The sequence below is a fragment of the Artemia sp. Qi Xiang Cuo genome, chromosome 1 (assembly GCF_049724085.1).
Source record: "Artemia sp. Qi Xiang Cuo chromosome 1, ASM4972408v1, whole genome shotgun sequence".
NCBI lineage: Eukaryota > Metazoa > Arthropoda > Branchiopoda > Anostraca > Artemiidae > Artemia > Artemia sp. Qi Xiang Cuo.
The window spans coordinates 9,111,206-9,183,294 of record NC_142794.1 but is presented as its reverse complement, the minus strand read 5'-3'; the positions used below and the strand labels follow the sequence as shown (position 1 = coordinate 9,183,294).

The 72,089-nt window shown below is 35.6% G+C and overlaps 1 protein-coding gene across 1 annotated transcript; it reads left to right on the top strand.

Annotated features, from left to right (window-relative positions):
- Positions 1-22,094: 22,094 nt before the first annotated feature.
- LOC148955989 (D-galactoside-specific lectin-like) lies at positions 22,095-68,936 on the top strand. Its single transcript, XM_089088813.1, has 4 exons — positions 22,095-22,293; positions 22,620-22,769; positions 49,487-49,630; positions 68,410-68,936. Exons 1-4 carry the CDS (start codon positions 22,095-22,097, stop codon positions 68,442-68,444), a joined length of 528 nt encoding a protein of 175 aa, XP_088944939.1. The 3' UTR covers positions 68,445-68,936.
- Positions 68,937-72,089: the final 3,153 nt, after the last annotated feature.

The following is a 72,089-nucleotide window of genomic DNA, read 5'->3' as shown; positions in this document are numbered from 1 at the left end:
AGAACGTTTATCCCTCAGACCTAAGATTAAAGAAGCCTTAATGTTTCTTAATTCCCTCTTCGTGAATCAACAATTTCCCCTAGCATGCACTTGTCCAAAAACAACAATAATAAATAAATCCCTCAGGCCTAAAGATTAAAGAAGCCTTAAAGTTTCTTAATTCCCTCTTCGTGAATCAACAATTTCCCCGCCGATTATGTAAATCAATTTCTCGGGTTAGGCTAACCAAACAACAATGAAGCCATGTTTGTTTCTTAATTCCCCCCTTCGTGAATCAATAATTTCCCCTAGCGATTATGTAAATCACAGATTAAAGAAGCCTTAATGTTTCTTAATTCTCCCCGTCATGAATCAATAAGTCCCCCGCCGATTATGTAAATCAAGTTCACGAAAATTCACGTCCCCTGCGAGTATGCAATCAAGGTCTCGGAATTCCACTTCCCCCTCGATTACGCACTCAATTTCTTTGACCTCAACTTCCCCGTCGTGAATCAACAATTTCCCCTTCGAGTACACAATCACGATCTCGGAACGTTACTTCCCCCTAGAGTCCTAGATCAAAAACAGTGCTCCCGTTCGAATACAATGAGCATGTGCAACCTTCGTCCCGGAGCTATTACACATAGAAACATCAAATAAATCGACCTTTGAGAAAGAGGTCATTGACCCCATTAACCACGTGGTCTCCCTAATGACTCTATGCCCATATAAGGTGTACTGATCGGAGATACGTTCTTTTGATAACCGAATTTTGTACTGATCGGAGTCGGACCCCCTCCTCTACTCTTTATTTTGTTTTAAATGTAAATGGAAAGGCTGTTTTATAAAAATTGTTTTATTTTCAAATTTATTTATGTAAAGATAAGTGGTAAAAACTCCACCCATAAAAAGGTGTGCCCCTTATTGTGTATTGATTCAATTTAAACGTCTAGTTTACAGACATCATTTTCTATCTAGCATCTTTTTGATCTAGTTAACACTACCCTGAACATTTACAGATTCTTTCCTTCAGCTTTTTTCAAATCAAGCTTCAGTGCCAAGGAGTTATATCTTGACCTCCTTATCACGAGGTCAGTTTCTTCTCGACAAATTCTTAGATATTTAATTGAACGAAGCAGCAGTGTGTGAACGCTGTCTTTTTACACGTTTACTTTTGAAACTTACCAAATTGTAAGAAGTGTTTACATAGCTTGTTTTGCGTACACTCCATTCAACCGAAAGAATCATAACTGGCGATCAAGCATTTATAAGGTCAAATTTCTCTCAATTTTGTATTGTTATCATTTGTGCTAGAAGATATAGCAAAACCAGTGGATAGAGGATTTGGAAAAGAAAAGAAACTACAGAGAGCTAGGAAAAAGAAAAAAAACTACAAGGGAAATATAAAATCAATAGAATTTATAGAGATAAAACTCAAAAAAAAAATAACAAGAAGTTTTTCTTATTTAAATTATGCATTTGAACAGGGGATATGCCTTAGGGCTTCCTTTATTAAGTCTAATTTTGTTTCCTCGTAATTTTCCATGTTTCTCATGAAAAGTTTCTTATTTGTTTAATTTTTCCCATCGAAAAGACACAAAATTTTCCATAATACGTACGCCTCTTAAAATTTCCATGGTTCGATTGTCAAGTTTTGTAAAGTTCTGTTTTCCTATAACTCTCAATGTCTCTGAATAATTTTATGTCTAAGCCATTTATAAAACTAATTTTGTTTTGTTCTCTTCAAAACAAAATGAAGTTTATATTTTTTAACATAATAAATTTCCAATCATTAAATTTTTTGGACTCAGATCTCCAATGTATCTTAAAAATAAAAATTATGTTGGCCGAAGGTATCATACGTCATTATTTTATTATAAAATTAAAATAAAATCTTCAGAAAAAGAAGAATTTTGTTGGAACATCCATACCTAAATCAGTATAATAAAACCAATACCGGCTTGAACCAACTTCTCTACAAGATTTGTTTTCTATGTGTACCACAATAACTCAGTTTATGATATTCTTGTTCGGTAAAAGTTCAAGAGATTCCTGCACCTCCATGATCCCTCAAAGAAGCCAAGGGATCCAAGACATCCCTCAAAGGCAACGGACATCGAACCTCAAAGAACAACAAAGGAACCATAGCTAGAATATTCTTCATCAGTGCAAACTGAGTTCAAGCTGCCGTTATTTGAATTTGTTAACGATGCAATACTGAAGTTATTCCTGATTCCATGTCCCAAGTCTTAACTTCTCAAAAAAGCAATTAAGTAATTACTTGAAACAAAACTGAACTTAAAAAAGCTAACATAATTCTAAAAATTTATAAACTTTGATACTAAATTTTGCTGTGTCGGTTCTTGTTACTCGAAAATGAATCCACTCAAATTCAACCACTCTTGTGTTTGAGCTGTCTTTTCTTAAATAATTGTAGCAAAAAGTCAAGCTTTAGCAGAAAGAGCGAGGTTTGAGGAAGAGGTAGCCTCCTCATATACGGAATAGCTTCTGTTCGTTTTAAGTTTTAACATTGCTCCTCACTTTCAGTTAAAAAAAAATTATTTTTTACATTTATTTCACTCTGAAAATTTTCCTTTCCACGAAAAAATTCTTCACATACAAACCACCCTCCCGCAGAAAATTCCTCTCCAAAAAATTCCGTATGTATTTCAATAACAAATATTTTATGTAAAAAAATAGGCAAATTGCGTAACTTACGGCCCTTTCTCCAGGGAGTATGTGGCGTCAACTTATCCCCAAGGGCATACTGGAACTTTCAGCCTGAATCAAACGGCTTCTCAAAATTTTGGTCGGATGTCTTTGGGAAAAAAAAGGCATGGAAGGGAGGCTGGTGCCCTTCAGCCTCCAAAAAAAAAAAAAATAGACACACATACATGATTTTTCTTCTGATATAAATTACAGAATTCCACATTTTTGCAGATAGGAGCTGGAAAGCTCTATAATATGGTTTATGCTATGCCAAATATGATGGAGTGTAATTCATTAAGATCGCTTTATTTTTCTTCGGGGGGGGGGGGGTGTTTTCTCTTTTTTTCTAAAATCAGGTAAATTTTTCAGGCTTGTAGCTTTCAAACTTACATCAAACTTACTGGACTTAATATATTTAGTATCAACCACTATCTGTTTGAAACTTATTATATGATTGAATTCTCACTAAATTTAGTTTTTAATATGGATTTTTTTTCCTTTGAAAAACTTTTTTGAAACGTTGTATAAAGTTTGTTTTTAAACAAGTCTCTTAATTCATCTATCCATGGAATATACTTAGCTACTTACTGTAAATCCAATTAATCCCCAGAGACAGTGTTCATAAAATGTACCTTTGTCAATTTTGCTGTAAGCACAAGCCACACAGCTTAATGGACAGCATTATGTCCCTGATAACAAAATAGTTATCACGACCTTTAATAGAAAATTAAAGTTGGAAATGGAACAGTCGATGAAACTCCACCCTCTGTGTTATTGATTGCTTGCTGGAAAAAAAGACGAATATAAGTAACAAAATAATGGACATTTTCATTAGCCCAAATTCATTCGCTTTATGAAATAAAAAGGATTAATCGCTAAATAAATGTTCTTCCTTAATCAGGAAAACGCTTTTAGGTTTACGTGATAACCACTAATTAAGTAAACTTGCCATTATAAAAGAAGAAACAAAGATATTAAAGTCCAATTTACTTCATCACCTTGAATTGTTCAGCATACATCTACTCTCTTTAAACGAGCAGCTGTATATATACATATATATATATATATATATATATATATATATATATATATATATATATATATATATATATATATATATATATATATATATATATATATATATATATATATATATATATATATATATATATATATATATATATATATATATTTATTTTTCTGAAAACCGCTCCATATATATATTTTTTTTAAAGTCGGGACCCTGGGATTTTCTATCTTGAAGAAAAAAAATTTATCTAGATAGGTCAAGAGCTTAGAAAAAGTCTTTTAGAGCCTTAATTTTGGAAAAAAAATCATGTGCTTGACACCATATTTATATACATTTCAAGAGCGAAAATTACGTCATTTTCCCCCTAGCAGGCCGTATCGTTTTTAGTTTCTACGACGCTTTCAAAATAACACAAGACAGCCCTTCCCCAGGGACTATGGAGGGCCATATCATCACCAAAACCATAAATGTTGGATCTTTGAACTATGTTAAACAAAATGGCTATCTCAAAATTTCTATAGCACTAGTTAGGGGGAGGGAGCCTGTAGGTAGGGGGGCTATTTGCCCTCCAATCTTTTTGGTCACTTAAAAGGGGCCCTTAAAAATTTAATTCCCTTTCGAATGAGCTATTACACACCTCTCTATGATGCTCTGGCCACCCCCTAGCCCTTCTGGAAAAAAAAGAAAAAAAAAAGGAGACCCGTAAGTGCTGCCCATGCAAAAAAGTGATTTTCCTTGTTGTTCAAGGTGGGGGACTGTAATTATCCTACAAAAGGTTTTCGGCCATGCTGATTCCAATGGTGTGCTTTTCATTTCGATTTGACGCCATTTTCAAGGGGTTTCAGGCTCTTTTTCGAAATCACCTTAAATTTCTTTTCGCAATAAACTTTTATTTCTAAGATTAACCGAAACAGTACTTACCATTCCTGATTCAGTGTTTCTCACTATTTAATTTTTTCTCACTAGACAGCTTTTTTGAAAACACGTTTTTCAACTTTTGATTACTATGGGCTACGGTTCGCTCTTTACTAATTTGCAGCTGCCGCTGCAACCATGACATAACAAAATATGTGGTAAAATACAAAAAACTTGCCCATTAGCTTATTATCAAATGTGTGTGTAAAGTTGCTGAATTAAATACACTGAATGATCAGATGATCAGAATGATCTGAAAAGCTACACGGAAAAACTTTCAAGGTTTCCCTTCACTCTACTAGTCCAAACAAATGAATAATGCTAAGCTAAGCTTATTCTGAACCATAAAAACGTTTCTGCTGACTTTCTATTTTATCCCGTTTAGAATTCGTTACTTGGATCCTCTTCGGAAAAGGGCCATTTCACGCTTGGAAGGTGCTTGAAATTAAGTTGAATAAATCAAGGGCTAGCTAAGTGGGATCAATATGCATGATTACTCTGTGCTTCTTTCTCCCTATGAGTATTGATTAAGTCTTAATTAGAAAACTAAACCCACATAATGAGCGATTATGCAGTGATCAATAGTAGTCTAATAGAAAAATTGGAAATGATTTAACTTACTTTCAGTACTAGGTTTGTTTCAATAACTAAATATATTTTTTTTTTCATTTTTGCTATTATCATGCAATTGATAATTGCCAACAAAGTTTATAAATAAAGTTTGGAAATGACGAAAAGTCAAACTTTAGCGTAAATAGAGAGGGCCGAAAGATATATGTGGAATAATATCTGTTTGTTTTAATTTTTTAACATTGTTCTTCACTTTAAGTTTTATAAAATCAGGCAGATTTTCTCAAGCAAGTAGATTTTGATAGGTGACATTGAACGTAACAAATTTTACTTACTTGGAGTCAAATTTTACTTACTTGGAATAATTCACGGATTCAAAGACATGAGGGGAGACTGGATTTTTAAATTTCTACCCCATGAAAGTCAAATTATGCATAAAAAGGATGAGAAATTACAATATATAAAAATTTTGAGACTTTCTTGGCAAAATAAATCAAGTTTTTAACAAATTTGGAGAGTACAGACTTGTAGTTCTATGTTCCCCCCCCCCTCCAAAAGAACCTTCGAAGCTCAAAATTATTTTTCCTATAGTTTTTCATTTTCAGATGACATGTATTCTCGCCCTCCATCTCTCCTTTTTCCCATCCCTCTCTTGAATTGCCCCCAGAAAATTGTGTTGCAAAAAATTTTCCCCTTCCCAGAATTCAGTTATTTGTGATCATACACCTTCAGGACAACAGTACTCGTGAATATATCTTCAATTTGTCATAAAAAAAATCGTTTGATGCAAAATATCGTAACTATTGTAATTAAGGTAGAAGTGCGAATCTTTGTGTTGTATTTATCTGGAAGTGTTTCTTAAATTGTTTAATCAGGTGGCTGGCGTTTACACCCCCCCCCCAAAGTTACCAACCCCCCTATCCCCCCGGAAAATAGCACCATGGAAAATACCCCACCCGTAACTCCCCTTCCCCCAGAAAATGTTCTCCAGGAAATGTTCCCCAGAAAATACCCCCCGGAAAATACCCTCTCCCCGAGGAAAATAACCCCCTCGGGAAATATGCCCCTCTAGAAAACACCCCCTGCCCATGGAAAACACCCCCTCGCGTAAAACACCTAATGGAAAATGCCCCCAGGGAAATGCCCTCGTGAAAAATTCCCCTCGCCGGCGGAAAATACCCCACTCCCCGGTAAACACCCCCCGAAAAATCCATCCCCCTCATTCGTGAAAAATAAGGCTTTCCAAATTTGAGAATTTTTTTTTAGTTTTGTTTTTTGTTTTCCCTAGGGGGAAGGAATTTGGGTACTTGTGTATTATACACCACTCACTCAAGTTTACGCTGTGTAAAACTCGAGAACAAACCGGTTTCTTCGTTAGTTTCTTTCAGCTTAGCGTGAGACAAGACAAAGACAAGTTACAGAATAGATGGGAAATATATAATTTGGGCTTTATATTTGCACATAAGGAGGGAGGCGAACTATTTGGACAGTTTGAAGTCAGAAAACAATTCTTACCTCATAAAATGTAGATTAATTGTACCTAATACATTTTGCATGCAGACCCACTGTACTTTACTCCCCCTTCCCACTAATGTGCAAATATATAACCCAAATTTGTTTCTAAAGTAACAAAGAAACCGCTTTATTCTCGAGTTTTATACATCGTAAACTTGAGTGAGTGACGTATAATACACAAGTACCATAATTTTTCCGAGGGGATAAGAGGGGGGGTTGCCCCCTCCACAACACCTCGCTCTTCACGCTAAAGGTTTTTGGCATTTAAAAAAAGTTATTATTCTAATTAAACCACCCTTGTGTTTCAGGAGTGTTTTTTAAACAATTGGGACAAAATTTAAACTTTAGCGTAAAGATCGAGGTGTTGAGTAGATACATAATACGTAATAATTCGTATACGTAATAATATATTTTCGCTTTAAGTTTTAATATTGCTCAGTCCTTACTTTCAGCTGAAAAAATTGTTTTTTATTATTTAATTTCTGATCGTTTTCTAATTAACGACAAAAAATCTGTCTCCAACTCCGCGAAAAAATCCCCCTCCCAACGGAAATATCATCTGGACAATTCAATCCTGGTGAAAATTACCCCGGCCAATCATCCTTAACACCTCAATGCGTAAAATGAGTCAGTATAGAGAAAGCAAGACATATACGGAAATTTCGCATAGTAATTCTAGCAAATTTCCCCAGTCCACAATTTCTCCTGAAAAGTTCACTCCCTGGAAAATTACCTCTCCAAGTGAAATTCTCCCCGTGCAAAGTTCCCCAGGCAAAGAATTCATCCTCCCCTCCCCACCCGAGAAATGTATGCATACTTCCCAAAATACTAATATTATGCAAATACTATATGTAAAAAATGGGGAAATTTTATAACTTAAAGACCTTTCACTAGGGGCTGTGGGGAGGTCATGTTTTCTCCAAAGACATAGTTATTAAGCCTTTCAACTATGCTGACCAAAATAACAATCTCAGAATTTTAATCGGACGGTTTTGGGAAAAAATGGCATTTTAGGGGTGCCTAGCTGCCCTCCAGTTTCTTGGTCGCTTAAAAATGTCACTAGAATTTTTAATTTCTGTTAGAATGAGCCCTCTCCTGATGTTCTAGGCCCACCATGTCGATACGATCACCCCTAGGACAAAAACAACAACAAACAAACAAACAAATAATCAGGCATCCGTGATCTTTCTTCTGGCAAAAGTACCATTTTTCACATTTTTGCAGATAGGAGCTTGAAACCTCTACAGTAGAGTTTTCTGATAGGCTGAATCTAATGGTGTGATTTTCATTAAGATTATATGGACTTTAGGGGTCTTCCCATATTTTTTCGCCAAATCAGGCTAACTTTCTCAGGCTCGTAACCTTTGATGGTTGTAACTAAACTTATTAAAACTTATATCTTTAAAATCAGCATAAGAATCGAATTCTTTTGACATATCTATTGGTATCAAAATTCTGTTTTTAGAGTTTCGGTTACTATTGCGCCGTGTCGCTACTTACTTACAGTTTGTTACCACGAACTGTTTGATAAGCTTCTGATACCGTGTCCCGTCGCCTAAGATTGACCTACCAGACTAATCATGCCAAGGCGTAAACTGATCTAAAAACACGGGGACTTGTTTGCTTTGGAATAGGAAATGTGGGAATTTACCGTGTCCTCAAAATAACTCCCCCCATATTTTCTTTTTTTATATAGAAATATGACATTTCATTTTAAGTTTCAATTCTTAGTCCGATTGAAACTTCGGCAAGAGTTTGGTTGGAGGTTTGAGTAAAGAATTCATGCATATGTTAATCATAGGCAGCGCGATAGCGCTGCCTAAGTATAGAACGATGTGGGTACAATGTGTTGTTTTTTTTTGTTTTGTTTTTTTCTCCATACCCATGCACTTCGTATCGAAGGAGTTGTCGTAGAAAGTTCGAAAAGGGTTCATTCGATTGCAAATTGAAGTGGCTAGTGTCCTTTTTAATAGTCGAAAGTGGTTGGAGGGCAACTAGCCCCCCTACGACCCTCATTCCCCCAAACAATCCAATGAAAATTTTTAAATAGCCATTTTGTTCAGCGTAGTTGATTTCCAGATAGAAAATATCTTTTTGAGGAGGACACTCCCCCACAACCCTCGGGGCCAGGGTTTTGAGCTATGCCCTGGGGGCATATAAGGTTTTTATAGAAGGTGTTGTCGTAGAAACTTCAAAAAAGGCTCATTCGATTGGATATTCGAAGGGCTAGTGCCCTTTTTAAAAGTCGAAAGTGATTGGAGGGCAACTAACCCCCCTCTCACACCCATCATTCCCCCAAACACATCCAATCAAAATTTTGAGATAGGCATTTTGTTCAGCGTAGTTGATTTCCACATATAAATTATGTTTTTGAGCAGGACACTCCCCCACACCCCTCGGGGCAAGGGTTTTAAGTTATGCCCTGGGGGCATATAAGGTTTTTATAGAAGGCGTTGTGCTATAAAGTTCAATACAGGCTCATTCGATTGGAAATTCAAAGGGACAGTACCCTTTTTAATAGTCGAAAGTGATTGGAGGGCATCTAGCCCTTCCCCCCCCACGCCCATCATTCTCCCAAACACATCCAATCAAAATTTTGAGATAGCCATTTGGTTCAGCGTAGTTGACTTCCAAATAGAAAATATGTTTTTGAGGAGGACACTCCCCCAGAACCCTCAGGGCAAGGGTTTTGTTATGCCCTGGGGGCATATAAGATTTTAATAGAAGGCGCTGTCGTAGACACTTCAAAAAAGACTCATTCGAATGGAAATTCAAAGGGCTAGTGCTCTTTTTAATAGTCTAAAGTGATTGGAGGGCAACTAGCCCCCCCCCCCCCACGCCCATCATTCCCCCAAACACATCCAATCAAAATTTTGAGATAGTCATTTTGTTCAGCGTAGTTGTTTTCCAGACAGAAAATAAGTTTTTGAGGAGGACAATCCCCCACAACCCTCGGGGCAAGGGCTTTAAGTTATGGCCGGGGGGCATATATGGTTTTTATAGAAGGCGTTGTCATAGAAACTTCAAAAAAGGCTAATTTGATTGGAAATTCAAAGGGCTAGTGCCCTTTTTAATAGTTGAAAGTGATTGGACGGTAACTAACCCCCCTCTCCCGCCCACCTTTTCATAGGCAGCGCGCTAGCGCTGCCTAAGTAAAGAACGATGTGGGCACAATGTGTTTTTTTTTTTTTTTTTCTCCATACCCGGGCACTTCGTATCGAAGGAGTCGTCGTAGAAACTTTGAACATGGCTCACTCGATTGGAAATTGGGGTGGCTAGTGCCCTTTTTAATAGTCTAAAGTAATTAGAGGGTAACTAGCCCCCCCCCCACGCCAATCATTCCCCCAAAAAAATCCAATCAAAATTTTGAGATAGCCATTTTGTTCAGCATAGTTGATTTCCACATAGAAAATAAGTTTTTCAGGAGGACACTCCCCCAAAACCCTCGGGCCATAGGGTTAAAGTTAGGCCCTAGGGGCATATAAGGTTTTTTATAGAAGGTGTTGTTGTAGAAACTTCAAAACAGGCTCATTCGATTGGAAATTTAAAGGGCTAGTACCCGTTTTGATAGTCAAAAGTGATTGGAGGGCAACTAGCCACCCCACGCCCATCCTTCCACCAAACACATCCAATCAAAATTTTTAGATAGCCATTTTGTTCAGCGTAGTTGATTTCCATATAGAAAATATGTTTTTGAGGAGGACATTCCTCCACAACCCTCAGGGCAAGGGTTTTAAGTTATGCCCTGGGGGCATATAAGGTTATTATAGACGGCGTTGTCGTAGAAACTTCAAAACAGGCTCATTAGATTGGAAATTCAAAGGGTTAGTTCCATTCTTTATAGTCGAAAGTGATTGGAGGGCAACTAGCCCCCCCCCCCTCACGTCCATCATTCCCCCAAACACATCCAATCAAAATTTTGAGATAGCCATTTTGTTCAGAGTAGTTGAGTTCCAGATAGAAAATATCTTTTTGAGGAGGACACTCCCCCACAACCCTTGAGGCAAGGGATTTAAGTTATGACCTGGAGGCATATATGTTCTTTGTAGAAGGCGTTGTCGTAGAAACTTCAAAAAAAGCTCATTCGATTGGAAATTCAAAGGGATAGTGCCCATTTTAATAGTCGAAAGTGATTGGATTGTAACTAGCCCCCCCGCGCCAATCATTCTCCCATACACAACCAATACCAATTTTGATAAAGCCCTTTTGTTAAGCGGAGTTGATTGACAGATAGAAAATATGTTTTTGAGGAGGATACTCTGCCACAACCCTCAGGGTAAGGGTTTTAAGTTACGCCCTAGGAGCATAAAAGGTTTTATAGAAGGCGTTGTCGTAAAAACTTTCGAAAAGGGCTTATTTAGTTTGAAATTCAAAGGGCTAGTGCCCTTTTTAATAGTCAAAAGTGATTAGTTATATTTTTTGTTGTTGTTGTTATTTAGACCAGGGCACTTCGTATCGAAGGAGTTGTCGTGGGAACTTTGAAAGGGGCTCATTCGATTATAAATAGAAAGGGCTGATGCCCTTTTTAATAGTCGAAAGTGATTGGAGGGCAACAAATCCCCCTTCCAGTCCCACCTTCCCAAATTGCCCATTATGTTTAAAAACTAATTGTTGCCTCAAGATTAAATCAAAATGCACTGTTATAATGCTAATTCTCAATAAGGCATCTCAGCTGTATCCAAAAAACGACTGAGGGTATTATGTTCAAACTTTCAAGGCTACTTCTGCTCTTAAAATTTAACCAAATCAAATAGTGTAAGTGTATCAAAGCTATCAAAGAAATTAAACCGATTTTTTTGCGAATGGTATCAAGTTTTCCATTTCAGGTCAACTAGAGGAGGTATGAAACTAAGTTAAATAGTACTATTTGTGTCCAGATTTTAAAATGGTTAAAAATTGCTGAAAATTTTTCTCCAGCATACAAATAGCAGGCCAAACTATAAAGTCTTAAAAAACGAAAAGATTTAAGGTATTATTTTCTTTTTCTCTGAAAAGACTTTGGCGATATTAAACGAACCTAAATTCATTAAAAAAAACTTTTTCCACAAAACAAGTTTTTCAAATAAGAGTAAAGAACTCCATTAAACAAAAAATGGGCAACAATATAATCAAATAATTTACCTAGCGTCAAACTACCACAAGTCAGCATCGATAAATAAATGAAACCCAAAACGAACAAAAATTACAATAAATAACCGAGTCAATCTCAAAACGAGCAGAAATTAACATAAGTTGGGTGCAAAACCCCTATGCCTTCCCAAGGCCAGAATAAAATTTGCACTTTACTGAAAAAAATATAATTTTTTTTTACTTTTATAACTTTAATAAATCAAATAATTTTAACATTTTGATTTCTAAATATCAGTATATGTATATTAAACTGACAATGCACATTCACTTGTATTTTTTTCAGTAAAGTGCAAATTTTGTTCTGGCCTTATATTAACTATAGGTCTATAGTAACTATAGACCTTACATTAGATATCTTATATTTAGTCTTTATATCTAGATCTTACATTACGCGTAGACTTCGTAGGATTTGTTATTACATGACAGTAGTCTTTTATGCCTCTATGAGTAAAGCGGAATTGGACTCCATCAGGTCTAGGAGCTTACTTACTCACTTTACTTTTGACACGAACTAGACGCTGCTGCTCACCTGGCCTTCATAGTTTCACCAACAGAAGTCTTCAGTGAAGTAAGTACAGCAAAGCGGTGATACTTATAGTTTGTCAAAAAAAAAACAACACTGACAAAAAGTAAATTTTCAATCGCAAAATTTTCTTATCATACCAGCTATTGACGTGTTTTGGGATTCTAGACAATACTTAAATTCACATTTCGTCGCGCTAACTTTTCCCCTGCTTTGTCCTCGACAATGCAATAACATAAATTAGTATGACAGAGACGTAACCATAAATTAATTTCTGAGTGCTGCTTTTTTGGAGCATTGGATAAACTTCGCAAAAGAGGAAAAAATTCAGGGCCCTATGAAAGGACTGTAATTCCAATCCTTGCAGTAAGAGGAAAGACGGTCACAAGCCCTCTTACTCTCCAAACAGGCCTCGTGTAAAGTAATAGTACTTAGCCGGTTATTCAGATCTCAAAGTTCATCTTTGGCATTCAAACCCCCCCCCCCCCCAGTGGCCACTTGCCTCGCGCCCTTAAAGTGTAGGAGAAAATGATAAGGGAAGACACTTTGGCGCTTAAACTTGAATTTGATGAAAATTATAAACTACTGTTATCTCTGACAAAGCAACGGTATATAGTAGAACTAAAAACATACAAGAGTAAATCCCCTCCCCCTAACCCCTATTTTCACGTTCTTTATTCTTGACAGAATGGCCATATGCCAGTCTAATGGAAAAATTTTAAATCATCGACAAACGAAAAATGGAAAATAAGATTACAATTCAAATATAAATCACAGTTTTGAATACAAGTAGGTTTAAATTATTCTAAAACTTGATAAAGATGCAATTACTTAGAAAAAGAAAAAACCAAAACAATTTTTCTAAATTTAAGAGGTGATGAAGAAAGTCCGCTACATGCTTCACCCTTTTGGAATATTCTTGTCATATTATTTAGTATCTTGTGTTTAACATCATAAGCACTGTATTTCAAAAACTTGTCTGAACTGCTGTTAGCACCTGAACATTTATTGTTTGTAGGTTGTTAAATCTCTTGTTTTATGTCACTTGTTTCTTGTTTTATTGTTTGTACTTTTGTAGGTCACTTACATTTCTAAACTTCTTCTTAGTAAATCTATATTTCTTTACTTCCAGATTATGAATAATTCTTTCATTGCTTCGTATATCCTTCCTTATAGCTATTAAATAAAAAAACAAGTTTTTTTAACTGAAAGTAAGGAGCGACATTAAAACTTAGAACGAACAGAAATTATTCTGCATGTGAAAGTGACTGTCCCCTCCTTAACGCTATGGTTTTTACGCTAAAGTTTTTTATTGTTTTAAAAAATAAATCAATGCGAAAAAGTCAAACTTTCAAAGAGTTCGTGGTAACGAACTGAAAGTAAGGAGCGACCCGGCTCACTAGTAACCAAAACTCTAGAACAAGGGATTTTGATACCAATAGATATAACAAAAGAATCAAGTTTTAATTCTGATTTCAAACATATAAGTTTCATCAAGTTTAATTTTACCTATGAAAAGTTACGTGCCTGAGAAAATATGGCTGATTTTCGAAAAAAGGGGGAAAGACCTTCTAAAAGTTATTGAAACTTAATGAAAATCACACCAACATATTCAGCGTATCAGAGAACCCTACTCTAGAGGTTTCAAGCTCCTATCTACAAAAATGTGGAATTTTCCATTTTTTTGCCAGAAGAAAGATCACGGATGCGTGTTTATTTGTTTGTTTGTTGTTTTTTTTTTCCCAGGGGTGATCGTATCGACCCAGTGGTCCTATAATATCGTGGGAGGGCTTATTGGAACGGAAATTAAAAGTTCTAGTGCACTTTTTAAGTGACCAAAAAAATGGAGGGCAACTAGGCCCCCTCCCACGCTCATTTTTTCCCCAAAGTCACCCAATCAAAACTTTGAGACAGCCATTTTGTTCAGCATGGTCGAAAATATTATAACTATGTCTTTTAGGATGACTTAATCCCTCGAAACCCCCAGGGGGAGAGTTGAAAGTTATGAAATTTACCCAATGTTAACATATAGTATTGGTTATTGGGAAGTATACAGAAGTTTTCAGGGGGAATTTTCTCTGGTAGTGGGGGGTGGGGGTGGGTCGAGGGTTATATGGGAGGATCTTTCCATGAAGGAAGTTTTCATGGGAGAAGGGATTTTGCTATGAAGAGGGCGCCGGATTTCCCATCTTTATTTAAAAAAAAATCAGAAATTAAATATAAAAAAACATGTTTTTCAACTGAAAGTAAGGAGCAGCATTAAAAATTAAAACGAACAAAAAAATATTAGCTATATGATTGGGTTCACCTTCTAGTCAATGCCTCGCTCTTTAAGCCAAAGATTTTTTAGTACTTTCATAAGAGCTATTTATTCTAATATACGGCCTTTGTGATTAAGGGGTCATTTTTATAGATTTGGAACAAAATTCGAACTTTAGCTTAAAGAGCAAAGTATTGACTAGGGGGCAAACCCCCTAATATACGTATTAAAAGTATATGAATATAGAAGTTCATTACGTAAGTTAATTCGTAAGTTACGTATATTTATTACTAATAAAAACGTTCGGAAATAAAATTCAACAAGTTTCGAGAAAGCCATTTAACCAAATAAAACTGAAATTAATATGCAAATTTCATTTTAATTATTCATGCACGGTGAGCCAAAATAAAAACCTTCATTAATTAAAAAACTTTCACAAATGAAAAAAAAAAAAACAAGTTTTTTTAAACTGAAAATAAGGAACGACGTTAAAACTTAAAACGAACAGAAATTATTCCGTATATGAAAGGGGCTGTCCCTTCCTCAACGCCTCGCTCTTTACGCTAAATTTTGACTTCCTCACAGCTCAATTTTTTTTAAACAATAAAATATTGTTTAATTGCAAATTTTTTTAATTAACTTTACCGAAATTCACACCATCAGATTCAGCTTATCAACGAACATTATTAAAGAAGCTTCAAACTCCTATCTGCAAAAATGTGGAATTTTGCATTTTTAATTGACTTTAGCGAAAATTACACCATCACATTCAGCTTATTAGAGAACCCTATTAAAGAAGTTTCAAGCTCCTATCTGCAAAAAGGTGGAAATTTGCATTTTTTGCTCGAAGAAAGATCACGATCCAAAAAATGGAGGGCAATTAGGCCCCCTCCCACGCTCTTTTTTTCTCAAAGTCACCCAATTAAAATTTTGAGATATCCATTTTGTTCAGCATAGTCGAAAATCTAATAAATATGTCCTTTAGGATGCCTTAATCCCCCACAGTTCCCAGGGGAAGTGCTGCAAGATATGAACTTTGCCCATTGCTTACATATTGTTTTGGTTCTTGGGAAGGATACAGACATTTTCTGGCAGGATGTCGTTCTGGTGGGGGGGCTGGAGGAGGGTCTGACTTAGGATACTGTTTCCAGGGTGGATATTGTTTTGGGGTAAGGGACATTTATATGAAGGGGGCGCCAGATTTCCAAGCATTATTTAGAAAATGATCAGAAATTAAACAAAAAAAAAACAAGTTTTTTCAACTGAAAGCAAGAAGCAACGTTAGAACTTAAAACGAACAGAAATTATTACTTATATGAGGGGGTTCTCCCCCAAGTCAAAACCTCGCTCTTTACGCTACATTTTTTTTTAGTGCTTTCAAAATATATATCTATTCTATTTAAACGGCCTTTGTGATTCACGGCCTTTGTGATTCACGGCCTTTGGGTTTATTAATTAAATTTTTTTTTAATTTTAACTTAAAGAGCGTGGTATTGAATAAGGGGAGAACCCCCTAATATACGTAATAAAATATACGTAATTAAAAAAAAAAACAAACAAGCGATACGGCTCAATATTAATCGAAAGTTTTAAAAACGGAATTTTGATGTCAATAAATGTATCAAAAGAATGGGCTTATAATGCTGATTCTAAATATATAAATTTTATTAAGTTTAGTATTACTCATCAAAGGCTACGAGCCTGAGAGAATTTACCTGATTTTTTAAAGAGGGAGGAAACATCCCTAAAGTGAAAGAATTTTAATGAAAATTCTTATTCAGCGTATCACAAAACCCTATTACATAGGCTTCAAGCTCATATCTGCAAATATCTGCAACTATATCTGCAACGTATTTTTTGCCAGAAGAAAAATATACGAATATAGAAGTTCGTTACGTAAGTTAATTTGTAAATTACATCAGAACCAAATTTAGAGACATCCATTTAGCAAATGAAAAGTAAAATTTTTACGCAAATTTTGTTAACTTATTCAATGACGGTGAGCCAAAATAAAAGTTGCATTAACTAAAAACGATCAGAAATTAAATAAAAAAAACAAGTTTTTTTAACTGAAAGTAAGGAGCGACATTAAAACTTAAAACGAACAGAAATTATTACGTATATGAAAGGGGCTGTCCCCTCCTTAACGCGTCGCTCTTTACGTTAAGGTTTGACTCTGTCTCACAACTTTATTTTTTAAAACAATAAAAAACTATAGCGTAAAGAGCGAGGCGTTGAGGAGGGGACAGCCCCTTTCATATACGGAATAATTTCTGTTCGTTTTAAGTTTTAATGTCGCTCCTTACTTTCAGTTTAAAAAACTTGTTTTTTTTATTTAATAGCGTAAAGAGCGAGGCATTGAGGAGGGGACAGCCTTTTTCATATACGGAATAACTTCTGTTCGTTTTAAGTTTTAATGTCGCTCCTTACTTTCAGTTTAAAAAACTTGTTTTTTTTATTTAATTTCTGATAGTTTTTTAGTTAATGCAGCTTTTATTTTGGCTCGCCGTCATTTAATAAGTAAAAAAAATTTGCATAAAAATTTTACTTTTGTTTTGCTAAATGGCTGTCTCTAAATTTGGTTCTGACGTAATTTACAAATTAACTTACGTAACGAACTTCTATATTCGTAGGCTATATTTTTCTTCTGGCAAAAAATACAAAGTTGCAGATTTTTGCAGATATGAGCTTGAAACCTAGGTTATAGGGTTTTCTGATACGCTGAATCTGACGTGTGATTTTTATTAAAATTCTTTCACTTTTAGGGGATGTTTCCCCCCTCTTTAAAAAATCAGGTAAATTTTCTCAGGCTCTTAGCCTTTGATGAGTAATACTAAACTTAATAAAATTCATATATTTAGAATCAGAATTATAAGCCCATTCTTTTGATACATTTATTGACATCAAAATTCCGTTTTTAAAAGTTTCGATAACTATTGAGCCGTATCGCTTGTTTTTTTTTTATTTTTTTTTTTTTATTACGTATATTTTATTAAGTATATGATGGGGCTCTCCCCTTAGTCAATACCATGCTCTTTACGTTAAAAGTTAAAAAAAATTAATTCACAAACCTCTGAATCACAAAGGCCGTTTGGTTAGAATAGATATCTCTTTTGAAAGCACTAAAAAAAATTGTAGCGTAAAGAGCGAGGTATTGACTTGGAGGAGAACCCCCTCATATAAGTAATAATTTCTGTTCATTTTAAGTTCTAATGTTGCTTCTTACTTTCTGTTGAAAAAACTTTTAAATCGTTTTTTAAATAATGCTTGGAAATACGGCGCCCCCTTCATAGAAATGTCCCTTACCCCAAAGAAACATCCTCCACCTAAAGATTCTCCCGAGTAACCCCCTCCTCCAGCCCCCCCCCCACCAGAAAAAAATTCTTCCTGAAAATGTCTGTATACTTCCCAATAACCAATACAATATGTAAGCAATGGTCAACGTTCATAACTTGCAGCCCTTCCCCTGGGAACTGTGGAGGATTAAGTCATCGTAAAAGACATATTTATTAGATTTTCGACTATGCTGAACAAAATGGCTATCTCAAATTTTAATTTGGTGACTTTGAGAAAAAAATGAGCGTGGGAGGGGGCCTAGTTTCCCTCCCTTTTTATGTGAACTAGAACTTTTAATTTCCGTTCCAATGAGCCCTCTTACGATATTCTAGAACCACTGGGTCAATACGATTACCCCTGGGGAAAAGAAAAAAAAACAAACAAACAAATAAACACGCACCCGTGATCATTCTTCTGGCAAAAAAATGCAAAATTCCACATTTTTGTAGACAGGAGCTTGAAACCTCTACAGTAGGGTTCTCTGATACGCTGAATATGATGGTGTGAATTTCATTAAGGTTCTATAACTTTTAGGGGGTCTTTCGCCCTTTTTTCAAAAATTAGCCAAATTTTCTAAGGCGCGTAACTTTTGATTGGTAAAATTAAACTTGATGAAACTTATATATTTGAAATCAGAATTAAAATCTGATTCTTTTGATGTATCTATTGGTATCAAAATTCCGTTTTTTAGAGTTTCTGTTACCATTGAGCCGGGTCGCTCCTTACTTACAGTTCGTTACCACGAACTGTTTGATATCAAAGTATATTAAATTATCAAAATATTCAACCTATCTCTCATTGAAGCACACAAATTTATAGAGATTTCACGATTAATATTTATATAATATTTCTTTAAATATGATATTATTTATATAATTTTATATATTATTTTATATATTTATATATTATTTTTATAAATATTATTTATATTATTTATCTAGTTTATATAATATTTATTGATATTTATATAATATCTATTAATATTTGTATAATATTTCTGTTTCTGTAAAAATCCTTCCATCTTGATATTTTTGTTGTTTTAATACAATATCGCTTTCAAGTGAACTAAATTCTTTTTTTTTCAGCTGGTTATTCTCCTTCAGAAATTTAGGATTTATCATTCTTTAAAATACACTTTTCCGCTCAGCTCGGAACTAACTCTTTTTCTAAAGATATTCTTCTTTCTAAAAAAGAAATGTTTACACTAATTGTCAAAACAATAATTTTCATTTTAACTAATTCGAAATTAAAAGTTTTTTATAACCAGAAATAACAGTCAAATATTTTGACAGCCTTTTTACAAAAAGAAAGTGCGTTTACAATTAAGTGATAAGGTTAAAGTATAGCTACATTTATTATGTAAATTGGCTCCGAAGACGAGTTTTCCAGAAAAGCATGATTTCAAGCCTTCACTGAAGAAATTATCCATTAGATCGAGTGTTTGGCTTAATATATTCAAAGAATGGCTTAAAAAAAACTAAAAATAAAAATCTAATTTGCCTCAAGATTTATTAGTTAGGACATAAAGCTTAAATGATCCTCTGACAACCCTAGCGAAAGAAATTAGAATTAGCTACCCATTACTCAAGTAAAAAAATGTAAAATCAAGTATATATCTTAGTACTTTAAAAGGGTAGAGGGGGTAATAAATCGTGTTGAAGGGGTTTTTAATACAAAACAGCAGATACAACGCCAGCCAGAGCTTTGAATATGAAGGACTTTGGTTCCAAACCCACCAAAAAAATGTTATTTTTTTACTGTATCCAGGGTCTTCTTTAATTAGAATTTTGTTCATATGTTTTGCTGTTTTTGACTGAATATGCTCTCTCCAGTGACATGAATGGGGCATTTTAAATATCTATCAGTTATTTTAGCCCTGCATTTATATCAAACAGTTTGTGGTAACGAACTGTAAGTAAGGAGCGACCCTGTTCTGGCCTTGGGAAGGCTTAGGGGTTTTAGCTCGTTTTGAATTTGACTCCGTCATTTATTGTAATTTCTGTTCGTTTTGGATTTCATTTATTTATCGATGCTGATTTGCGATAGTTTCACGCTTCGTAGATTGTTTGATTTTATTTTTGATCATTTTTCGTTTAATGGAGTTCTTTACTTTTCTTTGAAAAACTTATTTTGTGGAAAAAGTTTTTTTGATTAATTTTAAAAAGTGGTCGGAGGGCAACCAGTCCACCTCCCGTTCGAGTTTTTGCAGCTATCTCCCCAAAGATATATGATTAAAATTTCAGAATAGCCATCTTGTTCAAAATTGTCAAAAAGTCGAATAAGTATGCCTCTAGGAATGAAATAACCCCCACGGCCCTTGGGGTAAGTGTTGCAAGTTATATGAGGTACCCATTGTTTATACATAAGGTTTTTTATTACGATAAGGGGATATGTTTGAATCTGAATCTCCAAAAACACAAGGGTATTAGGGCATTTTTTTTTAATGTTAAGAGGAATGTAAAAAAAAATCAAAATACAACCTATGCAGGAGGGTTATCAAAACGACATATTAGCAGTATCTAAGTGACGGCTAAAATTGACACCTCTGAAACTTTAAAGGTATGTCTGTAGGGATGTTGGACAGGGAATGGAGGGAAACTAGCCCCCCGCCCGTGTTACCCCCTTTCATATCCCACTTAACACTGATAGAAATCTTAACAATCTACTTTATTCAAAATATTCACAATGTATATTAGCTATGCCTCCAGTGACGCCATGCCCCCATAACCTCTGGGCCAAGAAATGTAAATTATGCAATTTGTTCATTTTTTACATGCAGAACTTATTACAAGGATAGGGGAAATGTTTGATCCTGGATGTGTTCGAAAAAGCTAAGGATATTAAGGTGAAATTTGGGGAAATGTTGAGGAATATTTTGAGCTAAATAAAAAGAAGTTATGTACGTCCAAATTATCAAAAAGGGGTAACTGAGATGTCTTAGAAATGTCCAAGCGTATTAACTTGAAATTTTCATGGCCACTACTATTACTACTATTGCGGCTGCCAATGCGACTGGTTGCGACTGCGACTGTGACATAATCCCGACTGTGACAACTTGCAGCCATGACTGTGACTGCTTACAACTGCTACTACATCTGCTTGTGCCTACCTTCAGGGAATGTTGAGGGGGATATTTAAAAAAAAATGTCAAAACAAACTATATGCATGGTGACTGTCAAAAGGGTGCATCAATAGCATCTCAGGCACGGCCTTGGGCATTAAGCTGAAATTTATTAGGGCCTGTTCAACAGTGCTTGAAAGGTAAAAGGACCCCTTATCCTTTTTAGACCCCTTTAACACTGGTCAAAATTATGTAATAGCGAATTTTTTCAAACTAGTAAATAGGTCTAATAACTATGCCTCTTGGAATGTAGTGCCCTCACAGCCCCTGGAGAAAAGGTTGTAAATTATTCAGTATACCCATAGTTTATATACGGGATTTAAAACTGGGTAAGAGTGGAAATATTTGATCCTCAGTGTGTCAGAAAAGCTTAAGGGTTTTTAGGCAAAACTTCAGGGAATGCTGAGAGGAATGTTACAATAAATCAAAAGACGATGTGTGCATCGAGGTTATCAAAAGGGTGTATCTGCAATATCTTAGTAGTGGCTAAGGGTATTAACTTTAGACTTTCAGGACCACTATTGCTACTACTACTGTGGCTGCAACTGTGACTATTTGTAATTGTGGCTTTGAACACTTGGGACTGCTTCTAAGTGTGGCAACTTTGGACTTTTTCGATAACATGCACTTGACAAAAGTTATGTGTCAAGTATGTGCATCCAGGGTATTAAAAGGGCATATCTGTAATATCTTACGAGCGGCTAATGGTAACAGCTTTTCACTTTCACGACTACTATTGCTACTACAACTATGACTACAATTGCGACTGTGACTATTTGCAATTGCAACTATGTCTGCCTGGGACTACTTGCAAGTACGACTACTTATGACTGTGGCTGTGACTGTTTGTATCTGATAATACGACTGCTTTTAACTTTGATTGTTTGTGACTGTAACCACTTGTGACTGCGATTAATTGTGATTGTGACTAAGAATACCTGTAATTTCAACTATGACTACGACTGCTGGTGACTGAGAATATTTGCGACTGTCATAATTTGCGATCATGATTACTTCCTACTGTGACTGCCAGTACTTAAGCCTACCAACACTTGCGACTGCCCGAGAACCTACCACTGCGGCAACGGGTTCTTGTGACTGCACATGCGAATGCAACTCGACTGCTACTGCGAATACTTGTGACGCTGACTACTTGCCACTGGGACTACTTGTAATTGGAAGTGTGACAACTTGCGACGAGTTTGGCAACTCGTGACTGCTACTGCGACTGCAATTGTGACTGTTAACACTTAACTTCTACTATTACAACTAAATCTATAGAACTTAATTAAAAGAACTTCATAGCATCCTGCCTGTCAAAATGGTATATTCATTATAAGTTTTAACGTTGCTCTTTACTTTCATTTGCAATTTATTTTTATTTAATAATTGAAAACTGTGACCTTCAATTAATTATAAGCTTGTAGCTCATTTCTAATCTATAACAAAAGATACTTTTGCAATAATGACATTCTTAAGACCTAGTTGTTCTCATTTTAAGTTTTATTGCTCATTTCTCTCTCATTTCCAGGTGAATTCAAAAACAAAATAGCTTGCGAAAACGAAACACTCGTTTTGCGATGTAAAAACAACGAGCGACTGGCTATATACTCTGCCAATTTTGGACGAACTAAACCTGAGACGATTCACTGTCCTCAGACCCCTGGTGTACCTGAAGAAGGTAGTTTCATTTTATATTCTATGGCAAAAACAGAGCTTGTGTTAGTATCCAAGGATTTTTCTTATAATAAGCTCTTTTAATTTCTCCCAGAAAATTACGAAACATACTACCAATGGCAGAGAACGCTACCACTTCTTTTCCAGCCGTGTTACCCATGTGGAACTCCTTCAGCAATCAAATTATCCAATCTCAAACCCTCGAGTCATTCAAGCATGGTGTGGATAGGGACTGGAAGGTGAGGGATGGTGTCTACACTGGGAGGCCCCAGATTCCTCAACCAAACTCTAAAGTCATCATCGGCAGGCGTATCACGCTTTTTTACGCCTGCATAATGGATTTTAAGGTGATTTGAGGTATAACCTGTAAAGCCTACTTAGGAACACAATGGATAATTGAATAAAACATATTTGGGATAATGTGCTACACGTGATTCAAAACTGGCAACCCATAATCTGCTACAGTGTTTTAAAAGAAGACATTTTCCACAAAATGTACCTAACAGGGACGCGAAAAAAGATAAAAGTTGTGTTTTTGTTATTGCTATTAAAAATAATTTGTTTGTAAAAACAAAAGTTCCTTATGTTAAAGTTTTTTTAATATATGGCCATAAGAACTTGATATCAACAGCATATATTTCTACCTATTTTCTTTGAGTGACAAAAGAGAAAAAAAATTCAATGTTCGAGAAATCTTGAGGTTCGTAGAATAAAAACTATTGAACCAATTAATTAGAATTTGCACATCCGTAGCATGTAAGTAATATTTATGTTATCATTAGGTAATGTCATCATATTTCTTTGCCAGTCCACCTGTTAATGAGATCAGAAGAAAACAAAATAACAGCCGTGTGACGGCTGCCACATGGCTTAAAGAACGTTGCTGGAGTCCAGCAATTATTGAAATAAATAGTCAAAGCTTCTAAAAGGCTGGTAAAAATACCTGAATTTTTTTTCTATAGTGAGTGACAAACTATACCAAACAGTTTCTAAACTTCATAGACAATTCAAACTGTTTCGATGTATTCTAGCTATTTCATGGAGATTGATTCGAACTGTGCTGACTTAACATCAGCTACAATATCATCTCCGCTCCAAGATTTGATTAAAAACCAACCGGTTTCTTGTCGCAACATTCAAAGTATGTTTGATGTTCGCACTGCAACCAGCTTCAAAAGATATAGTCATTATAGCCTATATAGTCATTATATATAGTCTTTTGACTATTTCTTTTGACAATTTCTTTTGACGATATCTTTTGACCATATCTAATGACTTATTTCAAAAGAAAAATGACTATTAAGAAATTTTACGTAGAAAAAAAATCTGTTTATGCGCTACAATCAATTTGAAAAAAAAAATTGCCCAAAATAGTTCTTCAAAGAAAAGCAAAGAGCCATAGTAAAACCAAGAAAAACCATACGTTTTTACTTGGTCAAAGTAAAGCATAGTCAAAGAAAAGCAAAGAGTCATAGTAAAACCAAGTAAATCATTTTGTTTTACCATAGTAAAACTATATAATTTTACCATAGTAAAACAATAGACAAGTGGAAATAATTACTACTAATACTGAAAACTCGCTACAACACCAAGTTTCTGAAAGCAAACATAGCTATGTAAATTCATCCTCCATCCAAATTTTTTCAAAGCTTTTATTCTTTATATATTAAGTCAAACTCGAAATAAACAAAATTTAATTTGATTGAATAAATTAAACCTAAAACGAACAGAGATTTAAATGAATAATCACATCAGACTTAAGAATCTGTACACTACTATAGATGACTGTATGAAACTTATAACGGAGGCATGCTTATTATACCTTTTGACTATTCTGAACATTTTGACTATCTTTAAATTTTATTCTCATAACATACGTAGTTGTTGGACTATCCCGGCCATAAAATAGCAAGGGAAAAAGCTCCAGTCACATTCTAGAACTAAAAGTATGCTAGAACTTTCAATCTTTGATCAAAAGAACCCTTTTGAAGCTTTTAAGACCACACCTTCCGTACTTAGTGGTCAGGATAAAAACAACGCATGCAATGTACAAGACTTCTTACTAAGATATCGCTATCGCGTAGCATCCGAATGGGCAGGGTGCTAATAAAAATAAAGATGGGTAATGGCTACAACCTACTCCACAGTCCATCAAACCACAGTCCATAGTAGAAGTAGAGAGCTATCTTATACTCGTGACGGGAGTCCTTATATGGGCATAGAATACTGACGGGAGTCCATATATGGGCATAGCCTCCCTAGGGAGAATGATTACGTAATGGGGTCAATGACCTCTTTTTCCAATGTGTCAACAACAACAACATCGACCTTGACATTCGCTGAGAGCGTGCCAAAAACAACAACAACAACATCGACCTTGAGATTTGCTGAGAGCGTGCACTTACAACAACAACAACATCGACCGTGGAACACCTGTGCTGTCGACCTCAATTCACCTATCGTGAATCAATAATTCCCCTTAGAAACAACAAATTAATTTCCCCTTTCTTGACAGATCAATCAATCAATGACATCATCTGTCAGACTTTAAAAATTTTCGCCCTAGAAACATTTCTCCAGGAATAGATTCAAATCATTAATGTCTTTGCCTCGGGAACAACTCTTTAGGTCGAACTCCAAAGGATATTAATAACCACAGGCCATGGAAACAATTAGGCAAGAAACATCTTAGTGATGAATTGTTTTAGCGCGCGAAAAGGTTTCATATTAATTTGAAATGCGTTAGCTCAGAGATGCCAATAACAAAGGAACACGCTGAATTTACGTTTAGGGATTATTTGGGCGAAACCGTTTTAGACAGGTTATGGAACTATTTCGGCGAAACGGTTAGAGACATTTTAAAAGAAGATTTTTGAAGAGATTTTAGAAGAGGTTTTGAGTGTGGTCATTATAATACACAAGTTCCATTTGAACAGTGTTGTGAGGTCCTCTACCCCAACCCCAAAGAGTTCCAATCCTCCTACCCCAAACCCCGAAGGAAGCCTCCGGTCCTCAAAGGCCCCCCCCAAGCTGCCAAAGGGCCACCGGCGCCCCAAAGGCCCACCCAGACCCCCAAATGCCATCCCCAGGGCCCCACAAAGGCCCATCGAGCTCCCAAAGGACCAACGGGGTCCCAAAGGCCCTCCCCCCGGTCCACAAAGGGCCACCGGGCTCCCAAAGAGCCACCGGCGCTCCCAAAGGCCCACCCTGTGCCCCAAAGGCCCTCCCCGGGCCCCCCAAAGGCCCATCGAGCTCCCAAAGGGCCACCGGTCCCCAAAAGTCCCCCAGGCACCCAAAGGCCATCCCCGGGCCCCCCAAAGGCCCATCGAGCTCCCAAAGGACCAACGGGGTCCCAAAGGCCCTCCACCGGTCTCCAAATGTCCCTCCGGACCCCCAAAGGCCCTCCCTGTGCCCCAAAGGACCAACGGGGTCCCAAAGGCCCTCCACCGGTCCCCAAATGTCCCCCAGGCACCCAAAGGCCCCCCTGTGCTCCAAACGCCCTCCTCAGACCCCCAAAGGCCCTCCCCTGGTCCTCAAAGGTCCCCCAAGCTCCCAAAGGGCCACCGGCACCCCAAAGGCCCACCCAGACCCCCAAATGCCATCCCCGGGCCCCCCAAAGGCCCATCGAGCTCCCAAAGGACCAACGGGGTCCCAAAGGCCCTCCACCGGTCCCCAAATGTCCCCCAGGCATACAAAGATCACCCGGGCACCCCAAAGGGCCCCCCCCAACCCCACAAGCCAACCCCCGCCCCCCCAACCCCAACCCCCCGACCCCAAAGTCCCCCCCGAGCTCCCAAAAGGACCACCGACCCTCAAGGGACCCACAGACCCTCAAAGGCTCTCCCCGAGCACCCGTCTTTCGTTGATGTGTATTGTCTGAAACCTATGATTTGGGATGTGTAGTTTGCTATTTCAAGCTTTCTGAGCTAAGGTTTCATAGTATTTCCTAGGTGAATGTTGTCTGAAACCAATAGTTTGGGATGAGTAGTTTGCTATTTCAGGCTTTTATGAGCTAGGTTTCTTAGCCTTTCGTTGGTGTGTGTTGAGTGAAACCTATGATTTGGGATGTGTAGTTTGCTACTTCAGGCTTTTCTGAGCTAAGGTTTCCTAGTATTTCCTAGGTGAATGTTGTCTGAAACCTATGATTTGGGATGTGTAGTTTGCTATTTCAGGCTTTTATGAGCTAGGTTTCTTAGCCTTTCGTTGGTGTGTGTTGAGGGAAACTTATGATTTGGGATATGTAGTTTGCTATTTTTAACTTTTCTGAGTTGGATTTCTTAGTCTTTCATAGGTGTGTGGTGTCTGAAACCTATGATTTGGGATGTGTAGTTTGCTATTTTCGACTTTTCTGAGCTGGATTTCTTAGACTTTCATAGGCGTGTGTTCTCTGAAACCTATGATTTGGGATGTGTGGATTGCTACCTTTGACTTTTCTGAGCTGGATTTATTATCCTATCATAGGTGTTTGTTGTCTGAAACATATAGTTTGGGATGACTAGTTTGCTATTTTCTGACTTTTCTGAGCTAGGTTTCTTAGCCGTTCATAGGTGAGTGTTGTCTGAAACCTATGATTTAGGATATGTAATTTGCTATTTCCGACTTTTCATAACCGGATTTCTTAGTCTTTCGTAGGTGTGTGGTGTCTGAAACCTATGATTTGGGATGTGTAGGTTGCTATTTTTTTGACTTTTCTGAGCTGGATTTCTTAGCCATTCGTAGGTGTGTGTTGACTGAAACCTATGATTTGGGATGGTTAATTTGCTATTTTTGACTTTTCTGAGCTAGATTTCTTAGCCTATCATATGTGTCTCCTTTCAGAAAATTATGATTTGGGGGGTGTAGTTTGCTTTTTTGGCTTTTCAGAGCTAGGATTCTTAGTCACTCATAGGTGTTTGTTGTCTGAAACTTCGAGTTTGGGATGAGTAGTTGGCTATTTCAGACTTTTCTGAGCTAGGTTTCTTAGCCTTTCATAGGTATGTGTTGTCAGAACATTATGATTTGGGATGTGTAGTTTGCTATTTCAGACTTTTCTGGGCTACAGTTTTCGAGTATTTCGTTGGTGTATGATGCCTGAAACTTTTTGTGTATGATGTTTAATATGCTATGTCCGTAATTTCTGAACCAGATTTTTGAGTCTTTCGTATGAGTGAGACGTATGAAATAGCGGTTGTAGGATGTGTGGGATTACGATGTTAAACTGTACCTACCTGTATGATATAGTCACACGAATGTGTTCAGTGTCTAAAACTTATGATTTGAGAGGTATGGATTGCTACTTTTGACTTTTTTGAGCTGGATATCTTAACCTTCCATAGGTGTTTGTTGTCTGAAACATATAGTTTGGGATGACTAGTTTGCTATTTTTGACTTTTCTGAGCTAGGTTTTTTAGCCGTTCATAGGTGAGTGTTGTCTGAAACCTAGGATTTGGGATATGTAATTTGCTATTTCCGACTTTTCATAACCGGATTTCTTAGTCTTTCGTAGGTGTGTGATGTCTGAAACCTATGATTTGGGAGTGTGTTGGTTGATATTTTTTTACATTTCTGAGCAGGATTTTATATCCATTCGTAGGTGTGTGTTGACTGAAACCTATGATTTGGGATGGTTAATTTGCTAATTTTGACCTTTCTAAGCTAGATTTCTTAGCCTTTCATAGGTGTGTCCTTTCAGAAAATTATGATTTGGGAAGCACACACACACACACACATACACACGAAAACTAACAAGAACAAAAAAACTTACAACCACACAAAAAATGACACACACACACACACACACACACACAAAACTTACACACACAAACACACGAAAACTCACACACACACTCCAAAACTTACACACACACAAAAAAACTTACACACACACACACACACACACACACACACGCAAACTTACACATCAACACAAAAAACACACACACACAATCACAAAAACTTACACACACACACACTCAAAAAACTTACACACACACGTCAAAACTTACACACAAAAAAAATTAAACATGCACACGAAAAATTACACACACACACACACAAAAACTTACACACACACACAAAAACATACACACACACACACACAAAAACTTACACACACACACACACACACAAAAACTTACACATGCACAAGAAAAATAACAAGAACAAAAAAAATTACACACACACACACACACAAAAAAAAAAAACACACAACAAAACGAAAAATCACACACACACACTCAAAAAAATAGAAAAAAACACAAAATTACACACACACACAAAAATAAACACAAAATTACACATGAACACAAAAAAAACTCACACACACACAAACACCAAAACTTACACACACACAAAAACTTACACACACACACACACACACACACAAAAACTTACACATTAAAACAAAAACTCACACACACACACGCACACAAACTAACACACACAAACACAAAAACACAAAAAAAACACACAAACACACTAAAAAAAACACACACACGCCAAAAATTACACACACATAAAAACTTACACACACACACACAAACACACAAAATTACACACAAACAAAAAAAACTTAAAAAAAAAAACAATTAAACACACAAACAACAAAACAAAAACAGACACACAAACAAACACACACACACAAAAAAATTATATCAAAAAGAAAGATATAAGACACACAAAAACTTAAACACACACAAGAAAAATTAAACCCACGCAAAAAAAAATACACACACACACAAAAACATACTAACTAAAACTAAATAAAAAATAAACAAAAACGAAAGCAAATACACACACACACAAAAAAATACATACACACACACCAATACACACACATAAACACAACCAAACCAACACTTACAACCACACCCAAACTAATAAACACCCACAAGCTAAATTACAAAAAAACTAATCAACTTACAAACACACTATATGTGAAACAAACACAATTACACACACACACACACACAAAAAAAAACACATACTCGCACAAAATAACACACACAAACAATAAAACACAAATAAACCAACACACTAATACACACACACACACACACACCAAAAACAAAAACAAACTCGACAAAACATACACACACACAAAAACTCACACAAACAAAAACTAAAAAACACACACACACTTACAAAAACAAACACAATCAAACAAAATAGATCGAACAAACACAAATAAACACACAAACAAGCAAGCAAATACACACACACAAAAACATACACACACACACACACACACACACACACACACACACACACACAAAAAAACATACAAAAGAACACGAAAACAAACAACAAAAAAAAAACTAAAATGCACACAAAAAATTACACACACGCGCAAAAAATTACACGCACACACAAAAACTTACAAACACACACACGATTTCTTGTGAAAACACACAAAATCAGCTGAACTTTACCAAAGATCACACTTCAATTCTAATTTCACCAGAGAAAATAAAAATATTCCACTTCAGTTTTAAGTTCCCCAAAGAAATCGATAAATTTAAAGTTCTATTCTAAATTTTTAGATGGAAAATAGAAAATGTAATACTCTCATTGTGATTATTTTCGATGAAGATCAAAAGTTTCATTTTATTTATAATTTTTCTTAAATTTGGCTCAGATTTTTATCAAAGAAATAAAAAATTTAAATTTCTGTTTAAAATTTTTCATAGAAGATAGAAAAAATTATACATTGATTGTGAATATTCAACATGAAGATAAGGAACTCCACTTTAATTCAGAGTTTTCTCGAAGAAGTGCAAAATGTTCAAGTTCTCCTATCTGGCTAAGTTTACTAAAGACAAGCTATTTTCTTGCGAAAACACACAAAATCAGAAAAAATGTTCAATGTTCCTTTAGTACCTACACAATTAGGCTAAAAATGAAGATATTTATGCACAGTTTCAACTAGCTATTGATAGGTTTGCTAAATACAAGCTATTTTCTTGCGAAAACACACAAACTCAGAAAAAATTTTCACTGTTCCTTTAGTACATACTCACTTAGTCTAAAATTAAGAAAATTATTCATAGTTTCAACTATCTATGGCTAATGGTGAAAAATACAAGATTTTTGTGATCGAACAATTACACAAAAAGAAAAATATTTGATTGTTCATGGTTTCCATACTCTGGTAGTATTATAGTTAGATCTTTTTTAGCGGTTTTTTAGTTAGCTGACTCTTTTTGATAAATTTACGTTCTTTTGCTGAGAACAAACACAAAATCAGAAAAAAAAATTTTAAATTTTCCTCTAGTCCCTACGCAATTAGGCTGAAATGAAGATATTTATGCAGAGTTTCAACTAGCTATGGCTAAGTTTGCCAAAGACAAGCTATTTTCTTGAAAAAACACGCAAAATCAGAAAAAATATTATTAGGTTAGGTTAAGTTAGATTAGGTTAGGTTAGCCTACGTCCGTACGCAGATAGGGTAGGTTAGGTTAGGTTGGATTAGGATAGGATTGGTTAAGTTAGGTTAGATTAAGTTAGGTTAGGTTAGGTTAGATTAAGTTAGGTTAGGCTAAGTTTGGTTAGACTAGGTTAGCCTACGTACGCGCTAACCTAGCCTAACCAAGCTTAACCTAACCTAACTTAATCTAACCTATCCTATCCTATATTAACCTAACCTAACTTAATCTAACCTAACTTAACCTAACTTAATCTAACCTAACCTAACCTATCTATAAGCGTACGAAGGCTATCCTAACCTAACCTAACTTAACCTAACCTAACAATATTTTTTCTGATTTTATGTCTTTTTGCTAGAAAATAGCTTGTCCTTAGCAAACTTAGCCATAGCTAGTTGAAACTCTGCATAAATATCTTCATTTCAGCCTAAATGCGTAGGTACTAGAGGAACATTGAATATTTTTTTCTTATTTTTTGTGTTTTCACAAGAAAATCCATAGCTAGTTGAAACTCTGCATAAATATCTTCATTTCATACTAATTGCGTAGGTACTCAAGGAACATTGAACATTTTTTCTGTGGGTGTGTGAGTTCTATATAATAAATATTGTCGGTAGCAAACTTAGCCAGAGATAGTTGAAACTCTGCATAAATATCTTCATTTTAGCCTAAGTGCGTAGCCACTAAAGGAACATTGAACATTTTTTCTGATTTTGTGTGTTTTCGCAAGAAAATAGCTTGTCTTTAGTAAACTTAGCCATAGTTAGTTGAAACTCTGCATAAATATCTTCATTTTTAGCCTAATTGCGTATGTACTAAAGGAACATTGATCATTTTTTCTGATTTTGTGTGTTTTCGCAAGAAAATCCATAGCTAGTTGAAACTCTGCATAGATATATACAGTTATACACAAATTGAGTAGGTACACAAGTAAAATTGATAATTCTTTATGATTTTGTTTGTTTTATAAAGAAAAACCTTAGCTAGTTGAAACTATGCATATATATATCTTCATTTAAGCCTAATTGCATAGGTACTAAGGGAACATTGAACATGTTTCCTGATTTTGTGTGTTTTCGCAAGAAAATAGCTTGTATTTAGCAAACTTAGCCATAGATAGTTGAAACTCTGCATAAATATCTTCATTTCAGCCTAATTGCGTAGGTACTAGAGGAACATTGAACATTTATTTTCTGATTTTGTGTGTTTTCGCGAGAAAATCCATAGCTATTTGAAACTCTGCATACATATCTTTCCTTTAAGCATAAGGGCGTATTTAATTAGTCTATATTTTTAATTGTTCTGATTTTGCGTGTTTTCGCAGGAAAATAACTTGTCTTTAGAAAACTTAGCCATAGCTAGTCAAAAATGTTCACAAACATCTTAATTTTTAGTCTAATTGTATAGGTACTAATGGAACATTGATCATTTTTTATTATTTTGTGGGTTTTATAAAGAAAAAAGATAGTCTTTAGAAAACATAGCAATAGATAGTTCAAACTATTCATAAATATCTTCATTTTTAGACTAATTGAGTAGGTACTAAAGGAACATAGAACATTTTTTCTGATTTTGCGTGTTTTCGCAAGAAAATCCATAGCTAGTTGAAACTCTGCATAAATATCTTCATTTTTAGTCTCATTGCGTAGGTACTAGAGGAACATTGATCATTTTTTCTGATTTTGTGTTGTCGCAAGAAAATCCATAGATAGGAGAACTTGAACATATTGTACTTCTTCGAGAAAACTCTGAATTAAAGTAGAATTCCTTATCTTCATGTTGAATATTCACAATCAATTTATAACTTTTTATATATTATTGTAAAATAACTATAAATTTTTTATTTCTTTGATAAAAATCAGAACAAAATTTAATAAAAATTATACATAAAGTGAAACTTTTGATCTTCATGTAAAATAATAACCATCCGTTCGTAACTTTTTAGATTTTTCATCTAACTATTTAGATTAGAACTGTAATGGTATCTTTTTTGTCGTGGACTTCAACAATGAAGTGGAATATATTCATTTACTATGTTTACCTACGTATTTTAATGTTATCTTTAGTAAAATTCAGATGATTTTGTGTGTTTTCACAAGAAATCGTGTGAGTGTGTGTAAGTTTTTGTGTGTGAGTGTAAGTTTTTGCGCGTGTGTGTAAGTTTTTGTGTGATTTTTAGTTTGTATGTGCTTGTAATTTTTCGTGTGTTTTTGTAGGTTTTTGTGTGTGTGTATGTGTGTTTGTGTCTTTTTGTGTGTGTGTGTGTGTGTGTGTGTGTGTTTGTTTGTTTTTTTTTTTGTGTGTTTTTTTGTTTGTTTGTGTATCAGTTTTTTTTTGTGTTTGTGTTTTTTTTTGTGTGTGTGTAATTTTGGGCGTGTGTGTGTGTGTAAGTTTTTGTGTGTTTGCGTTTGTGTCCGTGTGTGTGTGTGTGTGTAAGTTTTTGTGTGTGTGTAAGTTTTTGCGTGTGTGTGTAAGTTTTCGTGTGTGTGTGTGTGTGTAAGTTTTTGTGTGTCTAAGTTTTTGTGTGTGTGTGTGTGTAAGTTTTTGCGTGTGGGTGTAGTTTTGTGTGTGTGTGTGTAAGTTTTTGTGTGTGTAAGCTTTTGTGTGTGTTAGTTTTGTCGTGTGTGTGTTAGTTGTCGTGTGTGTGTGTTTTAGTTTTTTTGTGCATGTAAGTTTTAGTATGATCGTGTTAGTTTTTGTGTGTTTTTTTGTGTTTTGGTTTTAGTATTTGTTCTTGTGTGTGTTAATTTTTTTTCGAGTGTTTTTTATTTTTAATGTGTGTGTGTGTGTGTAAGTTTTCGTGTGAATGTGTAAGTTATTTTGTGTGTAAGTTTTGACGTGTGTGTGTGTAATTTTTCGTGTGTGTATTTGTAATTTTTGTGTTTGTTTTTTTGTTAAATTTTGTGTGAGTGTGTGTGTTAGTTTGTGTTTTTTCATGTTTAAGTTTTTGTGTGTGTGTGTGTGTGTGTGTGTGTGTGTAAGTTTTTGTGTGTGTGTATGTTTTGGCGTGTGTGTGTGATTTTTAGTGTGTGTGTGTGTGTAATTTTTTTTGTGAATGTAAGTTTTTGTGTGAATGTAAGTTTTAGTGTGCATGTGTAAGTTTTGGTGTGCTTCCCAAATCATAATTTTCTGAAAGGACACACCTATGAAAGGCTAAGAAATCTAGCTTAGAAAAGTCAAAAATAGCAAATTAACCATCCCAAATCATAGGTTTCAGTCAACACACACCTCAGAATGGCTATGAAATCCTGCTCAGAAAAGTCAAAAAATATCAACCCACACACCCCCAAATCATAGGTTTCAGACATCACACACCTACGAAAGACTAAGAAATCTGGTTATGAAAAGTCAAAAATAGCAAATTACATATCCCAAATCATAGGTTTCAGACAACACTCACCTATGAACGGCTAAGAAACCTAGCTCAGAAAAGTCAAAAATAGCAAACTAGTCATCCCAAACTATATGTTTCAGACAACAAACACCTATGAAAGGCTAAGAAATCCAGCTCAGAAAAGTCAAAAGTAGCAATCCACCCACCCCAAATCATAGGTTTCAGACACTACACACCTATGAAAGACTAAGAAATACAACTCAGAAAAGCGTCAAATAGCAATCCCACACATCCCAACTCATATATTTCAGACATCACACACCTACGAAAGACTAAGAAATCTGGTTATGAAAAGTCGGAAATAGCAAACTACACATCCCAAACTATTGGTTTCAGACAACATTCACCTACGAAATACTAAAAAACCTTAGCTCAGAAAAGCCTGAAATAGCAAACTACACATCCCAAATCATAATGTTTTGACAACACATACCTATGAAAGTCTAAGAAATCTAGCTCAGAAAAGTCTAAAATAGCCAACTACTCAACCCAAACTCGAAGTTGCAGACAACAAACACCCATGACTGACTAAGAATCCTAGCTCTGAAAAGCCAAAAAAGCAAACTACACCCCCCAAATCATAATTTTCTGAAAGGAGACACATATGATAGGCTAAGAAATCTAGCTCAGAAAAGTCAAAAATAGCAAATTAACCATCCCAAATCATAGGTTTCAGTCAACACACACCTATGAAAGGCTAAGAAATCCAGCTCAGAAAAGTCAAAAAAATAGCAATCCACACACCCCAAATCATTGGTTTCAGACATCACACACCTACCAAAGACTAAGAAATCTAGGTATGAAAAGTCAGAAATAGCAAATTACATATCCCAAATCATAGGTTTCAGACAACACTCACCTATGAACGGCTAAGAAACCTAGCTCAGAAAAGTCAAAAATAGCCAACTACTCATCCCAAACTATAGGTTTCAGACAACAAACACCTAAGAAAGGCTAAGAAATCAAGCTCAGAAAAGACAAAAATAGCAATCAACACATCCCAAATCATAGGTTTCAGACAACAAAGACCTATGAAAGACTAAGAAATCCAGCTCAGAAAAGTCGAAAATAGCAAACTACACATCCCAAATCATAGGTTTCAGACACCACACACCTATGAATGACTAAGAAATCCAACTCAGAAAAGTCAAAAATAGCAAACTACATATCCCAAATCATAAGTTTCACTCAACACACACCAACGAAAGGCTAAGAAACCTAGCTCATAAAAGCCTGAAATAGCAAACTACACATCCCAAATCATAGGTTTCAGACTATATTCACCTAGGAAATACTAGGAAACCTTAGCTCAGAAAAGCCTGAAGTAGCAAACTACACTTCCCAAATCATAGGTTTCACTCAACACACACCCACGAAAGGCTAAGAAACCTAGCTCATAAAATCCTGAAATAGCAAACTACACCGCCCACACTATTTGTTTCAGTCAAAATGCCACTAGGAAATTCTATTAAAACTGAGTTCAGAAAAGCCTGAAGTAGCAAAATACACATCCCAAATCATAGGTTTCAGACAACACACATCAACGAAAGACGGGTGCTCGGGGAGAGCCTTTGAGGGTCTGTGGGTCCCTTGAGGGTCGGTGGTCCTTTTGGAGCTCGGGGGGCCCTTTGGGGACCGGGGGATGGGCTTTGGGGGTCGGGGGTGGGATTTGGGGGTGGTGGGGGGGCCTTTGGGGGGCCGGGAGGGCCTTTGGGTGCCTGGGGGACATTTGGGGACCGGTTGAGTGCCTTTGGGACCCCGTTGGTCCTTTGGGAGCTCGATGGGCCTTTGGGGGGCCCGGAGATGGCATTTGGGGGTCTGGGTGGGCCTTTGGGGGCGCCGGTGGCCCTTTGGGAGCTTGGGGGACCTTTGAGGACCAGGGGAGGGCCTTTGGGGGTCTGAGGAGGGCGTTTGGGGCACAGGGGGGCCTTTGGGTGCCTGGGGGACATTTGGGGACCGGTGGAGGGCCTTTGGGACCCCGTTGGTCCTTTGGGGCACAGGGAGGGCCTTTGGGGGTCCGGAGGGACATTTGGGGACCGGTGGAGGGCCTTTGGGACCCCGTTGGTCCTTTGGGATCTCGATGGGCCTTTGGGGGGCCCGGGGATGGCCTTTGGGTGCCTGGGGGACTTTTGGGGACCGGTGGCCCTTTGGGAGCTCGATGGGCCTTTGGGGGGCCCGGGGAGGGCCTTTGGGGCATAGGGTGGGCCTTTGGGGGCGCAGGTGGCTCTTTGGGTGCCCGGGGGTCCTTTGAGGACCGGGGGGAGGGCCTTTGGGACCCCGTTGGTCCTTTGGGAGCTCGATGGGCCTTTGTGGGGCCCTGGGGATGGCATTTGGGGGTCTGGGTGGGCCTTTGGGGCGCCGGTGGCCCTTTGGGAGCTTGGGGGGGGGCCTTTGAGGACCGGGGGCTTCCTTCGGGGTTTGGGGTAGGAGGATTGGAACCCTTTGGGGTTGGGGTAGAGGACCTCACAACACTGTTCAAAAGAAACTTGTGTATTATAACGACCACACTCAAAACCTCTTCCAAAATCTCTTCAAAAATCTTCTTTTAAAATGTCTCTATCTGTTTCGCCGAAATAGTTCCATAACCTGTCTAAAACGGTTTCGCCCAAATAATCCCTATACGTAAATTCAGCGTGTTCCTTTGTTATTGGCATCTCTTCGCTAACGCATTTCAAATTAATATGAAACCTTTTCGCGCGCTAAAACAATTCATCGCTAAGATGTTTCTTGCCTAATTGTTTCCATGGACTTTGGTTATTAATATCCTTTGGAGTTCGACCAAAAGAGTTGTTCCCGAGGCAAAGATATTAATGATTTGAATCTATTCCTGGAGAATTGTTTCTAGGGCGAAAATTTTTAAAGTCTGACAGATGATGTTATTGATTGATTGATCTGTCAAGAAAGGGGAAATTAATTTGTTGTTTCTAAGGGGAATTATTGATTCACGATAGGTGAATTGAGGTCGACAGCACAGGTGTTCCAAGGTCGATGTTGTTGTTGTTGTAAGTGCACTCTCTCAGCGAATGTCAAGGTCGATGTTGTTGTTGTTGTTTTTGGCACGCTCTCAGCGAATGTCAAGGTCGATGTTGTTGTTGTTGACACATTGGAAAAAGAGGTCATTGACCCCATTACGTAATCATTCTCCCTAGGGAGGCTATGCCCATATATGGACTCCCGTCAGTATTCTATGCCCATATAAGGACTCCCGTCACGAGTATAAGATAGCTCTCTACTAGTAGATAAAATTTTAGATACTTGGTTTGAAAAAAAGTGTCTAGAGAGAAAATGTTGCAATTTAATGTTAATTCAGTAATGGTAACCATAATTTTGTATACTCTTAATATTAAAATTTAATTTCAGAATTGATTAATGGGAACATCTGAAAGCTTTGTACAGGAGAATTACAGTCCCCACCCGTGAACAATAATTAAAATCACGTTTCTTCATTGGTATCATACGTCTCTTTTTTTCCCAGGGGTGTTTGGATCGAACCAGCGGTCATAGAATATTCTAAGATTGATCATTTGAACTGAAATGACAATATTTAGTGGCAATAAAAAAAAACCTGCCACAGCAAAGTGGCGTTTTTGCCGTTTCCTGTCATAGAACATCAATTTTTGCCTGCAGAGGGTGAAAATACTGGTGAAAAATTGGTGAAAAGTTGCAAGATAGTTAATTAATTTTTCCTAGTTTAAAACCATCAATAGGAAGTTTTGATTTCCTCCCCTTGAAAGCTGCTTTAAAGTATGGTGTTATTGCCACATTGAGTTCCCTGTTTATTCAGAAATCGTCAGCTGATAATGACAAGAATGCTGCAATAATATCCAGTATTATTGGCAAATAATCATTTGATGATTATTTGCAGCGTAAAATACATCTCTGTATTTTAAATTGCCAAAAAAAGAGCAAAGTGGTGTTTTCTACCATTTCGTGCAACAAAACAATAATTGTGTGCCAGGATAGGTAAAATGCTGGTGAATCAAAATTCTGTGATAGTCAATCCACTTTCCATAAAAATTTCTTATGCTTCCTGCCAACTGAGCCCTCTACTTTATTTTCAAAAAAAATTAAGTTTCGAAAATTACAAAATTATTATAATCGTTGGAATATTTATTCAAAATCTTGCTCCCCGAAATTTCTGCGCCCGGGGCAAGTGCCCCCCGCCACGTTTGACTATGTATGCAGCGTTGTCGTGTGCGCAATCTTCAACTTTTCATATATCTTTTTTCTTTTATTTCCAACCAAACATACAACAGTTACTAATATAAACGATTAAATAAATCTCAAAGTGAGTAAAACTTAAATTGTACAGTTTATGGAAGGGGGCAGTAACCAAACTCTTGTTTGTATTTTTTTATTGTTTAAAATACGCGCTATATTGTATAAGGAAGCTGCTTAAGAAATTAGTCAAACGGGTTTCTTTCAACGGACAATTCCTACACTGGGGATTGCAAACCGTGGTTTGTCATTGCGTTTACAGCATTTAAACTTTTGTTTTTCGGGGTTAAGGGGGGCAAAAGGTACCTAGGTTAGGTTAAGTTACGCATTTAATATATGCTATGTTTTACGAGCTGTGAATAAGAGCTGTGAAAAAGTCAAACTTTAGCGTAAAGAGCGAGGATTTGAGAAGAGGACAGCCCCTTTCATATACGGAATAATTTCTGTTCGTTTTAAGTTTTAACGTCGTTCTTTACTTTCAGTTAAAAAAACTTATTTTTTTATTTAATTTTTGAACGTTTTTGAATTAATACAGGGCTTGATTTTGGCTCACCGTACATGAATAATTAAAACAAAATTTGCATATTAATTTTACTTTTATTTGGTTAAATGGCTTTCTCGAAACTTGTTTAATTTTATTTACGAATGTTTTTATTATTAATAAATATACGTAATTACGAATTAACTTATGTAACGAACTTCTATATGCATATATTTTTAAAACGTATATTAGGGGGCTCGCCCCCTAGTTAATACCTCGCTCTTTAAGCTAAAGTTTGAATTTTGGTCCAATTTTTAAAAAATGACCCCTTAATCACCATGGCCGTTATTTAGAATAAATAGCTCTTATGAAAGTACTAAAAAATCTTTGGAATAAAGAGCGAGGTATTGATTTGGGGGTGAAGTGGTGAACCCAATCATACACGTAATATTTCCTGTTCGTTTAAAGTTTTGATGTTACTCTTTATTTTTAGTTGAAAAACTTGTTTTTTTTATATGTGATTTCTGATCTTTATTTAAATAATGCTGGGAAATCCGGCACCCCTTTCATAGCAATGTCTCTTCTCCCATGAAAACTTCCTTCATGGTAAGATCCTCCAACATAACCCCCGACTCACTCCCCCCCCCCAACTACCAGAAACAAACCCTCTGATAACGTCTGTATACTTCCCAATAACCAATACTATATGTTAACATTAGGTCAAGTTTATAACTTTCACCCCTCCCCCCGGGGACTTCGGGGGATTAAATCATCGTAAAAGACATATTTGTCATATTTTCGACCATGCTGAACAAAATAGATATTTCAAAATTTTGATCAGGTGACTTTGGGAAAAAAAAGAGCGTGGGAGGGGGACTAGCTGTCTTCCATTTTTTTTTGGTCACTTAAAAATGGCACTAGAACTTTTGATTTTCGTTCTAATGAGCCCTCCCGAGATATTCTAAGACCAATGGGTCGATACGATTACCCTTGGGAAAAAAAACAACAAAAAAACAAATAAACACGCACCCGTGATCTTTCTTCTGCCAAAAAATGCAAAATTCCACATTTTTGTAGATAGGAGCTTGAAACCTCCGCAGTAGGGTTCTCTGATACGCTGAATATGATGGTGTGATTTTCATTAAGGTTCTATAGTTTTTAGGGGGTGTTTCCCCCTTTGTTCGAAAATTAGCCAAATTTTCTCAGGCGCGTAACTTTTGATTGGTAAGACTAAACTTGATGAAATTTATATATTTGAAATCATCATTAAAATTTGATTATTTTGATGTATCTATTGGTATCAAAATTCCGTTTTCTACAGTTTCGGTTACCATTGAGCCGGGTCGCTCCTTACTTACGGTTACCACGAACTGTTTGATACGGCTCTTTAGTTTTCTTTGAAAACTTCAGTTTTTGAAAGTTTTTTTTTTAAATTAAGAATAAGAAAAGGTCGCGCATTTTTTTTCATTTTATGAAAATTATCTAATTTCCAATACGCAATTTCTCAAGGATATTCGTGGTAGCATAACCCTCGGACTCTTTAGTTCTGTGACAAAGTTGTAGGCCTACACATCCCAGGGGAAAGATTTAAATATATCCAATTTTTTGTGTGGCTAATTATGTGTACTGAAGAAAATAAAAATAGCAAACTTTAGTGGAAAAAATAGTTTTTTCTACGGAAGTAAAGAGCAAAATTGAAATTAAAAAAGAACAAAATCTATTATTTCCCACGTAAGCAGAATATATGTATAAAACTAGCTCAAATAAAGTGATTGTTGATATTTTCTCAATATCTTTAGATTTTAAAAAACTAGCCCTTAACTGAAAACGATCTAGCTTTGACTTTTTAGTGAATTATAATTGTATGCTAAAAGTTTTTAATACATGGCCAGTGAATGCATATTGACGACCTTATAAATTAGTACTTCATTTAGTTTAGGATTAGGATTTAGTTTAGGATTCATTTAGTTTACTTATCGAATTTCTTGTTCCTAAAAGGACCTTCTGCTTTTGTGATTGGTTTTTATTTTCAGTAAAGCCCTAGTTTGTAGAATTCAACAAACATCGGTAGAGATTTTTTTATTTTGTAGAAGTAACTTATGCAGACTGGGCAGCAATAATTTTTGTTTGTTTTAAGTCTCAACCTAGATCTTTGCTTTCACAAAAAGAGCTTTGTCTTTTTATATGATTTTTTTTTACAAATATGCGTCAAATAACAGATTTCCTAAGTCTCTTGAGCTCTTTAATGCAATTCAATTTGGGAAAAGACCGTAAAACCTGCTAGAAAGGGAAACTTCCAGCGGAAGTGGTAACCTGAGATAAACGGGAAACTCAGTTCATATGGGATATAAGGGCATGAGCGAATTCCGAAAGTTCAAAACAATGTAACATCCTACTAATTTATTTTCCGTGCATATTTTGCCGAAGGTCGAATCGTTAAAGTGAGTTTATTTAAAAATTAGGAATCCAAAAATATAGCGTTTTTCCTATACCAAGTAGCTTGAATTAAATCAAGCTATTTTTATTCTGAGATGTCCCTAATGCAAATTAATTAGGGCGTAAAGGATATGGTAGTTTACAAATGTGTTCTTTTTCTTTTTCTTTTAAAAATTATTTTGAAAAAAAAAATTCGAATATTGTCTTGTTATCAAAATAGTGTCTAGGCTGTGCACATTCCTGATAACGGTTCTGAGGATAAAAATGGGGTACTTGTGCATTATCTTCATTTCAAATTAGAGCCAAGTTTCACATGACAGCGGAAAATAAAAAATGAGCCATATAGTACCATAAAGGCAAAGTGATGCGATCAAAAATCATTACATCCATCATACTTCCTTTGGTTGTTACTTAATATCTTCTAAGAACTTTTAGTATGAAAACTATGGTTGCCAGCGTTTACCCCCCCCCCCCCCGGTGATTACCCCCCCCCCCCCCGGAATATACCCTCCCAGAAAATACCTCCCCACTGAAAACACCCACCCCCGCAGAAAATACCCACCCCCGGAAAAATATCCCCTGCGGAAAATAGCCCCCCCACAGAAAATAACCCAAAAAACACCCCCCCCCGTAGAAAATACCCCCCCCCGCGGAAAATAAACACATTTTGCATAAAGACCCCGCTATACTCCTCCCCCCTAATACGCAAATCTATAGCCCTAATTTATTTCTAAAGTAACGAAAAAACCGACGAAAAACTTTTGTATTCTCGAATTTTACACAGCGTAAACTTGAGTGAGTGGCGCATAATACACAAGTACCAAAATTCATTCCCCCTACGGAAAAAAAAATAAAATTCAAATAAAATTCTTGAATTTGGAAAGCCATAATTTTCAGGGGGGTGGGGTATCAGGGGGGGTGTTATTTACTGGGGGGGTATTTTATGAGGGGGGTATTTCCCGCGGGGGGTATTTTTCGGAGGGTGTATTTTCGGCGCGGAGTATTTTCCGCGAGGGGTATTTTACGCGGGGGGATATGTTCCGCGGGGGGTAACGCCTAGAACCGAAACTATAGTCTCGATTATCTAAAGGCAAATTTTCATCACCCTCTCAAAAATTTGATACAGCAATTGTTTTATCTATTGGTTGTTTTTTCTTTTCTGTGCATAGTTAATTAGTTACTCACTATTTAATTAATTAGTGCGTTGGGAATATAGCAGTTTACAAATGTGTTTTCTCCTTTTTCTTTAAAAAAATTGTTTTGCTAATTTATATCGGTCATACTTCCTTTGATTGTTACTTAATATTTTCTAAGAACTTTTCTGTATGAAAACTATAGTCTCGATTCTCTGAAGGCAAAGTTTTCATCACCCTCTTAAGAATTTGAGACAGGAATTTTTCGTCGTTTTTTCTGTACATAGTTAATCGATTACTCACTTTCTGTAAGGTATTTTTAATATTTGAAATCAATATCTCTTATATTTGTCTGACTTCAACCTTTTTTTTTTACCCCAAAATTTTGTTTTTATCCACTTCATCCGCCAAAGTCGTTTCAGTTCAAATTTCTAAGTACCAATGCATTATCGATTTTACATTTCCTGTAGCATCTTTACGACTCAATTTGCTCATCGACATTTCATTCTCTACAGACTATGAGGGACTCTGTTTTCCTCTGTCATTTATGGAGAAAATAATCTTGAGCATCGAAATAAATTTTTTTTTTAGGGCGAAGTCTATATTGACATAAGAACTTTTCCAAAGATTCCTTTCGGGAATAATTTGATAATTTTTAATTATTATTCAGCAATCCAACACAATTTTTATAACAAAAACTATGCAAAAATAACATTATTAAATTTCAATTCACCATGTGTGCGAGAGCAAAAATTACTTAAAGCAGCAACTTTAATTTTACTTGGAGGAACAAATAACCAGCAAAAGCTCTTTCGAGCGCACTGCATATTAAAGACAACTTTACGAACCAAAGTCTTCAAGTTCAGTTGTTCAAAGGAGGTTTCATATATTTTTCTTCCCATTTATGGAAAATAAAATTTTAGTAATTTAATTACAACAGCATAGGGTGCTTCCTTTTGAGCCACAGTTCCACAGTTTGAAAATAACACAGTTCTTCCCAAATTTAATCGAACGTACTGCCAATTCTCTTGTGCGATCAAAATCAAACTTTATCACTTTTTGCATAAGACATACGGTTTTATGGAATATTACTACTATTACTACTAACAACTCACCGCAGCACCAAGCCGCCTGAGGCCAACACAGCTACGCACGCTCCTCCTCCACCCCAATTTATTCAAAGCCTCCCTTTTTACTCCCGCCCAGGAAGTTCCCATTCCCTTTAAATCTTTCTTTATGACGTCCTCCCTCCCCAGACGGGGACGACCTGCTTTCCGTTTAGCCCTAGATGGTTGGCCGAAAAGAACAATCTTCGGCAATCTGTCATGCCTCATCCGCACAACATGCCCTAGCCACCTCAACCTTTCTTTCATTATAGCCCTAGAAAGCGGTATTGAACCACATTTTTCGTATAGCCTATTGTTTGAAATACGGTCAGTCAGCCGGGTACCCAGAACAATCCTTAAGCAATTTCTCTGGAAAACTTCTAGAAAATCTTCATCCGCTTTTCGGACCGTCCATGCTTCAGAGCCATATTTGACCACCGTCATCACTGTAGCTTCTAATATTCTAACCTTGGTTTGCAGACCTTCTTCCTATTCTTCCAGACTTTTTTTAACTGTGGAAAAACACACTGAGCCTTGGCTATTCTATTTTTAACATCTTCACTGCTTCCACCATCTTTACTAATATTACTACCAAGGTAAGTGAAGCTGCCCACCTGGTCAATCTTTTCGTTACCCAACGTCACCTTTTCATCTTCACTTATTCCTAGCCTTAGTGACTTAGTCTTCCTAACATTAATTTTCAAACCAATTCTAGCACCCTGCGCAAAACCTCTAAATCTTCATTCATTTTGCTCACACTTTCATCTAGGATGCTTAAATCATCAGCATAATCCAAGTCCAGCAGACTTTTTCCTCCCCATTTGATTCCGTGGTCTCCCATTGCCTTTCCTGTGATCCTTAAAACAAGGTCCATCAAAATAATCCATATAAAGGGGGATAGAACACAACCCTGCTTAATTGAGCATACAAAAGAAACTTCCCTTCAACACACCCTGAAAGTTTCAACTTGATACCATCAACTGTTCACGAAACATTTCTGATACGTCCTATTAATATCCTGCGTGGGCATAGTGTGCTTCGATTTAGTTTCATACAGTTTCAATATTTCCCAAATTTTTCGCCTCAATACCCTTAGTTTTAGTAGCAACAGTAGTAGTAGTAGCAGCATCAGAATGAATGGCAGTAGCCTTAGAATAGTCGCAGTTGTAATAGTAGAAGCAGCAATAATAGTAGCAGTAGTAGTAGTATAAGTAGAAGCAGTAGTATTAGGATGCAAATACTTTCTTATGGTTAGTTCAACATCCTCCACAAAACACCCTGTAATTTTTAAACTCACACAGCAAACGAATAACTCGCTTTTATGGTTGTTAGGTATTTGGTTTTAATTCTTTTAATTTTTGGCTTTTATTGAATTTTATTCATCTTTTAAGTTTTTGGTTTTTCTTTGGTTTTTTGGCTATTTTCACATTGACTTTCCGAGTTTTTTTTTTTTTGTTTTTTTCTCCCTCTTCGGCACTTTCCTTGGATACATCGTTTCGTTTCGCGCTGAAGAAGAGAGGCGTTTGTCCTCTCGAAATATTCGCTTTGTTTTTCAGTATTTTGATTTGGCCTATAAAAACCCCATTTTTGCTCGTTTTTCTTTCTTTATGTGACAGCAAACTGTTCCAAATATATTGCTGTTACGTCCTTTTGACAACCTATATACAGCCCAGGGGTGCCACCCTGACCTGGAAGAGTTTACTAAATCGGAGCGGAAAAATTTACTAGATCGCATCTGTTTATACTAAATGCTAAAAAAAACCATCAAGCATCGATTTTTACTATAGGAGGATAATCAATACGATTTTCACAGTCTTTTTTCCTTTTTTCTTCTTTTTTTCTCTTTTCCTCTTTTCTTTCGTTTTCATAGTATGACTGAAAATTCCGGAAACCTACAAGTTAAAAAATCCTTTATATATATATATATATATATATATATATATATATATATATATATATATATATATATATATATATATATATATATATATATATATATATATATATATATATATATAATGTTACATTCCTCCTTACTTTTAATTTTTCTCAGCAGGTTCCTTTTTCCTCAATAAAAATTTTCAGACTAAGGAGATTCACCTAATCACCTTGGGTGGTTGGCTTTTTTTTTTATTCCAATAGATTCTCAATCATCACAAATCCCAAAGTGTCATCACAAAATGTCATTATAGCTTCATTTTAGTTGGTAAGATTTGATACACAGAAAGCTAATTTTGTCTACCTTTAGACGCCGGAAGTGAAGTGTCTGTTTATGAAAATAGGTGACTGCTTGTCTGTCTCTGAGACAGACAAGAAAAATTGTAAATTGTAAAACAGACAAGCAAAAATTGTAGATTGTCATATGTTTACGATAATTTTTTTTCTGAATTCCTGGAAAATTAAAAAAATGTTTTGTTTTCTTCAAACTATAACTTTTTACTAGTTGTTACTAGATTTTGAAAAATTTACTAGATCCTTTAAATTTACTAGATTTTTTTTACTAGATCTAGCAAAATCCTAATGACAGTGGCAACCCTGATACAGCCAGTATTTGTGATTCGGTTCATCTTCTTCCCTCAAAATTCGTTGAAAATTTCGCCTTCGTGCGCTTAGTAATAGTTGAAATAGTAGTCACGGTAGTAGTTGGTATTACGAGTAGTAGTATTAACAATAATAGCGACAGCACTAGTAGCAGCAGTAGTATTAAGCTTGAACGCCCCTCTCATCATGTGTTGGAAGTTTCAATTTATTAAAATTAGCTGTTACAATGATATGCTGTTATGTGCTTTTGATAACCTGTATGTTCATATGCTACAACTACTACTAGTGCCAACAATTCACAGCAGCACCAAGCCATCTCAAGCCAACACAGCTACACTCGCTCCTTCTCTATCCTACTCTATTCAAAACTAATCTCTTTACACCCTCACAGGAAATTCCCATTTCCCTTAAATCTTTCTATATGACATCCTCCCACCCCAGCCGCGGACGACCTGCTTTCCGTCTAGCCCTAGACGGTTGGCTGAACAGGACAATCTTTGGTAATCTTTCATTCTTCTTCCCCAGAATTTGCCCTAGACATCTTAACCCTTCTCTCATCATAGCCCTAGAAAGCTGGATTGAGCCACACTTTTCGCACAGCCTACGGTTTGAAATATGGACAGTCAGCTGGGTACCCAAAAAATTCGTAGGCAATTTCTCTGAAAAACTTTTAGCAAGTCTTCGTCCGTTTTTCGGAGAAACCATGCTGGTTCAACCATATTTGACCACTGTCATCTCTGTAGATTCCAGTATCCTAATCTTGGCTCACAGACTTATATTCCTGTTCTTCCAAACTTTTTTCGACTCTAAAAAAACACTTTGAGCCTTGGCTATTTCTCTTTTAACATCTTCACTACTCCCACCGTCTTTACTAATAATACTACCAAGGTAAGTGAAGCTGTTCACTTGATCAATCTTTTCGTTACCCAACGTCACCTTTTCATCTTCACTTATTCCTAGACTTAGCGACTTAGTCTTCTTAACATTAGTTCTTCTTCAAATTCAAAAATAATACCCATACTCTTTGGAAACTTATTTCTAACCTCAGAGCCACCATATTTAATAAAATTATCTTCCACACTATTAGCACCTGGGGCCTTATTATTTTAGTACTGTCACTAATTCTTCCACACAAAACAAATCTTCCTTTACATCCAAGGTATCAAAAACTTTTTCATTTTCTTCTATACCCTTTCCTACAACTCCGTCCAGGTTTAGCACATTCTCAAAATGGTCTGCCCATCTCTTTTTAACTCTTTCCTTGTCACTAATTGTGGACCCATTCCAATTTTTAACTGGGAAAAGTCCGGATTGACTACTTCCTCTCAATTTATTAAAATGTCAGTAAAATATTTTACTATCATGCTGTCTAGCTGTTTCTTCCAGATCCTTGGCAATTTTATCCATGGTCTCCTCTTCACATCTCGTTAGTTCATATTTTAATACTTTCTCAACTTTCTTTACATTCCTCTTATTTTCATATGATCCATTACTCAGATAATTCTTGTACAAACCGCTCCCTCTCTCTGTTAAACATAAAGCATTTTCGCTAATTCTGCTAGCTATGTTCATAACTTCCTCCCTTAACACACCATCGGTAACTTCACAAGTTATTGCAGGTGTCCCGACGAGGTCGGGCCATCCCTTTACAGAGGCCATTTTCCATATATCTGGATCTTACGCCCTGTCACAATTTTTCTCCTATAGAGGATCCTCCCTTTCAGGTTTTCTGCGCCACCATGAAATTAAACCCATTACTGGCAGAAGGTTTGTAACTCAAGGGCCGTGTGCACACAACTGGACCTTTCCACAATGTTGAAATTTCAACATTTCTGGAATTTCCAACAATTTTATTAACTCTTAAAAATTGCACTAGAACCTCCGACTTCCAATCAAATGAACCCCATCCGATCCGAAGTTTATACAATCATCTGTTCCATAAAAACCTTATATATCCGGGGTATAACTTACAAAACTTGCCTCTGGACTTCGGGGGGTTTTGTCCGCCCTGAAGGCATTGTTATATGCTTATTGGACTATTATGAACAAAATAGGCATTTCACAATTTTGATCAGGTGCGTTTAGGGAAAAGAGGGAGTCATTTTAAGGGGACTATTTGTCCTCCATCACTTTAGACTCTTAAAAGGGATCTAGAGATTTTCATTTACAGTCAAATGAGCCTCCTATAAAATTTATATGACCACGTCCTCCATAAAAACCTTGCATGCCCCTGGGGGTATAACTTACAATCCTTGCTCCCAGAATGTCAGAGAAGGCTTAATAGGGGAAGATCAATGGACCAAAAGGGAATATGTGCACACAACTTCTACTGCTACTACTACCTCTACTACTACTATTATTACTACTACTAAAACTACTACGAATATTACAGTTATTACAACTGGATCTAAGGCCAATGAAGGCTATTAAAAGATGTAACAAACACATCTCAGGAACAGCTTAGAGTATTAAGTTAAAACTTTTCAGTGCATGTTCAGGGTATGTTGAACCAACCCAAAAGGTGCTATATGTATACTGCTACTACTACTTCTACTGCTCCTAGTACTACTACTATTAAGGTTACGGGTATTAAGGAGCAATTCTCCAGGAATGCCGAGGGGAATGTTGGATTAAATTGAAGCACGTTATGTGTATGAAGCCAGTCAAAAGGGTTTACTGGCAGGATCTCTGGAACAACTTAGAGCATTTAGTTGAAACTTTCAGGGCATGACCTGAAAGTAGGTTGAACTAATAAGGATGCGCTATAGTCATGCTAATACTACCAGTAGTAGTAGTAAATCTACTACTATTGCTGTTAGTCCTACTATTATCAAGGCTAATAATGTTAGTGTGGAATTTCCTGGGACTGCTGAAGGGGATGTTGGGGTAAATGACAGCACTATAGGAGCCTTACATACCTGGACATGCCTATTGGAGAAAATCTAAAAGACACAAAAACTCATGTATAATCATATTTTTTTTTGTCTTCTTATTTTCTTTTGTTTTACAGAATGTCAAGCTAGCTATGCGACAGAAACAGTGATGGAATTTTGTCATGGCAAGCGCCATTGTAGCTTAACTTCAACCACAGCTATTTTTGGGAGTCCCTGTCATCCCAAGTCACACAACTACCTTCGAATTGTATATACTTGTGGTAAGTACACATTTCTTCAAATACCCAATAATGCTTTCACACTACCCCGTAAAAACTTTTACACTAGCATAACCTAAGACTTTAGGTTACGTAATCTTACAGGGCAAATTTTTTCAATAACTTAGGCATTTTGAAGCAGATGCGAGCTATAAATAGAATTTACATTAGTTAGGTTTTATATGATTTTATTGAAAAATAAACAGGGTAGCTACAAAAAGGAATTTTTGGATGAGCCACTAACAAGTTTTGAAATAAATTGATAACCTTTTGCTAGAAAACCTTGGACGATCAATAAGAGCTCGAGTCTGTAAGAGCTGAAAAACCATTAATTACTACTTCTTCTTGACTATACATGACATTTAGCGGGATCACATTGTATTATTTTGTTTTTTCCTTGCTAATTATTTGGCAGGAATAAAATATTGTAACATTTAAGGAATCCTCATTTGGTAATTGCTACGCTCTGCATCAGACAAACTTCATAGAGAAACATAATCTATCATCTGGCCAGTTGGCATAAGGTCTCTAATGAACTAATATCCCTTTTGAAGTCTAAAGAAATTGGCACTTCTAAACTAGCTAATCATTTTTATTTCTTACTTTACAATTTGTGTGTGTTGATACTGATGAACAAAAGAGCAAGTAGCAAGAACCTCAAAGGGTATCAGACGATAACTTTGAAATATTAGGAAAGTCTAGGCGTTGTGGTTAATGCGAAAATATCTTAGATTTCTTCTGGACGCTTGAACCTTTTTTTTGAAGGACATATATTGTATCTCCTTTGTTGTAATAAATGCGAACTGAAGAAATCTTTTTCAAGCTAAATGTTTTCAATCTTGTCTAAAGTCGACTGTTTCACCTAGTTGACGAATTCGGTGCTTTCTAGAATTGTTCACTATGCTTTTGTTCTTGTTTCATATTTACTAAAGGAGGTTAGCTGCAGATTAAACTAACGAGTATACATTTTGTTGTGATGCCCCGAGCCAAAAGGAAAACACAAAGCATCAGCTTAACCTGGAATGACATTATAGTTAGTTTGGTGTAAATGTTGATACATCTGCAAACTAAGTCACTGAATTTTTTTCTTTATTATTAATCAGGTGCAGCGCTATAGCGTTGCCTGAAGAGATGCACAGGGCTTTAATGTATTATTATTTATTTAGTATTTTTTTTCCCCAGAAGCACTTCATATTGAAGGAACGATCGTATACACTTCAGAGGGAACTTATTCGATTAGAAATGGGATTTTCTAGTACTTTTTTACGAGTCAAAAGTGACCGGAGGGCAACCAGCATCTGCCCACGCCTTTTTTGCCCCAAAGCTCCGATCAAGGTTTTGAGACAGCAATTCTATTAAAAATAATCCAAAGCCGAATAATTATGCATCCGGTGTTGACAGAACCCCCACAACCCCTGGGGCAAGGGCTGTAAGCTGTTAAAATTCCTCATTATTAACAAATAAGGTTTTTATCGAAGGGATGGTCGTATAAACTTTGGAGGAGGCTCATTCGATTGAAAATTGAAATTTATAGTTTCCATTTTAAGAATCTAAAGTAAACAGAGAGCATTAACAGCTCCTCTCCCATGCTCTTTTTTCCCTAAATGCGTCCGATCAAAATTTTGAGATTGCAGCTTTCTCCAAAACAGTCCGAAGGTCAAATAACTATACACTCAAGGTATCAGCCCTTGGGGCAAAGGCTGTAGGCTATGCCAGTCACCCATTGTTAACATATAAGATTTTATGGAAGGGGTGGTCACATGATGTTTGAAAGGGGCTTATTCACTTGAAAATGAAAAGTTCTACTGCTTTTTAAAAGTCAAAAGGGACCGGGGGCAACCAGGCATTCCCCTTAATGTATCTGATCAAAATTTTCAGATAGGCTAGCCTTTTTTTTTCAAAATACTTCTAAGGTGATACAAAGGGAAAAAAGGTCATATTTTATCCTGGGTCCCAAAGAAGGCATTGCTTAATTTAAAACAGGGGCTTCTTTCCAGAAAATTTTCAAGGAAGCCCTGTTAAGCTTAAGCAAATCTTGCACCTCTTATATTTGCACCTCTTTCTCTAGGTTTGCTATGATTATTTATTAAATTTCGGTTCGTTTTGAGTTTCATTTACTCTTTAATAATACTTTCTGGTCGTTTTGAGTTAGAATTATTGCAGGAATTTATTTCTATTCGTCTTAAGTTTAATATGGCTATTTACTTTTCTTTGGAAAACTTCTTTTCGGAAATTTTTCTCAATTTACTTGTGAAGAATGGGCAAATTCTCTTGTGATTCACTTGTTTTAACTATGTTTATGAACTCACCCTCTTCCCGTAAGCTACTTTGAGGAAGCCTTTTAAACAATTTTATTCTGCTTTGTATTAATATGTTGTTATTTCTGTCTTTAAAGTTATATTTAAAAGCTTAGTACAAAATGAAAGTGTTCAACAACATTTTGGTGGATATTCAAATAAACGAAACCTTTTGGGCCGAGCCTCCTCCCCCTTCCCCTTCTTTTTAATTTACTCATTAAAAGCTATCCTTTTAATTTACCCTTCTACAGCTCTGAAAATGTGTACGTGATGTATATGTGCGTGACCCGTAAGCCCGGATTTTGTGGCTCTGTATTTAATTGTCTGCACCAAAGATATTACTCTTACATGCTTACTTCACGGTCTTCCTAGCAATTGCTTCTTAATGAGGAAAAGAAATGCTCTGAATAAGGTGAACTTCTTGGTTCCCATGGAGTTGGAAGCAACTAGGGCTTTTAGAGCCCTATCCTTCTGATTGTTGAATATCTGAATGCTGTAAATGTGGCCAACTTCGGCCTAAATCTCACTGTTTCTTCCTCTAAAGCTAGTAATGGCAGCTAAATTCATTTTGGGGGGTAGGCCAAAGTTCATAAGCACTAAAGAAACTATTGAATAATGTGATACATTGAGGGTCCGTGAAAGAATTTATAAGCAAGTAGAGTCTACAAATAAATTGAAAACAATATTGGTTATTATTGAAAGCTTATCTGTAGACGTATCTTTTGGTTTTAAAGTTTACGTTCTCTGCGTAAGTTTTTGGTATGTCATTTTCCCGCTATTACACAGTTTTAATGACTCAGGGGTAAGACGATTTTGCTTTCATTCAATAGCTTAGATTGCTTTTATCCATTCACGTAATTATATTTTTAATTCACTTTGCACTATTTTTGATTATACAACACCTTAAAATTTGATTGAAAACGATTGAAAAAGGACAAATATTCTTATTTTAAATGAAATTTATATCATACTTTAAGAAAAGTCTGAGCAATACCATTATTCTGTCCTGGTGAATGGATAGATTTGAAACTAGCACATCGAATAAAAGTATCTTGCCTTTTTCAGTGCATTGCTTTGTAAAATTTGCATTTTCCAGCAGGAACATAAACCTTAAAATCAGCCGACGCCCGTAATAAGGAAATAAGGAAAAAAAATATTTTTTTCAACTGTCCTTGCTTCAAAAAATTATAAAAAACTTCTGGACCTGTTTTAAAATGAGCTGTAAAAATATGGTGAAAAGGCAGCGAATAGAGGACTTCCCACTATAAAATTATAATGGCTTTAACCAAATTTCCTGCAATTCTAATATAGATCCTATATTCTTCACCAATGACTAAATCTCATATTATTTACATTTGCGAATTCGACTAAACCTGTAACTGTTTTTAGAGACATTTGGCTGTTAAGAGACATATCATCCTCTTCTCCCATACCCCCAAAAAAGATTTAGGGGCTGTGGAAGCTTAAGTGCAATATTGAACTTCTTATTTTTACCCAATTACCTTTATTTACTTTACTCATATAGTAATTATACGTCTGCATTTTCCCTGTAGGCGCTCAAATATTCCTCTTCACACAAAAAAAAAACAATCAAAACAACCTAACCTAACCTGCTGTCCATTCGCATACACTAATTAAACCCTATAATTACAATCTGGCAAAAAATTACATGTAAACACGACACCTCTTTTTTTTTCTTTTTTTTCTTTCAATTTGATTCCATCTATTTCAATGAATTTAATATACCTTATGATCTGTTTGGTAACACTTACACTGTTTTACAGCTTCCAAGTCCTTGGCATCAATTGTTAATAAGTCAAACTAATATTTATATGAAGTAGACCCAGGAGCAAATAGGTAGTAACTAGTAGGGATAATGTTTTGCTTAACCTGGAGAACAAAGCACATTCTAAAACCTATACCAATCCATATCATATCAGAACAAGCTTATTACATAATATTCCACCCACTTATTGAACAGTGACATAGAACCATGTCTTTATACTAGTTTAGTAAATGATATCCTTCCCACATTTTTTTATATTTTAATTAGGCTGGAAAGCTCTTCGACGAAATAATACATCTTAAGATTCTTGTGAAAAGTGTTTATAATAACAAATAGATATTGTCGGATCCACACAATCTAATCCTATGCAGTTTATTTACTTTCAGCTTATTCTCATTCTTAGTATCCAAGGTCTTAAATTGAAAGAATATAATTTCAGCTATTAATAATATAAAAAAAGCATGACCAATATATATTTATCCTGAGCTTAGGTTCTTTAATCTCTCTCTGGGGGACTCTCTCCTTCCATTATACTCCTTTGTGAAGGTGTATTTGTTACAATTGAAGTCTTTGTATACAATGTATGCGTACAATGTTTAATATTAAAAAAGAACAAATACAAACTGCCCCTCTTAAAAATCGTCAATCCGCTAAGGCTGTATTTCCTTTTCTTCATTTTCAATTCGTTCCACACAGTCTTTTTCATCAGGAAGGAAGCTAATATGATTCCTGTTGATGACCCTTTTGTTCCCAGAGTAATCTCATGAAAAAGGAGGGTCTTTGCAAGGCAAGATTTGCATAAGCTTAACAGGGCTTCCTTGAACATTTTGTGGAAAGAAGCCCAAAATTTTAAATTAAGGAATGCTATTGATTGACAAACCTCTTCCTTTTTACCATTTCACACATGGTAAAAAGGGGAAATTTACATAAACTGCAAATGTATAATGTTGTAGTTTTCCCTTGGTTTTGAAAACATGAAATTATCATTTCTACTATGACTGTTGCTGGCAGCCTCCTAATTTTTGGCAACTTATCCATGTCCATCCTAAAAATTACTGAGATTCTCTCAAAATCAATTGCACAATCAATAAATTGCTTTATTGACATATATTCTTACCTGTTAGTCACTGACCTGATTTGTGTGGGAACAAAGTAGTTATATTGTGTTCTAGGTGATCTAGAGAATTCCTGGGAACCTGATTTTTGGTAAAAAGTTGGGTAAAAAAAGTTGATTTTTATCACTTCCTGCAAAATATCTTACCAAAGGGAACTAGAAATGTCTATTTCCTTTAATTCAAGAGTAGAAACTGTGCTTTAATTTTGATGGCTTCCATCTGGGACGTAATTTTGTAAGCCAATCATATTTCTCTTATTTCTAGGGGAAAAAAATGATCTCTCCTTTTAAAACATTTTAGAACTGATTCAGAACATTATCTTTAAGACTAGAGCCAATAAAAGAAAGAAACAGCAAAATTCCTCCTCATTGTTTTGCTTGTGTGAGAAATCACGACAGTAAAAAGCACGCAAAGTTTTTGAGTCACGAGTTTTTTCGTGAGCTGCCTCTCTGTTTCTTTGTGATCCTACTAAAACTCTATTTAAACGATTTCAGGGGCTTCGACATGTATTAAAAACCATAGAAAAGACGTAAATGACGTCAAAAATCTTGCAGTTTGTAATGAATGATATCTTGTGTGCTATTTCTGTGCAAATGACAGCGACAGAGTTTCACTTCTTAACATGCGGAATACTCTCACTTCTTAAGAAATAGTGCCATGGATGATAAAAATTTATAAATTTAAGCAATAGGAGCACAGCATAAGAATACTTTGTTAATCAGTTCTTCCTCCCAGGGTTATTTTAACCATATGTTCATTTTCCCATTCACACATCAAGAACTATACTAAAAAAAAGTTTGGAGTGACTTTGTCGATTAAAGTGTTTTAGTTATTTTTTACTTTAAATTTATAGATAAATAGGCAGAAGGATATCTATGAGCTCACTTTAAACAATATATATGTATATGTATATATATATATATATATATATATATATATATATATATATATATATATATATATATATATATATATATATATATATACATATATATATACATATTCATATACATAAATATATATATATATATATATATATATATATATATATATATATATATATATATATATATATATATATATATATATATATATATATATATATATATATATATATATATATATATATATATATATATATATATATATATATATATATATATATATATATATATATATATATATATATATATATATAACTCGTTAGGTTTAATTTTACTTATCAAAAAGGGTACGGGTATCAAACCAATGGTCCAAAAAGATCAAGAGAGGGTTTGTTCTAACAGAAGTTAAAAGTCCTAATGTTCCTTTTAGTGAATAAAAAGATTGGAGGTACTAACGCCCCTTCATGCCCCTATCCCTATAAAGCTATCTAATGAAATTTTAAGATAGTCATTTGGTTCAGCATAGTTGAAATCCCTAATAACTATGTCTCCAAGGATAACCCATGGGTGCCCACAGGAGGGAAAGGACATTGCCTCCTTAGAAAGATGGGACTAAAAAGTACTTATGAGGAAACTAAAGGAAAGAGATCAGAATATGGAAAATCATGGAAAAGAAGTGTGTTGGCCTATTGTTGGCTGCCCGTCAATGAATGAACATAAATTGGATAAATTGACTGTACCGCCCTAATTTTAAAATTTTCAAACAGTTCGTGGTAACGAACTGTAAGTAAGGAGCGTCCCGGCTCAATAGTAACCGAAATTCCAAAAAATGGAATTATGATGCCAATAGATATATCAAAAGAATAAGATTTGTCTGCTCATTTCAAATATATAAGTTTCATCAAGTTTAGTCTTACTCATCAAAAGTTACGTGCCTGAGAACATTTGCCTTATTTACGAAAAAAGCAGGAAACACCCCCTAAATGTCATAGAAATTTAGAAATATAAATGTGATTTTCGTTTATGAAAATCACACCATCGGATTCAGCGTATTAGAAAACCCTACTGCAGAAGTTTCAAGCTCCTGTCTGCAAAAATGTGGAATTTTGTATTTCTTGTCAGAAGAAAGATCACGGTAGCGTGTTTATTTATTATTTTTTTTTTCCCAGGGGTGATCGTATCGATCCTAGAGTATCGTGAGAGGGCTAGAATATCGTAAGAGGGCTCATTTGAACAGACATTAAAAGTTCTAGTGCCCTTTTTAAGTGACCAAAAAAATGGAGGGCAACTTGGCTCCCTCATACGCTCATTTTTTTCCCGAAGTCACCAAATTAAAATTTTGAGATAGCCATTTTGTTCAGCATAGTCAACAATCAAATAAATAGGTCTTTGGGGATGACTTAATCCCCCCACAGTTCCCCGGGGAAGGGCTGCAAGTTATGAACTTTACCCATTGTTTAGAAATAGTATTGGTTATTGGGAAGTATACAGACGTTTTCAGGGAGGATTTTTTCCTGGGAGGGGGCGGGAGGAGGGGGTTACGCGGGAGAATCTTTCTTTGGAGGATGTTTCCTTGGGATAAGGGACATTTCTATGAAGGGGGTGCAGGATTTCCCGTTCAGAAATTAAATAAAAAAACAAGTTTTTTTTTAACTGAAAGTAATTAGCGACATTAAAACTAATATATCGTAAGAGGGCTCATTTGAACGGAAATGAAAAGTCCTAGTGCCCTTTTTAAGTGACCAAAAAAATTGGAGGGCAACTTGGCCCCCTCCCACGCTCATTTTTCCCCCTAAGTCACCCAATTAAAATTTTGAGATAACCATTTTGTTCAGCATAGTCGAAAATCTAATAAAGTTGTCCTTGAGGGTGACTTAATCCCCCGCAGTTCCCGGGGGAAGGGCTGCAAGTTATGAACTTTGCCCATTGTTTACATATAGTATTGGTTATTGGGAAGTATACAGATATTTTCAGGAAGGATTTTTTTCTGGTGGGGGGGGTGGGGGGCTGGAGAAGGGGGTTACGCGGGAGAATCTTTCTGTGGATGATGTTTCCTTGGGGTAAGGGACATTTCTATGAAGGGAGTGCCAGATTTCCCAGCATTATTTAAAAAACAATCAGAATTTAAATTAAAAAAAAATAGTTTTTTAAACTGAAAGTAAGAAGCAACATTAAACCTTAAAACGAACAGAAATTATTACGTATATGAGGTGGTTCGCCCCCAAGTCAATACCTCGCTCTTTACGCTAAAGTTTTTTTTTAGTACTTTCAAAAGAGCTATCTATTCTAATTAACCTGCCTGTGTGATTCAGGGGTTTTCGATTCGAGCAAAATTCAAACTTTAGCGTAAGGAGCTAAGTATTAACTACAGTTGGCAAACCCCCTAGTATACATAATAAAAACACACTAATATAGAAATTTGTTACGTAAGTTAATTTGTAAGTTACCTCAGAACAAAATTTCGAGAAAGCTATTTAGCCAAAAAAAAGAAAATTAATATCCAAATTTCGTTTTAATTATTCATGTACGGTGAGCCAAAATCAAAGCTGCATTAATTCAAAAACGTTCAGAAATTAAATAAAAAAAAGTTTTGTTTAACTGAAAGTAAGGAGCGATATCAAAACTTAAAAGAACAGAAATTATTCCATATATGAAACGGGCTGTCCCCTCCTCAACGCCTCGCTGTTTACGCTAAAGTTTTTTATTGTTGTAAAAAACAGATTTTTGAGAAAGAGTCTAACTTTAGCGTAAAGAGCGAGGCTTTGAGGAGGGGACAGCCCCTTTCATATACGAAATAATTTCTGTTCGTTTCAAGTTTTAATGTCGCATCTTACTTTCAGTTAAAAAAAAACTTTTTTTTTTATTTAGTCTGCTTAAGACTTAGTGTTCGATTGTAATTTAAATTTTGGACAAAAACCTGAACCTACTTAATATTAAATAAAAAAAAAACAAGTTTTTTAAACTGAAAGTAAGGAGCGACATTAAAACTTAAAACGAACAGAAATTATTCCGTATATAAAAGGGGCTGTCCCCTCCTCAACACCTCGCACTTTACGCTAAAGTTTTTTATTGTTTTAAAGAATAAAGTTGTGAGACAGAGTCAAACTTTAGTGCCAAATTCGGAGGCGTTGAGGAGAGGACAGCCGCTTTCATATACGGAATAATTTCTGTTCGTTTTAAGTTTTAATGTCGCTCATTACTTTCAGTTTAACAAACTTGTTTTTTTTTATTTAATTCCTGATCGTTTTTTAGTTAATGCAGCTTTTATTTTGGCTCACCGTCATTGAATAAGTAAACAAAATTTGCATAAAAATATTACTTTTCTTTTGCTAAATGGCTGTCTCTAAATTTGGTTCTGACGTAATTTACAAATTAACTTACATAACGAACTTCTATATTCGTATATTTTTCTTCTGGCAACAAATACAAAGTTGCAGATTTTTGCAGATATGAGCTTGAAAACTATGTAATAGGGTTTTCTGATACGCTGAAACTGACGTTGTGATTTTCATTAAAATTCTTTCACTTGTAGGGGATGTTTCCCCCCTCTTTAAAAAATCGGGTAAATTTTCTCAGGCTCGTAGCCTTTGATGAGTAATACTGAACTTAATAAAATTTATATATTTAGAATCAGCATTATAAACCCATTCTTTTGATACATTTATTGACATCAAAATTCCGTTTTTAAAAGTTTTGATTACTATTGAGCCGTATCGATTGTTTTTTTTATTGTTTTTTTTATTACGTATATGAGGGGGTTCTCCCCTTAGTCAATACCACGCTCTTTACGTTAAAAGTAAAAAAAAAAATTATTCACAAACCCCTGAATCACAAAGGCTATTTAACTAGAATAGAAAGCTCTTTTGAAAGCACTAAAAAAAACTGTAGCGTGAAGAGCGAGTTATTGACTTGGGGGAGAACCCCCTCATATACGTAATAATTTCTGTTCGTTTTAAGTTCTAATGTTGCTTCTTACTTTCAGTTGAAAAACTTGTTTCTTTTTAAATTTAATTTCTGATCGTTTTTAAATAATGCTTGGAACTCCGGCGCCCCCTTCATAGAAATGTCCCTTACCCCAAAGAAACATCCTCCACGGAAATATTCTCCCGAGTAACCCCCTCCTCCAGCCCCGCCCCCCACCAGAAAAAAATCCTTCCTGAAAATGTCTGTATACTTCCCAATAACCAATACAATATGTAAGCAATGGGCAAAGTTCATAACTTGCAGCCCTTCCCCTGGGAACTGTGGGGGATTAAGTCATCCTAAAAGACATATTTGTCAGATTTTCGACTATGCTGAACAAAATGGCTATCTCAAAATTTTAATTGGGTGACTGTGAGAAAAAAAATGAGCGTGGGAGGCCTAGTTGCCCTCCATTTTTTTGGTCACTTAAAAAGAGCACTAGAACTTTTAATTTCCTTTCTAATGAGCCCTCCTACGATATTCTAGGACCACTGGGTCAATACGATTACCCCTGGGGAAAAGAAAAAAACAAATAAACACGCATCCGTGATCTTTCTTCTGGCAAAAAATGGAAAATTCCACATTTTTGTAGACAAGAGCTTGAAACCTCTACAGTAGGGTTCTCTGATACGCTGAATATGATGGTGTGATTTTCATTAAGGTTCTATAACTTTTAGGGGGTCTTTCCCTCTTTTTGCGAAAATCAGCCAAATTTTCTCAGGCACGTAACTTTTTATTGGTAAAATTAAACTTGATGAAACTTATATATTTGAAATCAGAATTAAAATTTAATTCTTTTGATGTATCTATTTGTATCAAAATTCCGTTTTTCAGAGTTTCGGTTACCATTGAGCCGGGTCGCTCCTTACTTACAGTTTGTTACCACGAACTGTTTGATATTTGCGGTGAATAGTATTTTTGTTCATTAATTTCTTATTAATATTTCTGCAACAGAATTTTAGTTGAGCAAAGTGGGGTATTATTGTTCACATGAATGGAAATTCTGTGAGACTTTTAATCTTCTACGTGGCTGGAGCCATCACAGCCTCTACAATAGGATTATTTGGTCGATAAACACATCACATACACATGCCTAAATACATTCAAATATTTCATATAAATAGAAAAACAAAAATATTACCGCTTAAAATTGTCGAAAAAAAAAATCCTGGTAGCCTTTACCACCTCTCAAAGAAATTTCCTGCCGGGGATCATGATGGCCTACCTCGCCTTTTCCACCTCTATGTTGGTAGACTAGGGAATGTCTACCAACTGTAGTATTTTATGCTACATAGAGACATATTTTAATTGATTCCTACTCCCCCCCTACGTCTTTGTACATTTATCTGAATGCTCATGGAGAATAAACAGTTTGGGCATTAAAATGTGCCCAAAGTTTTTTTCATCCAGTCCGTGAAAAAAAAATATAAAATTGTCACATTTTCTCACTTAGATTTTATTTCATTCATGTTTCAGAAATCACTGTAAAATATTAGCCAAAAGATTTATTCATGTTTGCATCAAAGTTCATTGCGGATATGAACGGAACTGTTTCCTAGTTTCGTTCTAACCACCCTCTTAGTACAGAAAAAAAGTTTCCTTTTCCCAAAAGCAATTTCTCTGATAACAGTCTTTCCCGGTGACAATTAATTACAGTTTCCTAAATTGGTTGTGGATTTACTTGATTGTTGCATCTCGGCTGCTGCTGACTCTCTTCTATAAGAAAAATTGTCCTTGTCAAACAAAAACGAAGAATAAAATGGCTACCTAAGATACACGTTCTTAAAAGTTAACTCTAAAAAATATACTGGGTGTGTTTCTAAAGAAGTTAAGGTTTAACACATACTGTATTTCTTTGTAATAATTTTCTTTTGTAATAACCATGATGTTTAGGGGGTGGGGGGGGGAGGCAGTTAAAGATGAAAGCCGTATATTTACTTAGTTAAAACATAATTAAATCCGGACTTGAATGAGTTAAGTTATAATACAATTACCACTGTAATAAAGAGAGTGAACATTTAACTTCAATCGCAGGTTTTCCCTTTTTTTATTTAGAAAAAGAGTTAAAACTAGCTCAAGTAATTTTATTCAGGCCTAATATGATTCTCGTACCTGCGTGATAGGATTAAATTGCATTTTATTCCTGCCGTTACCTTCTAGGTATTTGACCTTGCAAGAGTATTCCTCCCTTCATCTAACTAAACAGTGCCCTAATTTGTCATTACAAATCTCTTGGAGTGATTTCCTTTTTGTCCAACCTTTTTTTTACTTAATTCCGTGCACAACTCAGCTGTGGTAATTGAAAGTGCAACATATGCCATTTAGGTCGAAAATGAGTTATGTATTTGTCATGGGTGGACTAAGCACGTGGAATCGAATGGTGCAGTCAGAATTTCCCTATCTTGTACCATTACTAAGATAAACAGAGTTATAAGCCTCTAAGAGGCGTATGTCTTTTTATCAGTTCTAGTTGCAATTTAGAATAACAGAAGAAGATTATCTTGTGGAGCGATAACATGGTGATCAAGCATGTGTCGCCTTTTTTTTATCAAGGAAAAAGAAGACATTTACAATTAAATTAAATAATTTTGAATTCGCTCAGAATACTTGAATTTAATTTTTACCACTAAAAAGAACATAAAAAGCTGGTTTAGAATATGTTCCTTTTATCCTCGTTAGCCTCATCCTTCAGAGCGACTACAGCCGACAAACTTTTTTCCGTTTTTGGCTCTCCTGAAAAGTCACAAAAATGGCATATGTCACATTTTTAATGTCACAGCCGAACTGTTTGCTAGACGACACTAAGAGACATAGTCATCTAATAAAACTAAATCTTGAGCCTGACAAACCGGCACCTATGCTACCAATGTTTTAATTTAAACTTCGGAAAATTATAAGGACCTACTAGGAAGTAGAGGTAATGTAACGTGCTTTTATTTCTTTAGAACCTTTTTCATTTTCTTCTACTTTTTGAATTGAAAATCAAGTATTTTGCAGTAGGCATCAAGACATGGCTAATTGTAGGAAAAAAAGCCAAGACAGATAGTTCGAGTAGCCTAATTGAGAGGCAAAAATGTTTAAAGGACACCCTAGACGGTCAATCATTTTTATTCAAACATTTTGTCTCACAAAGGTTAACTGCAACAATATTAACACTCCTCTTGATAAAATGTCTCAAGGGTTTTCTTGACTTCTTTCGTAATCTATTGGCATGGATCCGTGAAATAACCAGGTTAGATGTTCCAATATACAAATTTGACTTTATTATGCTCCATGGTTGTCAAATATCTCATTTCATAATTCTTCGGGCTTGAAGAGAAACTCTTACGCTTTGTTTATGACCCATAAAAAGTTGAATCATTTCTTTTCTAAACCGTCATTTGTATGATATAAGAACGCAATCTGTTTCACTATTGAATTTAATACCCGGCAATACATGTGTGAATAATCAAAGAAACTCTGCAAGGACATTGGATACAGAAATAGGACCTAAGAAGACGATGAATGTGTTGTTCATCCAAAGGTTTTACTCAGTATATTTTTTTTTTTGAAGGATGCAGCTAGGATTCCATTTGATGGGAACCATCAAAGAAAACATTTTATAAAGTGAACACAAATCACGAGTTTTTAAAAAAGTATTTAATTATGTTAAACTAAAGCTACGCTAACATGGGTCTTTGTTTTGTGTCTCTTTGACACCCAAATCCTGTACAATTGCCTTGTCCCCTTTTTGTAATCCACCACCGTCAAAGTGGATGATGAAGGCAAGTTGTATGGCCTTATCTTTCGCAATTCGTTCGCCGGTTTCTATTAGCTAATAAATTTTTTTGCAAATAATCAATTGTTTCTATAACTCGAAGTTTTAATAGAATCATAAATAAATTTTTTGTCTCCAAATGTCCCTAAAATCCAATTATCCCTAAAATACAAACATCCCTAAAATCAAAATATCCCTAAAATCAAAATATCTCTAAAATCCAGATATTCCTATAATTCAAATACCTACTACTACTACTAACAACTCGCCGCAGCACCAAGCCACCTGAGGCCAACACAGCTACGCAAGCTCCTCCTCCATCCGAATCTATTCAAAGCATCCTTCTTTACACCCTCCCAGGAAGTTTCCATTTCCTTTAAGTGTTTCTTTATGCCATCCTCCCACCTCAGACGAGGTGGACCTTCTTTCCGTTTAGCTCTAGACGGTTTGCCGAAAAGGACAATCTTCGGTAATCTGTCATCCTTCATCCGCAGAACGTGCCCTAGCCATCTCAACCTTTCTTTCATTATTGCCCTAGAAAGCGGGATTGAACCACATTTTCGTACAGCCTACAGTTTGAAATAGGGTCAGTCAGACGAGTACCCAGAACAATCTGTAGGCAATTTCTCTGGATAACATCTAGTAAATCTTCATCCGCTTTTCGGAGCGCACATGCTTCAGAGTCATATTTGACTACTGTCATCCCTGTAACTTTCAATATTCTAATCTTGCTTCGCAGACTTATCTTCCCATTCTTCCAAACTTTTTTTAACTGTGAAAAAAAAACCTGAGCCTTGGCTATTCCACTGTTAACATCTTCACTGCTTCCACCTTATTTACTAATAATACTACCAAGGTAAGTGAAGCTGCACACCTGATCAATCTTTTCGTTTCCCAACGTCACTTTTCATCTTCACTTATTCCTAGCCATAGTCTTCTTAACATTTATTTTCAAACCTTTTCTAGCACCCTGAATTCGTAGAACCTCTAAAACTTCATCCGTTTTGCTCACATTTTCATCTAGGATGCTTAAATCATCAGCATAATCTAAGTCCAGTAGAGTTTTTCCTACCCATTCGATTCGGTGGTACCCATTGCCTTTCCTGTGCTCCTTAAAACAAAGTCCATCAAAATATTCCATATAAAGGGGGATAGAACAAAGCCCTGCTGATTTAATACAGAACCAGCTGCTAACCTCACTTCTTACCTTAACCGCAGCAGTGTTATGCTCGTACATAGCACTAATCACTTTACTGTATTTGTCTTGTCTACCATGCAAGGATAAGACCTTTGCTAAAGCTCTTATATCAACAGGATCGACCGTTTGCTCATAATCTATAAACCTGAGGACCAAAGGTGTTTGACAACTAAGGCACTTCGCAATTATTAACCTAAGAGTGGAAATTTGTTCGACACATCCTCTACCTTTTTCTAAAACCGGACTGCTCTTCTCTTAAAACATTGTCTACAGCATCTCTCAGTCTAAAAAGTACCATATTACAAATTAATTTGCTACCTACAGAGACCAGAGTAATGTCTCGATAATTACGACACTCACTCTTATCCCCTTTCTTATACAGTGCTTTAATTAAAGTTTTCCTAAAACCGTTAGGTACTTCCACTTTTTCAAAAATAATATTCATAATGTTCAGTAACTTATTTCTAACCTCATAGACACCCTATTTAAGATAAGATAAGATTTATTCATAATCAATTAATCATACAAGAAAATACATTGTGCTAATCCCCCAAAGGCTCCTAGGCCTGTAATAGAGGGGGAATACATACCGTTCAAATCAATCACTAAATAAATAGAAAAACATTAAAATAGGCCTACATTGAATAATCCAATCAATACACACAATCCAATCACAACACTCCTAATCCCCCTCGAAAGGCTCCATGGCCAGGGATACAAGGGGGGATGAGAAAAAAAAAAGAAAATACAATATATCCAAACAACCATAAAAAAGAAAAAAAAAAAAAATCAATCGCCAAACAAAATATAAAATTAAAAAGAGACCATACCTGAGGCCTGGGAGTCATAGCGCAGAGAAAACCACCATATAACTAAATTAAACACTCAGGGGACATCAACTTCATAAAAAAAAAAAAAAATTATTCTGTTTGATTCTTAACTAAATGGTCCTTAAGAATCCTCTTGAAAGTGTCAAACGAGTGGCATTTCTGTACTGAAGAAGGCTGGGAGTTCCAAACCTGATGACAAGCGATGAGGGGATTGAAATCTGACCGCACAGTGGGAGTAGGAGGAATGCAGATATTATGTGACGAACGAAGGTTATATGGAGCTGAATCAGAAATAAACTGAGGAGTTTTGTGAATAGATTTTGGAAGATTACCATGAAGCTGATGAAAAACAAAAGACGCAAAAAAAAGAATGTAGATAGGCTTTAGATTTAGAAATGGTCTTGGTGAAGAACGGCAGGTGCCCATAACCAGACGCCGTGCTTTGTCATACATGACAAAAAGCGACCGCAGTGTAGAAGAAAAAGTAGACATCCATACTATGGGGCAATAAGAGACATATGACTGGACAAGGCAGAAAAAAAGAAGCTTCAGAATAGATCCAGGAAAGGTGTGTTTGAGTTTTCGAATGACACCCAAACTCCGTGAGACCTTAACCCTAATCATTGCTATATGGTGTCAAAACGAAAGGTTCTCATCAAGCAGGATACCAAGAAACCGGACCAACCGATTCTTTGGTCTACACAAGGAGCCTTGTGACACCTGAGGCTGTGTCAGTTGAGGGAAAGCTACACCAAATCGAGAAAAAATAAGAAAATGTGACTTGGCAACATTCAAGGCCAAGTAATTCGCCTCAAACCATGAGACTACTCTCTCAAATATTGCCACCAGATTAGACCTGATATCACATTCCGTCTTCCCTAGAGTCCCAAAAGTGCTGTCGTCAGGAGAAGCAACGAAGCAATCTTCATTAGAAGTAGCATTGGGACACGAAGGAACATCCGGATGACACAGATTGCAGCATACCAGAGGACTGGTATTCTTTATCGCATTTATCCTCATTTAAACTCATTTATCACACTATCAGCACCTGGAGCCTTAATATTTTTCAATCCTTTTAGTACTGTCGCTAATTCTTCCTCCGAAAACAAATCTTCCTTCACATCCAATTTATCACAAACTATTTGTTCCGAATATCCCTAAAATCCAAATACCCCTAAAATTTAAATATCTCTAAAATCCAAGTATCCCTAGAAACCCAAATATCCAATTGCAATCAAATATCCTTTTCAGAAAATAAACCATATTCTAGTAAGCAGAATGAGTAAAAATGACAAAAAAGTTAAAAAAAAGTTAAATCGCCGTTTCAACCGTCAGTGCTCGTACCACTTATTATTAGAGAAGGAAGAAGCTCAATTTTATGTCACGGTTTCAGTCTTAACAATATCTTCATCTAAAAGTTGATATATTTTTCAAATTGTAGTTTTTTTATTTTCATTTTAAGTCCATAACCTGAGACAGAACACAATTTACATTTCATACCATAATTTGAAAATAAAATGAACTCTAGCTATTTAAATTGATAGTTTTTTTCCCCGATTAACTTAATTTAACTAAGAAAGTATTTCAAATTACTATTTCTCATTCGCACTCGAAAGTGATGAGTACATAGAAACATTGCGTCCGTTAAAATTATGGAATAATTCATCCGCTAATTTAAGCTATGTTGCCAAATTGGTGTGTTTTACGGCAAACTGACGTACTTTGATGCCAACTGACGTGGAAATTTTTGCAACTGGCCCGTTAATTGAAGGCTCGTTGCTTTGGCATTTTCATTTTTATCTTGCTTCTTTTTTAACCTGATCTACTCTTTTGGGAATACATCCAGTTTATTTATCAAGCAATTTGTTCATTATTTGTGTCTGATATATATTTAACGCTCCGTCGTAACAGCAGTAAGGAGCAACTCGGGGAAATATTATCCGAAACTCTAAGAAAGTGAGTTTTAATAACAATCCATATAACAAAGAATCGGTCTTTTATGCTGGTTCCAAATATATAAACTTTACTAAGTTTCACCCATCAAAAACTACAAGCCTCAGAAAATCTGCCTGAGTTTTTGAAATGGGGAAAAACAACCCTGAAAGGGCAAATGATTTTTTATAAGACTTGCCCAATCGATTTGAGCATGACAACTTATTATAACGATTTGTAACTCCTTTCTACGAAATTGTGGAACTCGAACAAAGTGTCAATCGAACAAAAATTTAAAAATCTTGTGTCATTTTTAAGTAGTCAAAAAGATTTCACCACCACAAGTTGATGCTTTCTGCCACTTTGTGGCGCGAAACTTTAACTTCACCTTAACAGGACTAAGTTACAATCAATTGAAAACTCGGAGATGGCCAATCGATTTAAGGAAAACTACATATTCAGCTTCCCAGCTTCAGTGGCAGTAATGCCACGCGTGGTATATTCATTCCTAAAAAGTAACATAGTTCGTACAAGGTGAATGTTAATTTAGACATTTATTTTAAAGTTATCCCCGGAATGAAATGATTCATTTAATGTTTAATTGAATTGTGTGCAGTTACCTATAAATGCTCATCAGGTATTATTGAGGAGGGTCGATGGGTCACTGTATAAATTGAAGGGGGGGGGGGTGTCCTCATACCTCGAAAAGTGTATTTTATGTCATAATTGTCCAACTTTGAATAAGCCTTCAGACAAGTATAGAAGGGGATATGGAGGAGGGAGAAATAGATATTTAATAATGTGTAATTTATCAATTTCAGAATAAATTAAAATATAGGTTCTGAAGGGTGATAACTTCCTTCCTATGGTAGAAAAATATGTTTTGTAATATGCAAAAGTTTTCTCCCATGCTTAAGGCACAAAAGGTGGGAGGGCGGTAATTCATGAGCGCAGTCAGGGAACCTACCCCGCAGATTGAGGCAAGTGACACCAGGAACTTAGTTTTAATTTTTTTTTCAGTGCCATTTTTAAAGAGACCGCATTCACCGAAATAACCAAATATAAATAATGATTCTTGGAACCAACAGCTGAACTAACGCGTCAAAATGAAAATGAAGAGCAAAGACACACGCAGTTAGAAGACATACGACACCGAGCAAGCGAGGGAGTCAAAAGTGAAAATGATGAGCAGCGATTCAATGAAAATCAACCTCGACAGCGAGAATCAAAATGTCTCAAAATTGAAAATGATAGCGATGATGATTGGGTTTGGGATTTTGTCATGGATGAGGTCATCAATGCCTGCAAGCAAAGGTTCGGCGATATGTATTTGAAAATGACGGAAGATAAGCCGAGGTGTAACGAAGCAAACAAATTGATAATGATAGCGATGATTATTTAGTTATGAATTTTGACATAAATAAGGTCAACAATACCTACCGTGCCTTTGAAAATCAAAAACATTTACTGGATAAATCATTGGAAGAAAAAGAAGTTTGTGTCCCACCACCTGAACAATTAAAGCAAACAAAGGTTCGGCTATGTGTCTTTCCTAATTACAAATGACAAGCCAAGGCCAAAGAAGAATTTTTGTCCCCCCACCCGAACAATTAAAAGAAACAAAGGTTCGGCGATATGTCTTTCATAATAACAAAAGACAGACCGGGGCAAAAGTTAAAGGTTCAATAAAAAAAATGTAATTATACAAAGGCACCACTTCTAATTTAAGGTCCATTTGCACGCCAAGACATCAAGAAAAGGCTCAAATTGTCTGCATATACAAGACAAGCGACAGTGTGAATCTATATAGAAGCCTGCCGCGTGCCGAGTGCGGGGGGCCGGCGGAAAAGCCGCCTAGCTCCCGGTACAATAAACGAATTTTCGGTAAGCGTTCGTTTCTCCCCATAACTTGTAATTAAAGTCATTGAACATCCGTGAATAACATTACGAATGGAAGCAGGTCGTAAGAACATTATAGAACACTAATTTTTTTTATTTTTTTTCAGTTACAACTATATTTTCAATTTTGAAACTATAAATTTGAATATTAGGTATTTACATGTAGCACATATACTGCCATCTATAATTTGTGAATTTACTTTACCCTTCTTGTTATTGAAAAAGGGGCTCAGTACAATATATAGGCTTATTTTTTCTTTTTTTAAACGATATACTGGTTTTTGTCTATTTTACCCAAGGCTGTTACCATTAAAGAAACCGGATGTCCAATTCGTAAAGATGTACAAGTGATTTAGCTTAAAAAAAAAAAAATTCCTGTGAGCAACCGTAGCACATAATATCTTAATAAGTTTGGATGGAAGGAGGAAACTCCTCCCAGATCTGGGGGCCTACTTAGAAAATTTATAAATCTTTACCGATTCTAAAAAAAGATGTACTTTTGAAAAGACATGATTATTCACTCATTTAGTTTTTTTTTATTTAATTCAAAAATAGACTATAATGTCAAAAATATACAAAATCCCTTTCTAATTCACTCTTTAAATTCTTCTTTTTTCTCTCCTTTATCCAGCATTCTTTGGTCCATACTGAAACATCCTGGATGTAACTCCCTTTATGGTTACTCCTTCCTCTCTTTCGTCTTCCTGATGATCGGTTGGCGACGCTTCATGCAATGGCTAGAATCCAACCGGGTGTTGCTTTTGCCCCTTCGTACTCCTGAAAATAAAATAAAAAACCAGTCTCATTTCTTTCATTTTTTTACTCTAAGACTCCCTGCTTAATTGTAATGTAATTCATCACTATTTCACTATCATTTCCTTTACTTTACTACCTATCTACCTTACCTCTTAACCTGCATTCCATTGCTTTCTGCCTTTCTCATTCCTCACATACCTAATTTTTGCTCTCCTAATACTTTTTATCTACCTTTTTCCTAAAAAAATTTTTTTTATCAACTTCCCCATTCATATGATTCTCCGTCCATTAATTTACGATACAACAATTTCAAAATTCATATTCTAGCTACCCACGGCGGCAAGGGGCTGCTCCCATTCATTAGGTCTATAATATATAACATTAAACTAAAAATTTACAATATATACATTTTTGAACTTTAAAATACTTTTACTTTTCTTAAAACACTTTAAAACTATGTTTCCCATATTTACATAAATAAAAAAACAAAAAAAAAATATATAACACCAATTTTGTTTCAAATAATATTAATAATAATAATAATAATTTATTTATGCCCTCTATACATACATGATGTACACAGAGGAGTATAGGAAATAAATGAAAAGAAAACTGAAAATACAAAATTACACTTCTAACGAAAAGGACGACAACAAGTAGCTCATAATGCTCATAATAACTAATGAATATATAATAAATAGCTTATGTTAGCTCATTAGTGCATAACATTAAAAACACGTATAAAACGTAACGCATAAACACTCATAATACATAACGCATAAATAGCTGTTTTATTAAAGCAATGGCGACAAACCTATTATCCCATTAAACGAGACAATTAAGGGAAAATTTATTCTATTTTCTCTAGATCATCTAAAAAATCGGTCGTATTGTTGATCCATTTTAAGAGTAATATCAAATATTCAAATTTTCGTATATTATATCTATTTTTAAACCATAGTGGAATTCCAAGAAAATATTCACAAAACCAGAAAAGTACACGCGGATACGCTTTTTATCACTTTTACTTAAAAATTTCAAAAATGGAACAATTGAAAATCCATGAGGTGCAAAAATTGAATTATAAATTATAGAAAGTGTTTGTTTATCAAAACGACCTTTCACCCTGACTAGCAGGCCATAAGTTTTCCTAACTTTTCCCAGTACAGACGATAACACCAACTCCCGCGTAACTTTAATTGTCGGGCCAAAAGGTAAGCCGAGGTATTTAATAGAATCATTATTAAAGATATTAAGTGATCCCACCCTAATTTAATGATGCTGGAAATCACTGTTATTGTTTGCCACTAGAAATTCTGTTTTAGTAGGTCAAATCTCTAATCCTATCTCCCGTAGATGTGAATGTAATATATTAATTGCATTCTGTATTGATATTAAATTTCATCATATTCTGCATTCGCTGGGCCTTGCGTTATTGGGTAGCTACAACAATCCTCAAATAAATTTTCCAAAAATCAAACATTCCACAATCCAGGTGAATCGTATCCCCTCCCACAATCCCCCTCGGTGCATAAAATAAATTCCACTAATTCAAATCTAACTCTTTCAATCTAAGACTTCAAAACTAAACTTTATAATCTAAGTCTCAAAGTCTTCAAATCTAAATTCTATAATTTTTTTTTAATCATACAAAATCCTATATTATTTTATATTCCCTAAAAATATATTGAAACATAAACCCCATACATTCTAAATATTCAATTACATTTAAATCTTAACTAATATATAAACTTAAAACTACTGAACAAATCTTGAAGCTAACTATTACAACTAGGCCTACTCATTTAGTTTTGTCGGTCAAATCCAAAAATCTCAAAATTTTGTATTAGAAACATCACGTTACGTTGAGCTTTTCGCTTCTTGAGCGTCTCGGCAAAAAAAGAAAATTTATTACCTTCATTTCCCAGAGATGCGGCACATTAAACCAGATTAAAGATACGCTTGTAACAAAAGCTAGACGAAAACATGATTAGTGATCCAAATATTTTTAAACGGAACCAGATATAATTTTGGACGAAGAGGTT

Coding starts and splice junctions, on each gene's coding strand:
- LOC148955989 (XM_089088813.1), top strand. CDS start 22,095: ATGATTACTTCCTACTGTGACTGCCAGTACTTAAGCCTACCAACACTT. Junction 22,294..22,619: donor GACAACTTGCGACGAGTTTG/GCAACTCGTGAC, acceptor TCTCATTTCCAG/GTGAATTCAAAAACAAAATA. Junction 22,770..49,486: donor CCCTGGTGTACCTGAAGAAG/GTAGTTTCATTT, acceptor TTTGTTTTACAG/AATGTCAAGCTAGCTATGCG.